The sequence below is a fragment of the Opisthocomus hoazin genome, chromosome 2, assembly GCF_030867145.1.
Source record: "Opisthocomus hoazin isolate bOpiHoa1 chromosome 2, bOpiHoa1.hap1, whole genome shotgun sequence".
NCBI classification, from domain to species: domain Eukaryota; kingdom Metazoa; phylum Chordata; class Aves; order Opisthocomiformes; family Opisthocomidae; genus Opisthocomus; species Opisthocomus hoazin.
Window position 1 is genome coordinate 68057436 of NC_134415.1, and position 72089 is coordinate 68129524.

Below are 72089 nucleotides of genomic sequence, written 5' to 3' on the forward strand. Positions count from 1 at the left end.
TGGAGTCCAATAGCGTGAGTTTTGCTACCTCAGGCCGGCCTTCCAGTGCCACACTCTGTATTGTCACAACCAGTAACTCCACCACACTGAGCTGTTTCATATCTATACTGTCAAACCTCTTCTCTCAGCATCTCTTGAATGAACTGTGATGGCTTTACTATTTGTTAAAATTCTGGAAAATGCCTGTCTTTCTCAGCATGAGTTTCTGACTAAGCCGGTACAAGCAATGAAAATAGCCATTTACATACTTTCCAAATGAAATGCAGATCAGAAAAGCATGGAAATTCTTGCAACTGCTACCGGGAAACGGTGAAACCACAGCAAGACCTGACCTTGACTTGTGTGATCTGTGTTCTCAGCTGAGCTATGTTCATATTTTCCACATTTTCAATAAAAGACACATGCTCTGAGTGAAAGCTTCTGCCCCGGCCCAACCCCTCTTCACACCCTCGGAGGAAAGGTCCCGTAAGGGACCAGGGCTGCCATGCAAGTACTTGTCCCCAGGGAGAGGCGACTCCCCCCTGGCCTCTGGCCATCAGCAGGGGTCTGCTGCCAGCAGTCTTCCTCCAGACGTGGGGAGGAGAGACACCCAGCCACTCATCTTAGCATCGAAGAAGCATGATGAGGTATTCTTAGGCTTGATATTTCAGTATATTAATAGGAGCACAGACGCTTGATTATGCTACCTCTCAGCTCAGCACTTGTCAGACCACGCGTAGCTGCTGCCTCCAGCCGGGGCCCCCATGCAGGAAGGACATGGACAGACTGGAGCGAGCTCAGAAGGGCCCGAGGTGGCAAGACCAGAGCACCCCTTCCATGTGAGGAGGCTGAGGGACAGGGTTGGTTCAGCTTGGGGAGACCTCGCTGAGGGGCTAACAGCAGCCCCCCGAAGCCCATGGGGAGGTGGTCAAGAATTCACAGCCAGGCTCCTCACTGTGCTGCAAGGTGGGAGGCTGAGGGACAACGGGCATGAATTGAAAGGAGAAGTTCAGGCTGGGGTAAGGAAAAGCTTTTTCATGCTGAGGAAAGGGTTCCTCGGGGGTTTTCCATACCCGACTGAACACTGTCCTGAGCAGCGTGGTCTGACCATGCAGCTGACCCTGCTGTGAGCAGGAAGTTGGACCTCCTGAGCTCCCATTCAGCCTGAATGACACTCTGGCTCTATCTTGTGCTTGTAATATATATAAACACATACTTACTTGATAAATGAGGATTGTTCTTTAGAAGTGACTGCATGTTCTAATGAGTATTTGACTTCTAAAATTGTCGATCTCTCCCTCTACTCACCAGACTGGAAAAAATTCTGTAAATTATGGGTACTATGATATCTTTGAATGTCTTTTTCTTTCTGCAAAAGACATTACCGAAATTTACCATTGGAGGGAGACAGCGATGAAGATTTTGCTCTCAAAGTGTAACAGTCCATACAGAAAGGAAATGCATAAGAAATAAGTGCTTGTAGGCAAGGTGGTAAAGTTCATATTTAAATTGATAGCAAGTTGCTGAATGTCACTACATTTGCTATTACTGTAAGCTCTAGGAATACTATTGCTCTGCAGCCTGATGAAATATCTGGTCCCTGCCGTGAAGAGACTGTGACCGAAGACTGCAGGATTAAACTTTTAAAAACCTCCTACACTCATGTGAGTCGATGGGAATTAGACTCCTGGAAGACTGATGCTTAGGATGGAATTTTCAGTATTGTACAGTAGCTTTACTCTTTCAGATATCTTAACGAACTCCACTACCTGAAAGGTAAGAATCCTACCCTCTTTTTGCAATATGAAGAGAGATCTAAATCCTCGTCAGCTGGATCCACATAAGCAAGAGTGGTTATAAATAAATCAGAGGAAATATTATCAGAAATTCCACTCATTCCCAGTCTCCAAACCACAAGCAAGTTGTGATTTTTTTAATCAGAATTCACAACCCTGAGCTCTCTTCCATCTCCTGTTGCTTGCACAGTGCTAAATTAACATAGATTACAGCCATGGTGACCTTTCTGCAGCAATATGGGGGCTAGCAGAAACAGGACCAAAGGAGAGAAGGATGTGAGATTTAATTCTCTTCCTTTGCCTGTAAGAACTGGAAGCAGTATTTCTTACCTACTGGATAACCACTAAACTACCTAAGTATTGGAAGTTCTGAGAGAGCCTATGGCAAAAAGCAGTATTTTACAGGACAGAGCCTAGAAGACCTGTGAGCCAAGGAAGAGGGGTTTCTGTTCCAGAGGTAAATACTCTGTGTGACATAGTCAAGCAGTCAAGAACCACGGCAGGTGAGATGTTTCCCTGCACATGGGAACACCCAACTCAAGAGTCTGTAAAATCATTCATTCTCTCTCTCTGACTTTACAAACATGGTCATTCACTGCAGTTTATTATTCAAATCATCAAAGAGGATCTTGGAGTACTCTATTGCCTGGCATTGATGATGTTCACTTCTAAATGCATGGAACATGCAAAGGCCTTTCAGAAGAGGATGGAACTGAGCCTGATCCTCTCACTTTGCAATTCAGAGCTTTTCTTGCAGTTCCATGGGAAGAGAAGGATGGAGCTGAATACTATCTGAGGCAAAAAGGTGGAAGCGCTTCTGCTGTGGTGATACTTCATTAGTAGAAGTGCTCCGAAAACACCCACCAGATCAGATGGGAGAAGCAGACCAGTACTAGATCGAGACATGTTGAGTGAAAGTTAAGAAATCTGACGGACACAAAGCAGAAGTGCTTGCAGGGCCTGAAAGCAGCTGAATAAAGGCCAAGAGGGATCAGATTCAGAAATTAGGTGCTTTCAAAGCAGCTAGGCTGGAGTTATGGCCTTAAATTCACCTGTGAACCCAGACTAAATGCTCACATAGTCAGAAATTTAATGATAATTTTTCAAGAAGATGCGAAGAGTCAGCTGAGATATGGTCACTAGCCAGATATGGCTGCCTGGTGCATTGTGAATACAATGGACCAGGCTGCCTAGGGAAGTGGTGGAGTCACCATCCCTGGAGGTGTTCAAAAAACATGTAGATGTGGCATCTTGGGATATGGTTTAGTAGACATGGTGGGGATGGGTTGACGGTTGGACTTGATCTTAGAGGTCTTTTTCAACCTATGATTCTATGATTCTATGAAAGAAAAATTAGATGTTTTATCTCACCCTGCAGATCGCATCTTTTTGGCACATTAGGATGGGACACTAATGACCAATGATTGTGTCTCAGCTGAGGAGGAAATCGCTTTCTGATCCAAGGTCCTAGACTTCAGCCTAGCGAGTACTAATATACAAGTTAAACTTCATTCATGCTAACCTCACTGGTTGCTTGAAATGGGCAACTTCAAGTTCAAACATGTACATAGGAATTTGCAGCATAGAGTTAAGCCATAATATATTCTGGTTCAAATTTAACCATAACTGACTTTCCATTCAGGGTCTTGATTATCTGATTCACTGATGCTGAATTGATTTGAGCCAATTTGTACTGGAAAAAAAACACAAGTGGGAAGGCTTTCAATTCCAGCTCTTCTCTCTCCATCTGATCTTCATGGATCCAGCACAGCCTGGGTGTCTGCTTTTCAAACACAGACATTGGCAAGTGGGAAGTCAGGCCACTGCTCTAACAAAACTTGCTTTTCTAGCAAGGGGGAACACTGCCAAATACATGGTTAGGTTCCTCAGCTAGGGAGAGCTCACTTAACGCTGGTCCAAAAGTGTCTGCTTTAAACATGGTCTGCATGGACCTGTGCAGTATCCCAGGACCGCGTTAGTGCGCTGAAACAGGGGATAACAACGATGAGTTAAGGTATGAGGGAGAGATGAGGGGCAAGGCTGGCAAGAACATCACACTGCTCTGCATATTATTCCAGATGCAAGTGGTTCCTGAAATGACAGGTCCCTGATAACAGACATCGCTTTGGTCGATCTATAATGTCAGTAACCGAATGTTACATTTCTACATGTGTGCATGCAGATGTGTATATGTACATGCATGTATACACACCACGAAGTATCTATACTTCTGTACACATACAACAATTTTGGTGGAGGGGGATCCAATGAATTTCAGATTTCAAATAAAAGGTTAGGTTAAATTCTGGATTGAATAAAGGTATATTGGGTTGAACAGACTTTCAGATGGGGTTTGACTGCTTGATGATGTCATATGGCAAGCGCAGAGAGAACAAAAAATTTGGGCACAGGGGCCAGCAGGATCTGGCCAATGTCAGGGCACTATTTGTTTGGGCAAGGCACTCATCATCTTAGTTCCTTCCAGATTTCAGCCAGCACAGCTTTGCCCATGAGGTCTCTGCAGTCAGCATAAATGAGGAAAGACAGGTTACTGCTCCCTCATTGCTCCAGACACTTTGAGACATTGGCTGGGGTCTGGGGAAGAGATAAAAGCAATTCACAACCGCCTTTCCCTGCTATTATACTCAGGTGCTTGACATATGACCTTTGTGCACAGCCGATCTGTTAGTTCACCACTGACTTCACTAACATATGGGAAAGACATTAGGAAAGGAGGACTGGAAAGTGAGATACTGCAATATCTACAACTTTGCTTGTAAAAATGAATATGCTATGGTATATTGTACATAGTTTTGATGTAATGGAAAAGACCAAGTACATGCAGGTATATGCAGAGAGTTTACTGATTTTTTTTTTTTATATCTTCTGCTATTCAGAGATCTACATTGTGCTCACTGCACTGTGCTCCACAGCTGCCCCACCAATTGCATGCTGAACTTGGGCAAGGTGACTGATATGGCTAAACACAGTTGGGTCTCCACTACAAAGCACATTCAACTCTAGAAACCAGAAAGTCGGGAGAGTAATTGCTCTGCCTCACTCTGCCTCACTCTGCCCCACATGAAACTTCTGAGTAGAAAGCACAAAACCACCATAAAGATTTCCATCCCTGACAGCAGGGCAGTTCCACCTCTAAATATACTGTGAAAGATCTGGTAAAATCAATGAAGAGGCAAAATGTCATTGTGTTATTCAGAGATTGCTGTTGGCTACCTTAAGTATCTTCTTTTATGACTAAACATAAAGGTTGAAAGATCTGCTTCCACATATCTGAAAGATAACAACTGCTGAAGTGATTGACACAACATTTAGATTTATAAATTAGAGACTGATTTGCATCTGATGTGAATAACAGGTTTCTGTTCTGAATTAAAAAAATATGTACCTAGAAGAAATTTAACTATGACTACACTAGTCCAAGATTTGCCACAGTCATCCAGTCATCCAAAACACTATAACTGTGGTGCTTCAAAAATCTAGTCTGTTGAAATATTCTTACAGTTTTTGTAGTGTTTTAAAATGAGTGAGGCAATATTTAAAGTTTGCCTTTCCAAATGGGCTTTATTTCCCTGCATTTTGTTGCACAGACTGAGATATTAACACAAATATACTTAAAAGTAGGCTCCTTGGCCCTCATACAAGGATATCAATGTTTTTATTTTCCCAAAATTTGGGTATCTTACGGTTGCCTTTGGAATGACTGAGTCAACAGGAGATGCCTGGATTCCCAGTGCTTATGAAATTCAATCTGTTTCTTTAGGTGTAGAAGTAAGAATTTAGGGCTCAAACACATGATCTAATTATGTGGTTTAGCAAGTTGACACTCATCTTACGATGTGTGATAAACTGTCCTTTCATTTAGCGCAGTTCAAGTCAGCCTGGGAACTCAGAAATATTTCTGTCACAGACATAAATGGCAAAGCTCCCACTGTCTTGGGTGGAATAAATTCACTGCAAGCCCAAGATGTTTCACTTCAAAATGCACACACATTAACATGCCTATATGGGATTTCTTCTGGGTTTCTCATCTCCTCTCTTGCAGCTGGCGTTTGTGCAAGCCTATGGATGCACACTCTGTTCCAGCTGCAGCTGTGCCAACAAAAGGTGAGTGCCCCAGCCTCCTCCCCACTTCGCTGCAGGAAGCCATCACCCGCTCTGATCTGCTGGCCGGGCTCCTCATGGGACTTCCCATAAATTGTTTCAGTCAAAATAAGCTGCTGTGTCAGTGGTCCCTTCATTAAATTACGAAAACTGACTCATGTCTTTTTGATGGGTGTTTGTTAGAGGCCACAGAGAGAAGGTAACGAGCACGTGAGGACGAGGTGCTGCTTCAGTAACTTCTTCTGCTGGTTCAGCTTCAGCCCAAGAAGGGCTCTTGTCCACAGCATACGTGCAATTGCTAGTTGAGTTTCCTGTTGCCAAAGAGCCCTATATTCTGGGAACAAGCTATCTGAAACAAAACTGTTTATACGGCCCAAGGAATTCCTGCAGGCAAAATAAACGATCAGACTGATAAGAATGTTAATAGCGGTCCATTTAGATTTCTAAAAATTAAGTAAAAGAAAACCATTAAATAAAGAGCTTAAATTAAATAAAATTACAAAGAAAGCCAGGATGCCATTTGGGATGGTTAAGCAGAACAGAACAAAAACAGAAAGAGGAAGGGTCGCAGTAGAGCGACAGGTGGCTACCGGACAAACAGATGTGTTTATATTTGAGGTATTAACTAAGTTTTGTGTTGCTTCATTTACACTTTTACAAAGTCAGCATCAATCATATTTATCTTGGTTTCCAGAGACTATTATTTCAAACTAACTGTGTACATTGTTGGAACATGCAAAGAGGACTTCGTACAGGCAACTTTACCAGGCTGATGACTAATTTTACTTCTGCTTCCTTTCTGGATGACTTTTTGTGACTAGTTTCAATGAATATTCAGTTTATACCTACAGTAGTCAAGAGAGTGTTTTTCATTTCATGCGCTGTTTCTTCCTTCGCTTCCTGTTAGCCTGTGAGACAGACTTGGAATTGTACACTTGGTGAAATTCATTCTATCAATAAATCCCAGCACCAGCAAGCAACCTCTGCTAATCTTGGATTCACAGCAAGGCATGAAGCAGAAAGTTAAGAGGCTACTTTGCACACCACAGCTTGGAGAGTGTAAGATGGAAGTAAATACAGAAAGCATCCTTCCACACGCAAAATCTTTTTCTAGGAAGGGAGGCCCAAAACACCTGGTTCTGCAGAAGGAGAGGGTGAAGATTTGGTCTCTCCTGGGACCAGCAGACAGGAGAGTGTCCCATCAATAAAGCTGTTTTCTATCATTCTTTTCTACCTAATTGTAACCATCAGCAGGACAGAGTTCACAGCCATGACCATGTAGGGGGGATAAGGGGTGGAAAAGGGAGGTTACTGCCTAGATCACTGTTACACATTATTATATTACGGGTATGTAATATTATATATGAGTATGTTATATTACAGGTATGTATTTTTATATACGTACCCTTTCCATAGTTTACAGCCATGGATAGTTTCAGGCTAGAAACAGGATTGCTCCCTAGGTGATAAATTATGATAATTAGAGGTCAGCTGAGGCATAGAGACCCAAAAGGTAGCGACAAAGCAGGGGAATGCCAATGCATTTTGTAGTTCTGGTTCAAAGAATCGTGCAAAGAAAACGAAACGGGGCAGTCTGTGTTATTGCCCTGGATTATCAAGACTGGTTAACATCACACAGTGGAGCTGACAAATCAAAACCTCTAGGCAGTTTTTGTTGTTTTTCAGACTGAGTCATAATGATGTGTGGTACACTTTCCAGTAAGATGTTATCTTTCCTCTTCACAGACAGCTTACACATGGATTGCCATTTAACAAGGAATTTGGGGTTATTGCGAACAAAGATAAACCGAAAGGTGGTATACCAAAGTAATTTGCGGTGTTGGTTTAGTGAGGAAAACAATGACCGACTGCTGGATCAGTTAGCCCTGATAAATTCAAAGAAAAGGATTAGAATCAGTATTGGAAGTAATTTCCAAGCCAAAGGTTATAATCTCATTCCTGAAATTGCTGTAAGCTCTCATTCGCCATCTGAAGCAAGACTAGCAGTGATGTTTCCCAGCAGCCAAAAGCACACAGAAGCTGGCTGAAGATGCTGGCCATTTTTGCTGAAGTTGTACAATTTTCTCAAATCCCATTGCCACAGGGGGCAAAGATGTAGCTGAGCCACTGTGGCGGAACTCTGCCTTTATGTCGGTAGATGGTTGACATGGTTGGAGAAAAATTTGATACTTATTCTTCTGGGCTTTACACATTTATTTTGCTCTAAAAATAGCTCAAATGAGTTTTTTGTTTGTTTGTTTCTATTATATGACTTTTTTACTTATGTCATGGGCTCATTAAGTTAAATTATCTTTATCTGAGGAGAGGTTTAAGCTGAAGCTAACTTCAGCCTAAGCAAGACAGCCTTCTTAAGCTCACTAGAGACCCACTGGGGAGAGAAAAGATCCCTCCCATCTCTCTCTGTAGAAGCAGACATCCTAGGGAGATTAGCTTTTCAAGATTAACGTTAGTAATTGCATATCTGTTGGATTGAGGACGCGAGGGGGAACATGTCCCCCCATTCCAAATGATGTCTTTTTCGAATCTATTTTGCTTTATTCTGTCTAATTCTGCTTTGAATCTGGAGGTTTGTTCTGACTCCTCTCTGGGGCTCCTGTGTCAACATGTTTCAGCAGTGCACTGCCTGCTCTGCAAAGTGACTTTTACGTGTTTTAAATGGCCCCTGTTCTATTAGTGGAGAGTTTGTGTGAACACTTTCTTCCTCACCTTCGCCACCGCCTTCCTCGCTGTACAAACTCAGCCATACCCTCTGTCTGCTCCCAGCTGAGCCATCCCAGCCTTAGGCACCTTGTAGTCATTGCATCCCCTAAAATGACCTGCAAATATCCTCAGCCGATACCTTAGGGTTTTAATGAATGAAGTACAAAACTCATACACAGCGTGAAACAGAGTTTTTGGAGAAAAAATTTAGGCCAGAGTAACAGTCTGGAGACCAATGGCTACTGCCTGGTTTATAACACTGAGTTGGCTGAAAGTCACCATGAAACACTGATCCACAGCCCGCCACAGCAGCACATAAATGCACACCTTGTTATCCACTGGATGTTTTGAGGTATTTTGTTTTGGAAGAATTTAGATCTGGTGGTGAAACCAGGCAGCTCACGTCCATGATTCTCCATGGTATTATTTTGTTTCTTCTTCTCCAGGAAGAAATGGGCGCTCCAAACATCCAGCTGAAAACAGCCTCCCCCGCACAGCTAAGTAAACCATCATTGTCAGGAATGCGGGCACGCTCAGTTTTGTGCCAGGTTGTGTGTGCGCTCCCTGCTGAAGCATTTCCTTTAGCAAAACAAATAAGCACCACAACGACAAATACTACAACAATCAGTCGATTGACGGACTGAAATGCTCCTTTGCCATCATGCAGTGAATCTCCACATGAAAAACATAGGGCCTGGAGGATTGCTTTTCCTGCATCTTACACTAGGACTGCATTTTTTTTATGATCCAGACCTGACATGCAATGTTTCTTAAAACTCTGAGAACAGAGAGATTATTATGGTAACTCAGTATAATACTATGTTTAAATCTGCAAACCATTGGTTTGTCCGGGTGGAAGTACGGTCCTACCTGAAGAAAGCAGCAGCGTATGTGCTCTGGTGGTCCATCTAACACTTTAGATGTTCATCTAACACTTCAGATGTTTAAATGCTCTATTTACAGAATAGGAGTATCTTGAACAGAGCTGGCTGTCTTGGAATAAAACAGAGATTTCAGGCCACAAACCGTTGACACACAGTTCCTATTACTCACTTTGAATTCACGCTGAAAGTGTCACAAAGAACAGGGATATTTTGGCTCTTTTAAAAATAACATATATAACCACAGTACTTTCGCTAAGATAGTGCACAAACACAAGCAAAAGTGCATTTTTCTTCTTTTCCTTCGAAACTAGCAGCAGTGACTGTGTGGTCATTTGGTCTTCTTCTGTTTAAAAAATACAGTACATTCCTTGCTCTCAGCCACCTTGACCACTAGCTCTTGTGTTTCCTACGTCAGAGGAGATGAGATCATTAATACCACAAGTAATGGTGTCTGCAGAAGCTACTCTTATTGCCAGCTCATAGGTCCGGTCTGGATGAAGTAGGAAAAGGATCTGCAATCCATTTAAACTCCTCACTGTTTAAATTGGCTATTAGTGATATGCCTTCACTGTCAATCTTCTTCCTAATGAAAGAAAATATTACTCTAGTGAACTATCTTGGTTGAGGAAAAGTGCATGAAAGCAGAATTTTGCAAAAAATCATTGAAGAGGGAGCAAGGAGAGAACTGCTAACAGAGTAAGAAGACAGAAAATGGGGAAGAATAAAATAGAAATCTAAGGGAAGGGGAAGAAAATGGTAGATCTGCAAACATAAGTCCGGTGGACCAGAATTGTGGTCAGATTATATCTCGTTGTGTCTTCATCATCTTCAGCAGAGCAGTGACCATGTCCAGATATTTCTGAAAGGGAGTGATAAGGCCATTATGTGCCTTATGTGTTGGAAAATGGCTTTGCCAGAAAGCTATATGCCAATAAATTTGGTTTCTTCATATTTTACTGACCTTTATCCATAGGAAATAATGACACCAGAGAACACAGACAAAGCCACCAATTTATAGATAACACAAGAAATGCCTAGCTCATTCTACTGTGCAGTGCAGGAGTTGTTTACTTTAAAATGAGTAACAACATGGCTGTCTGAAAAGCAGCATTCAAGACTGATACTTAACTCTTCTCCCTGGAAGGGTCTGAAAGAGGCAATTCAGATCACGGAACAAGAGAATCGGCTGAATCCCAGGCAATGGCTCCTGGACTTCTTCTTGGAGGTGCTCCACTGGAGTTTGTGGGCGTGATGCTTCAAATGACCCATGCTCTCCTGAAAAGAGCTGCTGCAAACTTGCAGGGTAAAAAATAATACAGGAGACAAAGGATGAAGTATTCTTTCACTTTCTTACTCTTGTCAGAGAAGAGACTATCACAGCAATGTGAGACCAGTCCTCCAGCTCAAAGAAGGGTGTGTGAATTTAGGAATAACTGACATGACTTTTGCCGCTGAGGGTGTCAGAGAGGAAGCTGCCCGGCAGAGCATGGGCCTGTCACTGCCCATGCCCAGCAGGCTTGAAGAAAGTCTGCAAACTTTGCATGGTGAGAAATCATTCGCAGAAGACTGTAATATGGATTTATTTCTATTGTCATTATCATTAATACGTTTTTTCTTCATTTGCTGTTCAGTGACCACACGGGCTATGACATCTCAGAAGAAACATAGTGATGCTCTGGGAGCTGATACCAGTGCTATAGATACAGTGCACCGTGTTTTGGCACAACACTCCAGAAGGACACACAGAAAAAAGTGGGCAACAAAATTGTGTTTTATGGACTCAGCCTTCCCACCTTCTGCATTCACCAACACTCGATAGATTGGTGAAGGCTAGCTGTAATCTCACCAAGAACCAAGTGCTTCAACAGATTCAGTTGCAAGATGTCACTTGCTGTCTGAAAACATAGATTGTTTGAAATTTTATTTTCATTACACACTTTCTATAAAATAAAACAGCAGCAACAGTTACTTAGATATTCTGACAAGCTTTTCATAGAGTTGAAATTATTCTTTTGTTGACTCTTCAATACATTGACTTCTGATACTAATGTGATTTTTTTAAAAGGACCATAACATATATCATCTGCACCTCTGAAGGGCTGAGTGTTTTAAGGTCCCATTGGCTGAAACCTCACAAGTTTTGTTTACCTGAATGTACAGCTTTGCTTCTGTGGATGTGGCCAACTGTATTTCGTACAGGGTCAAAATAACCACTCAAAATCTCATTCATAAAGAACAATTTGTTTTGTTTATAGCTGGATGGTTTTAAAATGATGCTTATCAGCTAAACTCCCGTCTCTTGTACAGCTTATAAAACATCAAAGTGCATAAAAACCACACCTTTCTTTCTCTTTTTGTTCTATGTCTGCCAATAGCATCTGACTGGGGAGCCTAGTGACAAAGCACAGGTGTAAAGGAGTGATATTGGGAATGATGAACAACAGTAAAACGAAAATCCTGATACTGCTCAGGTGTCAGCCACTGCACAACTAATAATGTGACATCCAGGCACTAACTCCTCTGCGGACCGTTTTATCATTTCCCAGTATGGACACAGTGGCTCACACAGAACTATACACCACTAAACTAGTCATGTGATCCTACCATTAATTTCAAATGTACATGAATGCAAGCAAAATTTTGTCTGAAATGTGAATAATAAAAATACATTATTTCCTGCACGGACATTTCAATGTGGTTATCTGTCACATCATTTAAATGAACCCCAAGTCTGTTGCCTTGAAAAGTATGCTGAAAAGGCTTTGTATCTCCAGAAACTTCTCTTGAACGTGTTGGGTGTCACATAGCAAGATGATTTTTTGTACTAAGAAATGCAAACAATTTTTGAATTGAATTCTACTGCTTTTGGTGCATGTAGTTCTGTATATTGATGGTAGCTGGTCCCCAGAGACTGCAAAAGTCATATTGTCTGTAGACTGTGAAAGGAAAGTTTAATCACAGGTATGAGGTAAACTAGTGTTACTGAAGGATTTTTTTTTTGAGAGGTATGTGGTATTATTATTCATCTGCTTTAAAAAGTCTGATTTTAACTATGTTAGCAATGATAACTGAATGGTAATAGCTGTGATTTTAATTAAGAATTATCTGAATGAAACTATCTCTCCTCCTCAGAGTGTTTTGTCCTTACTACACTTCTCTGAAAGCTATTGGTAGAGCATATATATAAATATAAATCAGCAAAAAATTTTGCTGAGACATTCAATAAAACTGCAGCAATTGCCTAATGAATACATCCATCTTCCTAATAATGGGTTGATATTTAAATTACTGGTAGACAAAGGACAGTTTTGTATTTAAGGCACAGGACTTAAGTCCATTAAATAAGGTTCAAATTTAGGCCTAAATAAATGTGTTTTCAAATCTGAGTGGGAGTTGTGCACATTTATATTGTCTGGTTTGTTTCCATTCCTGGCTTTATCTTTGACTTCCTCTGTGACATTTGGACAAGTTACCTTATATGCAATGTACCCTCTTTTCCACACTGTGAACAGGAGACTGCAGGAAATTAGCCCACAAAGAGTTCAGATCCCAACTTAATTAAAGGTTGCAGAGGCAATTCTGTTCCTTGGAGAAGACGGTGGTTTTTATTACATACTATTGTTGTGGTAATTACAATTTACTGTAGCTACTAGAGTCCATTAGCTTCCCCTAGTTTTATGCCAGTGTAAATCATGTAACGTCCACGAAGCTTTCCTTCATTTCAAGCAAGGCTGTTGGGTGCATATCAGCTGCTAAGTGTCCTGGACAACGTGTCACTCAGCTTTTGAGAGGTATTGTGAGTCTCCAGTATCAGCTTTACTTCTGCTCAGTTTGCACAAGCTTCTTATATCCATTTGGAGAGGCCTGCAAGTAGTCTTGATAGCAATTATGAGGAATGGCAGAAAATATGGCTCTCTTGATGAACACTTACAGGAAACACAAGACTTGTAGCTGGGAAACATGAGATATTTCACTGTGTGGGAACGTGAGTAAGGGAGAAGAAAGAGCTTCTGTGTTTTACCTTCCTCCTGGGGCTAAACAACATGTCCCCTCAGTAAAGGATATCAAAGGCAGCTGAAGGATATCTTATCAGAGCTCAGTTGCCAAGGAGGGTGGGCAGGAGTGACCAGAGAAAGCTGTGGGTTTGGATTCCTGCAGAACAGCAAACTCCTGACTTCCTGTGCTGCTCTTTCTCTTGGGGATGTTTTGGTAACCCGCCAGCCCCAGCCTGGTGGCAGCTTGAAGGAGGGCGAATAGCCCTGGTGATATGAATAATGATTAAAAGCTTAAAGAAACCCCATGTGACTAGCTGGAATCATAGGAGCATGAGTAGTCCTGGTACTCTAACAAACAAACAGTGGCACCATTTACTTCAGTAATTGGCTATGTACGCTGTGTATGGGCATTTACCCTATTTACTGCTTCAGCGGGCTCATCCCTAGCTGCTGAGACGTTCTTTCACCAACAGAAGTAAAAATGTTATTTGCTTGAACTGGGTGAAACAAAATAAAACCCAGTGCCAGACTAGGAAGTTTTTCCTCCAGATTCTTTCCACCTTTCTTGGCACCTTTGATGTGTGACCCTTGCGACCCACCACCCTCCCTTCCAGCTGGCCCTCCCTGGAATAGCCTCGAATGAAACGATGGTCCCCAAGACCAAAGAGGAGGCTGTGGTTTCCACAGATGACTGCCCGCTGCAGGCACTGCTTACTTGCGGTGTTTATTTCAGTCCCTCCTAGCTATGGTGCCTGGAGCTGGAAGGGTCAATCCACAGTTTGAATTGGCATATTTTTAAGGTCTTTTCTATTATGAAATATTTATGAGAGGAAACAAGGCTGGACATTCCTGCAGCCGGTCCAGTGTAGGAACACTATGTGCCTTCCTCCCCCAAACATGTAAATGCAGTCAGTTATTTAATGGAAGACTCACATACCTTGTTCCTTTACATTTGAAGTGAGCTGTCAGAGGAATGTAAACATTTATTTGGAGCAAGCCCTCAGGTAAAGGATTACCGTATGCCACAGAAGGAAATTCCAGCATGCCCACCAAAATTTATGCTGTGGAGAGAGCTATGAATAGAAAGTTTGTACACGGTTATGAATATGGATAAAATACATCACTCATTGCCGGGCTATGGCACGCAAAATTGAAAAACACATATTTTGGATCACACAATATTTTCAAAAATATATTTGAAAGAAAATAAACATGGGATCTTGTGTGTTCGTTTACTGTTTGAAGTACCTTCGGGGAAGAGAGACATCAACAATTTTTCTTCCAGACCACTCACTTCTCTTGATAATAGGGGGTTCTTTGGGAGAAAGGCAGCAGTCTCATTCCTGGGATCTCTTTGTTTCCTTAGCCAGTGCCCATTTATTGGGAGTTTATGCTGTGTTCAGAGCTAGCAAAAGCAAATGTGTTCAGAGGGCTACGTTCAGTCTTAAAGGTCAGAATTCCTCATTCTCGGCCACCTCACAAGGTGACCTTTTCATGAGTGTTACATGACCCTTGTTCACCTTGCAAATGAGTGTAATTAGCATTTTTATTATTATTATTATTCTACAGCCAGTCAGTCATCAGCAATGTTGTGATGTGGACAGCATCAGTTTCTTTTGAAGTGAAACTGCTAAATGTGTTAAAAAGAGATGTTAAAACTTTTATCTGCGAGGAAGACAGACCCACAGTGCCAACCAATGGCCTCTGGACACCTCAGCAACTCCAGGCTGTGCAATGCAATGCTCCTGTCTGCTCCAGAGCTTGCTGCTGTGACCCGAGGCCACGCAGAGCTTCTGTAGTGCAAGTCCCTACATCAGCCCCCTCTAACTGCATTTACAGTAGCACTGCACAAGCTCTTCTAGGTGGGAGGGACTCTCAAGGGGTGGTCTGCCCTTCCCCTAGGTGTGTGCATTTGGGCCAGCTCATGGATTTGTTCTCAGGACCCTTCTGCTGTCTCTTCCTCTCTGCTTTTTTACCCCCACAGCATCTCTTTCCATCGCAGTTTCCTCTCACTATGTGTGGAAGTGACAGGAGAACAGTGCTATGCTTATATGAGATAAAGTAAAACCACTTTATTACTGGCGAAAGAGGAGAGTGAGACAGTGAAAGAAAACAGTATTTGGCAGCAGAAACACTGAGTGTGGCATAAGGCCCAACCTGTCCAGAGTGTGTTGATGCAGAGTAAGGCAGGAGTTTGACGTGAGATAGCAAGCTGCTTTGATTATCTTTCACTGTTACCCCGAAGTCAAGTTTATTTTAACTGGGAATTGCACCTGACAATTCAATGAGAAACTTACTGAAAGAAAAAGTTACTGATTTAAAGTGCTAAGATTCCTCCTGCCTAAGGAATGACAGCCCAAACTTTGCTCAGGGTTAACTGTGGCACCCACACTTAAGCTGAATATCTATGAGCTCCCCAAGAATACACCCACACCCACAGAGCCCCATGCCCCGCTCTCCAGGCTGTTTTTATCCAGGACAATCCAAGGCACAAGTTTCCCATACCCACCTGCCCCTGTTGTCCTTCAGCCCCGTGTCCAGCGCAGTGCCCTGTGCCTCTTGCAGGGGTATGGTTCAGCACTCCCCTCACGGGACGCTCCGAGGGCAAACTGGTACCTAAAGTTATTGTCAGTGAGAGACAAAGCGGAGGTGTGTTTAGGGATGAAACAACAAGGTACTGCTGAAGAGGTATAACTGCTCTCCCTGCACATGAAGAAAAAAATAGTAGCTTATTTAGCTAATTTAGAATCAGTTAGCACTTGCAAATTCTGATAATTAGAGAAACAAACATTGAGAACTTTACTGAAATATAGGTGAGTTTCCAGGTGATGCTGAAGGGAACAAACAATGTCAGTCTTTTTGCTTTCAAACATGCCTTTTAGAACAGGGGTAGGAATATAAATTCTGAAATTATGGTGATGAAAATATTACTAAGAGTAAATATTTAGAAGCTGGAAAGCGAAGGCATGGCCTTTGTAATTTTTGCATTAATAGACTGTTTCCTTTGAGTATCAAATTCCTTAGTTGTTAATTCTTAATCTGATGTAGCAGCTGTGTGCTCTCTGGTCTTACCTTAAAGGGAAAAAAAATGCCACTCACTTCAGGCTGCTAATACGGAGATTAAAAAATTCTGATGCTTGGTGAGGATTGGTTCTTAAGCCAGCAAAGGGTGACGTCGGAATGAAATTCAGCATCTTAACAAGATAATGGCTTCAGACTACCCAGCATCATGATACTGTGCATGTTATGTTTGATACAGCAAATGATCTAGGTGTTATTGCCATTTTCTATTTAAGGAAACACAGACAAGAAGCTTTCAATGGTGGTAGTGTAGAAAGAAATGAGACTCTAATGCGCTCACTCGAAGGCATCTACTTGAGGTGCAGATCTTTTGAAATCACTTTGAACTTTTAACACCCAATGAATTTTTAAACATGAGGCCCTACACAAAATATCTCAATCTGGGAAACAGTCTACCCAGTTTGATCCTAAAGAGCATCAATCACTTCATTGTAGGTGCTGAAAAGTGCCATCAGAGTCCAGCACCCACATTTGAAAGCTGAGTGTAGGAGCAGGGGAGGGCAGGGAACAAAGAGGCTTTCTGTCCTTGTGCCCACTTGCACAAACATCGCAGCAGGTCCAAGCCTCCGCACTCTTACTGTGCGCCTCTGTGGGTGTAAATCACATCAAAGAGGTTCTTGGAAGCACTATCCCCAGGAAGGCTGCAACCTGCCCGCAGTTCCTGGGTGGTGGACCCTTGGGCAAGACACGGCACTTCTAATTACGTCCCGTTAGGATACTCAGGGCGGACCCAAAGTTAAATACCACAGTTTGCATGGAAAACACACTGAGATGTAACTGAACTGGCACGCTCACTCTGTGGAGTGAAGGCTGTAATTTGATAGGAGACTTGGATCGTGGTGTGACAACCCACAAACACCCATGTCCCACTGCAGGCAACCTGCTTAGCGTGGGAGAAATAGAGCAGACTGTCCCAATGGGCTCCTGACCAAATGATGACCCTCACACCAGCATTGTTGGACATGAATTTAGGCTCAAGTTTTTGTGGAGATTGTTTTTAGAAGAAACATGTGTCATACAGTAATGTATTGGCAAGCCTGAGTCCCCCGGACTGTGGTTGGTTTACCTGCAGGAAGGTTTATTGGGCACAGTCTGAACCACCGTTGATTTTCACAAAACGTTCTGGTGTCCTTGAAGCTGGCTGAGAGTAACAGGTACCTGTGAGTTGGCCTATGATCATCTGTCTCGCAGTCAGCTCCTGTGTTTGTGCGTGGGGTGAAGTTCCCAACATGAAAGTAACGACACTAGGAGATAGGCAGCAGTGAGAAACAACCATGGTTTTAAAGGTGACTGATCTCTGGATCACATAATTTGCTGTGGAATGCTTGCAGATATGATACAGATGCATCCTGTTTATTGCTCTTTGGTCTACACAAACACTTTACCTTGAACATTGAAGCCCTCAGGGATTTTCCATCAGTGCTATCCAACTTGCAGCCTGAGAACAACCTGAGCTCTTTTAAGGTCTATTAGAACAACTGCTGTAAGAAGAAACTGTGTGTTCGATTAGCAACAAATAACTGGCAGTTCTAATTTGCGAAGTGGGGGGCTGGAAGCAGACCTACTTCCCTAAGGGCGGGGGAAGGCACGTGGCTGGGCAGGGAGTATGCTGGGGGCAGCTGCCATGCTAGCTGAGGTCCTACGGGGAGCACAAAACTCAGACAAAGTACTCAAAACTCTCCCAATGCAACACATAAACTCCCTCAGATTTTTTTTTTTTAAAGATAACGTCCAGATTTTTAGATCAATTTTCCGATTTAGTGGCGGGAATGAGGTTGTCGCTCATTGTTTGGTAATGTTTACAATATCACATTTACTGTTATTTTATGGATTTGTTTTAATTCCCACAGTCGACAGTTCTCGATGGCAAATTCCAGGTACATCTGTAAATCACAAGGTATGTTTTTTTCTTGTTTGTGTAAGCATAGCTGTTCTTTCAAACTAAGAAAAGAAAGGAGCTCAGAAGTAACTTACAGAATAAATGTATGTACAAAATTTTGTATGTGGGAATGTCAGATATTTCCAAGATCACGGAAACAGATGCCAATTAAGAAGTAGCATAAATTTATGCAGCAAAACCATGTCGAATAGGAGAGTAATAGATTAGGAGATTTGCTTCTTCTGTTGTTGTTATTGATCGCTTTCAATTTTTGTTTGACTCCAGTTCTAAGTAACAAACACATTGATCAAAGACAGGTTGGTTTAACATTAGCAGATGGTTCAGAGAGTAAGCAGTGAGAGAAAGACAGCTTGCAGTAATTAATTTTGAAGATAACACTGTCTTTTTCTTTTATAGGAATATTGGTTGCTGTGGTATTTCCAGCCAAGTTTTGTATATGCATCATGTTCAGAGATAGGATAAGCATCCAGATTTTACAGTTTTTCACATCTGACATCTTTAAAACTTCATGTTATTACTGTGAATGTCCATGTTGATTATCACTGGATGTGTAAGAGACATATTTGGACATACAGCTATTTCAGTACTGAATTGAAGGCTTGACATTAATTTACGAATAATGAGATTATAGATGCCATATGCTTTTGTCAACAAACTGAATTGCTTCCAAGTAACATCTTTATTGCGAATATGATGCAATTATCTGTAGCATTATTATGACTGCTGCTTTTCTGGGTTGTGAGCATGTTCAAATGTAAAATACTCTGTCACTACTGGGGACAAGGATATGTTGTGGATTTTTCTTCTCACGAGTGAAGGAACATTTTTCTTACTTTTGCTAATAACAGTGGCTGTACTGATTTCAAGGAATGGAGTTTGAAATGTGTACTTGTATTTGACTTTCTATATACATAATTTAAGTACAGAAAAGTCAGTGAATTGCAAAGAAGAAAAGGCAATGTAAAAATACAAAAAAGCTTTTGTTCATACTTGCTGCCATGCTGATGATGCAGACATTTTGTGGTGAAATTCTTCTACCAGCCCAGGCATGTGAGCCTGGTATGCTGTAAACAGAAAGGTGGCCTTTTCCTGATGTTTGTAGTCACTACATTTTAAATGGTGAGGTGAAGAATAGACCTTAGGATGACACAAGGTGAGGTACAGAGAGAGAGTGTATCTCTCCACGGCCATTTTGCTCTTCTCTGAACCTGTGTGTCTTCAATAGGAGCTAAACATCTCAGGCACCTTTGCAATTTCCAAGTTACAGCATCCTTACCAGGGAGTGGTCTCCGTGTGCCAGGGAAGGGTTTGTTTGCTGACTTACTGCCCAGGTTTATCAGCGTGTGCCTGCCCTCCCTGCCAAGCACGCAGTGCAGACAGGCGGCAGTGCAGTTGTCCACCACATACCAGTTCAAAGTGGTGCTACCAGCCTCATGAGTATGATTTCATAAAGGAGCATGCGCTTCACAGGAAACCTGACAATCTGCTTGTTTTATTTCAGAGGATAAATCCCTGATTATTACTTAAGTCAGCATTTTCTTAGTTTTCTTAGTTACTGAAAAAATCAAGTTAATTTTTTGTGCTTGTGTTGTTCTTTTTGATTTCCAGACTCTTCTGGTTTTGACCACTGAAGTAAACTCTCCAAACATTAAAAGTTTTATTTCCTATAAGGTGCATCATAAATTTCCTGGCAGAGCTGCTCTAGGGTTCCTAGAAGATTGAATTTTACAGATATTCGCAGAACTAGTAGCTTTCTCTGTCACACAGAAAAAAATACTGTTGTCTAGACGAGAACTTTGCTTCCACATTGATTTACGAGGACAGGCTAAGAGAGTTGGGGCTGTTCAGCCTGGAGAAGAGAAGGTTCCGGGGTGACCTAATAGCAGCCTTCCAGTACCTGAAGGGGGCCTACAGGAAGGATGGAGAGCGGCTTTTCACCAGGGTATGTAGTGATAGGACAAAGGGGAATGGCTGTAAACTAAAAGAGGGCAGATTTAGACTAGATATTAGAAAGAAATTCTTCACCATGAGAGTGGTGAGGCACTGGAACAGGTTGCCCAGCGAAGCTGTGGCTGCCCCCTCCCTGGCAGTGTTCAAGGCCAGGTTGGATGGAGCTCTGAGCAACCTGGTCTAGTGGAAGATGTCCCTGCTCATGGCAGGGGGGTTGGAACTAGATGATCTTCATGGTCCTTTCCAACCCAAACCATTCTATGATTCTATGATTCTATGATTGATACTGAGATTGCATAGAGATTTGTGTTTGAAAATATATTCTTCTATTAAAAAATGTCATCAACTCAGGAAGGTGAATTATAGAAGGAGAAGACAAATATGAAGTTTTCCAACTTTTTTTAGTTTTTATGAAAATGCATTTTAAGCAGAGACCTGGGTCATCCTACAGGTTCTTGTCACCTGCCTGTGGGGTGTGTGTCAGGAGCGCGGTTACCTTGCAGTGAATGAAGACAGGTGGGCTTATCCAGAAGGTGGCTCCTGGGTAGCCTGAGTCACTTTCTAGAGCCACCTCCTTTCATGGTCTACAGATGTAAACAGTGGCAATCATGCTTCTAGCCAGGGAGTTCCAGCCGGGTGCTGGAAGCCAGAGGGAGGAGACTGAGCACAGGCCTGGCTGGTTGGCTGGCTGGCAGGACAGATGGAGGTTTACAATGACCTGACAAAACAGTCAGATTAAGCTGGCAAACATTCACAGAGGGAAGTGAGGTATCGCAAAGTTTAATACTTGCAAGTCCTGTACAGATGGGAGTCCCCTTACAGCACTATAATGTCCTGTACAGCAGCATATATTGTTGTGAAGAGAATGTCACCTGATCAAACAGAACAAGGACAGCCATGACTCCCTTGCAGACAGCTCTGAGGAAGACATGGAGGACCACAGAGCCCAGAACTGAAACCGAGTCTGCCTTTAATGTAGTAGGAATTCCGTTTACCTTGATTATCTGCCCCTGTGCAACTTTTCTTTTGTCTCCTAGGATGATAAATTTTTTCTTCCTTAGATATTTGGAAGAGACAGAAAGACAATGAAAGAGAGAAATGGATAAAAGGCAGAAAGTCTCAGCATCCACTAGTATAAGAATATTGCCAGATGGTCTATGCTGAGGTAGATCATAATTCAGTCTACTGCTCATCCTTTATGCAGCTTCCAGAGACAGATATGATAAACTTTTGTAACATGAACTTTATTTACATAAATATGCTCTTACTTTGCTTATTAACACTGGTATGATATACTCCTTTTTCAGTCAAATTCCATGCTCCTCCTTCCTGTAAATTTCTCCTTGGTGGATCTACTTTCACAGGGGTTGTACTAGAAGGGTACCAGCAAAGCAAATGTGGGCAGCAGCTAGAGATAAGCAGCATGAAAATGTTTCTTGGCATAGCCACACACTTTCTACTATGATTATATTTTGAACTCTGTAAGTCTGTTGCTCCCAAAATTCTTAAGCTATCATTCACTAGAAGCATTGTGGAACACCAAAATTGTTTGTTACATAGAATAATGCATTAGTTTAAGTCTTCTGCAGGGCTGGAATTTGTTCCATTTAGTCCAAGTTAAATTATAACCTTGCTTGTACTTTCTACACATTTGCAAAGCATGTTTGCATGTACATTCCTATCACTTTATAAATAATTATGTTCCATGTGTTATAGAAAATTTCCAGGGAAAGCACCAGGATTATTATTGAAAAAATCTTGGAAAGGATTAAGGATAAATTAATTGGGTCTGATTTACAAATATTTGCTTGTATTTTTATAAGCTCTGTGGAGGCATAGGGAGTATGCTAGGTATGTCTAGTACTGCAAATACAGAGTGCTTTCACTGTATTATTTTTGCCACTTAGTGGTGAGAGGTGACATTAAAATGATTTAGTAAATTTAGAAGCTTGCAGAATCTCAGTTAATGAGATCTCTGTTCATTATTCTTGGCCCCAGCTCAGTTTACTATATGATGTGCCTTGTATCATGAGACTATGATCTAATTATTGAAGTCACCAGGCATCAATTTCAATTTGGCCTGATCTCTTATTTTTTCAGGAAGATGGACTCTGAATTAATGGATCTTTGCTTAATCTGCTTGCTATCCTAACCTCTGCATCTATAGCACAAGACCTGTGCTGTATCTAACCCAATATTTTGATGAGCTTTTCCTGTGCAGTAGACCCCAGTCCTTTTTCATGTTTTTGTACTTGCCAGTGTAATTATTAATTAATCTTAATAGTGACTGATTTTGTTAACAGATCCTGCAATAAGCTTACAAATGCTCTACTAGCCTTTTCCTTTTCCACTTGAAGTCATGCCACCACTTCAAAGAGGGAAGAAAACAGGATTTAATGCATTTGGAATAGCTAATACCACAGCACTGGATCAGCACAGAAGCTAGTGCAGATATGTGAAAAACACAGAGAGAGCCTCTTTCTATGAATATGCATTAGATCACTGATCTCATAGCTGTTCATTTCTACTTCTATCAACTGTATTACCTCTATTCTTTCTGTTTCTCTCCTTTTAAAAAATTATTAATCCAGTAGGCCTCTGCTGCAAGAAGCGGGAAGGGTAAAAACACCCAGCTGCGTATTAACCACAATGCTCTGCTTCAAAAGGTGTCAGGATGGTGCCATAAATTGCAAAACTTGTAGCTCCAGATGCTTTATGAAAAAACAGATCCTCCCAAATATTATTAATGCTGTAATATTTTCACAACACCATTTAATTTATTACTAAAGGAAGGAATATGATATTTTATTAGCATTTACTTAAAGCAGCGTGATTTTTTTATGACAACAGCTGGAATATAGTAAGTAACAGCATTCTATCATGCTTTTCAACAACCCAGTACTGGCTTTGCTCAAAAGACAGTTTTGAAAGTACACTGTGTATATCATACTTGCGTGTCTAGCTTTGACTCTTCCTGCCATGTTGTGCTGCACAGGTTCAAGAGGAGATGTGGTACGAAAGCTGACACTGAGACCAAACAGGGCTAAGCCAGATCCAGCGTACAAAATAGATCAATGTCTGAGGTTAATTTATATACAGTTTCCAAGAGGCAGAATGCACCTTTCAATTTTACCCAAACTCAGAGATGCTTTTGGGTGCAAGGCCTGTCCTGGGGAGTGGAAGGAATTGGTATGGTGTGGTGTGGTATGGCATGGTATGGTATGATACGACACGGCACGCCATGGCATGGCACAGCATGGTGTGGTACAATATAGTAGTTCTGCCATCATCTAGGGTTTAAATCCACCAGAGTAAATCTTCTACAGGTTAATCCTGCTTTCTGGACACTTTATGTCAAACATAACTGGGGCTGAGTATCGAAGATAAACAAATAGCATCAATGTGCTTCAGTGAAAATCTGCTCAAGTGAGCATAATGTAACAGTAATTTTACTTTAAAGCAGCTCCAAATAATCTGCAGTGGTTACACTGAGCAGATGAAAAGTCTCTGATGAGGCAGCTAAAAGACACTGCAGGAATATTCTCCAGTATCTAATGAAAACATTTAGGAAAAATAACAATGTGATTTTTTTTCTCTGTTACTTGCTGTAGGGAATTAGAAGATGGGATAACAGAGGTTTTGGTTTTTTCCCCTCCAAAACCCAGGACTTCTTAAAATAGGAGATCAGCAATCAGTTTACCAAAGAGTGAGAAAATGGGGTGCTCTGAATTGTTGTGGTTTTTTGTTTATGCTTCCCATGAGAGGAAGATGGTGGTGCATCTGGCAAATTACCAAGCTAGCCGTCTACCCTATGGCGAATCAGTACCATACAGATCTGTATTGCATTGAGTTGCATGTGTCACTGTGCTTGTGCATGGCTCTAGATCTCTTCTGAGAAAGCAGTAGCCTTTCAAGATAAAATAGTCTAAACATTATGTATTTTTTCAAGTCATTCTCCAAAGACAGAATATTTTCAAAACCTGGATTTGCTCTTCTTGCTCTTCCCAGCATCCCAGGAAATCATGAGCTGTTCCCAGCAATGATGAATATATACCCATTCAGCTGAAAGGAACTCAAAACAGGTCCCTCCCTGAAAAAAAATAAATGAAAACACTCATATAAATCTCAGGAAAACCATATCAGTGATACAAGAAAACACATCAAGAGCTCATGAATATCTTGTGAACACCAGAAAAACCACATCAAGCATGTATACTTGGCATGAGAGAAGTCAGACAAGGGGCAGGGGGGTTTTGAGCCGCATTTATGTGGTGTCAAAGTAGACATCGAGAGCTCAGTAGTGAAACAGAGAAGTTTAGTCATGCTAAGTATATATTTATGAATTCCTTTAAGGCAATGTTTTAATACTCCCCTCGGCATATTTATTTATCTTAGTATTTGGAAAGCTTTTGTTGACTACTGATAAGAAAAGTATGGATTTCTGAAGAAAACACAACAGATATAGTGATTAACTTTTAAACACATTTACTACTGGGAGATAATTCAGGAAAGAACTTAAAAGGATTATCCACACACATGCTTGTTATCTGTAAGATAACGTTATCTGTGCTTCAGCTGCTGAGGGAAGTCACAGTAAGTTAACACCATAAAACCAATGAAACACTTGAGACTGGAGTCTAAAGCTCTTTAGTAGAGAAAAGAGGAGTATTGATGCAGCATTAGATCTGATTCCCACTTTAGGGAGCTGTATACAACAACAGTGCTGTCTGTGCTTATAACACAAATACCATTACCCATCCCTGCCATACTGGAATCTAATAGGGTGCCCGCAGTCCTAATACATGTTATCCAGCAGGATTTGCCTTGGGATTTCTGCCATGATATTCAGGGAAAGGGGTAATAACAATTCATGTGTTGAAACCTCCAAATCAAATATTGGCTTCTTGTTTCCTTGTGTGCTATTGCCTGTCCTTTTCCTTAGAATATAAAGGGGCAAGAACAGTCTTTTCACTCTCTGTTTGCATTGTACTTATCACAGGGACACAACACTCCAAGCATTCTTACTGTTTTTATTCTTTTTAATTTTTCTTGTTGTTAGGTATTGAAACAGCTACTGTAAAGTAGAAAGGGATGCATTTTGATTTGGTCCTATATAGAAAAGACTGGAAGACAAATCTTTCATCTGTTCCATTGATGGAGCCCGTATGTAGCTGCCATGATAGTCCATTGTCAATTAGAGAAATGTCAGCTGTATTTGTTAATATAGTAAGAGGTTCCTCTAATGCACGACTTCTCAGTTTGGTTGGTGGCGTAGCAATTCTCTTAGTTTTTCCATTAAATTGTTTATTCATATACTCTTAGGGATGGCTGGAAAGCTCCTGCTACATATGTGTGACTACATTTGCTATCCTCCTCCCATTTAACAAAAATGGAAGCATTATAAATGCTATATCAGACGTAAACATTGTTCTTCTTCATGAGGAGTTGACCATTAATGTGGGGAAGAATAATCATGCAACAGAGTGGGTTTAGTAGGCTTAAACATGAGCTGAGACCCTGGGAAGATGCTATGCCCGAGTTTGCAAGGTCAGCAGCCCTGGAGGCTGCTTGCTTGACAAAGTAAGACACCATAGGGATGGAATCAGGCTATTTCTGTGCTCCTCAGTACCTGGAGAACATTGCTTTGACATAGTACCATGGGATCATATGGACTTTTTGTCAGTGCTGGGCAGGAACAATGGGAAGGAGAGAGGACAACTGAAGAACAGGTCATGTCCCTTGCAGTGGGCAAGTGAAGATGGAATCCAGGGCAAGGGCAGCTGGAGGAGGAAGGGAAGGTGTGGGTGAGGGAAAAAATTGTTCCTTCTCACTAGGCTTAAAATTCCAACTTGGTTTTAGCAACCACAGGGATTTACTGCCCTTTCGGTTGGTGGGATGAAACCCAGCGGGTGTCCTCTGGTGACCCACTTTTGGGTCATGCCCCAGTGCTTGTAAGTTGTTGGTCTGACAGATCTCAGCAATAGGAAGTTTATTCTGATGTGGTTCTTGAATGGTTCAGGAGATGTTTTGGAGGGAGGTTTGATGTAGGTCATGGAGCACTGATGTGGTCTGTCTGTGTTTTTCCATCTGTTTTTGTTCAAGGAGGGACCTAATTTAAGTTCCTTTCACCACATGGCAAGTTCCCCATTGCACAGATTTTTGCATGATCCCCCTGCATTTTAGGAATGTCTGAAAGCCAGACTTGACAAAGTGTAGGAAGTGTCTGATCCTGAACTGCTGCTGGAAAAACTCACCCAAGATTGCATGTCACCACCACCAGCACTGGCACACCAGCAGCTAGATTTCAGAAGGTGTTGTGCAACCGAACTTTTCCTTGGGTTTTCAGAAATCCTTAAGCATTTGACCTGTTTCAGTATGTTTGAAATTTCTATTGGCTGCTTTCTGGGCACTGCAGATGTGAGATTCAGTGCATCGAAGCCGGGACTCTGGTCTGTTAGCTTGGAGCAGATATAGCTGGGCAGCTGGATGCCAAGTGGTCAGAAGTACCTACCACTTTCTTCTGGAAGATGTAGACACTCTCTGGCAGCAGACTGGCTTCCTGAACAGAGAATGGGGGGGGGAAGAACTGAAAAGAGGCTGTGTGGGTCCTCTAAATACCTGCAAATGCATCTATCTCTTTCCAGTGACTGAACAAGGAGGATGAACATCTCAGCTCAATCTCCTCAGACCCTTTTGAAAATCTGATTTTAGTTCATTAAGGGACAATTGACCTTCCTGTCTGTTTCCTTCAGTCTAAGATTCATTGATCTCTCCAGAAGAAATATAGTTAAAGGATTTCTTTTTAATTTTTCTCCTAGTTTTCCCTCTTCTATTTATGTTCCTGAATGAAAAAACATAGTCCATTCTAACTTAGAAAATTTCACATTAGTGTAAAATACAGCAGAAAAGCCACTTCTGGTGTACTGACAGGAAACCCATTTGTCAGGTTCAGTTTAGAGGTAAAGTCTACAAAATGTTGTGTCCTGTATTAACAAACAGGAGACAAAAATAAAGTTACAAAGTACAGACTCTAAGCCTTTCTTAACTTTTTGGACAGCAGCTGCTGTCTTCATAGCGGGGCTGTGAAACTGGGAGAGGAGGTAGATGGGAGAGTATATGGCAGCAGCAGAAGGGGATGAAGTAACTAAGAAAATTATGATATACCATTTCCTTGGTGGATGACTCAAAAACTCATGACTCGTGCTTTCCACGGTGAACCAAACAGCGTGTACTGACTTTTCTTAAAGTTATGTGCAGGCACACACAACAAAATGATGGTATTCTTGTGTTTTGTTTTCTTTTTCCACTTGTACATTTGTATACAATCACATTGTCTACTGTTCCATAGACCACATAATTGATGCGTGGCTAACAGCAGCTGTGGTAGATCTCCTGTATATTGGCTGGTAGCAAAGTAAAGAGCTGAAGAGGAAAGACAAAAGATCTAGTGATAGCTTGCCAGCCAGAATCATAGTCCAAACGGTAATTCAGTCTCTTTCTTGTAGTATATCAGTGACATTTCAGTGGCAATGAGAAATGATTGTACCAAGAAGAAATATTAGCAGATAGGCAGGGACTGCATCGGTGATAACTTCCTTCTCCAAGTGATAGGGGAGCCAATGAGGAGAGGTGCTATGCTGGACTTTGTCCTCACCAAAAAGGAGGGGCTGGCGGGGAACGTGAAGCTTAAAGGCAGCCTTGGTTGCAGTGACCATGAAATGGTGGAGTTCAAGATCCTTAGGGCAGTGAGGAGGGTGCACAGCAAGCTCACTACCCTGGACTTCAGGAGAGCAGACTCTGGCATCTTCAGAGGTAGAGTACCATGGGATAAAGCCCAGGAGGGAAGAGGGGCCCAAGAAAGCTTGTTAATATTCAAGGATCACCTCCTCCAAGCTCAGGAGCAATGCGTCCCAAAAAAGAAGTCGGGCAAAAATGCCAGGCCTGCATAGATGAACAAGGAGCTCATGGACAAACTCAAACACAAAAAGGAAGCCTACATAGGGTGGAAGCAAGGACAAGTAGTCTGAGAGGAATACAGAGAAAATTGTCCAAGCAGCCAGGGATCAAGTTAGGAAAGCTAAAACCCTGATAAAATTAAATTTGGCCAGGGACATCAAGGGCAACAAGAAAAGCTTCTACAGGCACATCAGTGGTAAAAGGAAGGCTAGGGAAAATGTGGGCCCTGTCTGGAAGGAAACGGGAGACCCGGTTACCTGGGATATGGAGAAGGCTGAGGTACTCAAAGACTTTTGTGCTTCAGTCTTCACTGGCTAGTGCTCCAGCCACACCACTCAAGTCACAGAATGCAAAGGCAGGGACTGGGAGAATGAAGAACCGCTCATTGTAGAAGAAGATCAAGTTCAAGACCATCTAAGGAACCTGAAGGTGCACAAGTCTCTGGGACCCGATGAGGTGCATCTGCGGGACCTGAGGGAACTGGTGGATGAAATTGCTAAGCCACTATCCACCATATTCAAGAAGTTGTGGCGGTCTGGTGAAGTTCCCAGTGATGCGAAAAGGGGAAACATAACACCCATTTTTAAAAAGGGAAAAAAGGAAGACCCAGGGAACTACAGGCCAGTCAGTTTCATCTCTGTGTGATCCTGGAGCAGATCATCCTGGAAACTATGCTAAGGTACACAGAAAATAAGGAGGTGGTTGGTGACAGCCAACATGGCTTCACTAAGGGCAAATCATGCCTGATAAATTTGGTGGCCTTCTATGACAGGGTTACAGAATTGGTGGATAAGGGAAGAGCAATTGATGTCATCTGCCTGGACTTGAGCAAAGCATTTGATACTGTCCCACATAACATTCTTGTCTCCAAGTTGGAGAGACATGTATTTGACCAACGGACCACTCAGTGGATCAGGAATTGGTTGGATGGTCACACTCAAAGAGTTGCGGTCAACGGCTCGATGTCCAAGTGGTGACCAGTGATGAGTGGTTTTCCTCAGGAGTCAGTACTGAGACTGGTGCTGTTTAACATCGTTGTGGGCAACATGGACAGTGGGATTGAGTGCATACTCACTAAGTCTGCTGACAACACCAGGCTGTGTGGGTGCAGTCGACACGCTGGAAGGAAGAGATGCCATCCAGAAGGACCCTGACAGGCTTGAGAGGTGGGCCTATGCGAACATCATGAAGTTCAACAAGGTCAAGTGCAAGGTCCTGCACATGGGTCGGGGCAATCCCAAGCACAAATACGGGCTGGGCAGAGAATGGATTGAGACCAGCCCTGAGGAGAAGGACTTGGGGGTGCTGGTTAATGAGAAGCTCAACATGACTCAGCAATGTGCTCTTGCAGCCCAGAAGGCCAACTGTATCCTGGGCTGCATCAAAAGCAGCATGGCCAGCAGGTCAAGGGAGGTGATTCTGCCCCTCTACTCTGCTCTTGTGAGAACCCACCTGGACTCCTGTGTCCAGTTCTGGAGCCCCCAACATAAGAAGGATGTGGACATCTTGGAGCAAGCCCAGAGGAGGGCCACAAAGATGATCAGAGGGCTGGAGCACCTCTATGAAAACAGGATGAGAGAGTTGGCATTGTTCAGCCTGGAGAAGAGAAGGCTTCAGGGAGACCTTATAGCAACCTTCCTGTGCCTGGAGGGGGCCTACACGAAAGCTGGAGACGGACTTTTCACAAGGTCGTGTAGTGATAGGACAAGGGGTAATGCCTTCAAGCTGAAAGAGGGTCGATTTAGATTAGATGTAAGACAGAAATTCTTCACTGTGAGGGTGGTGAGGCACTGGAACAGTTTGCCCAGGGAAGCTGTGGATGCCTCCTCCCTGGAAGTGTTCAAGGCCAGGTTGGATGGGGCTTTGAGCAGCCTGGTCTAGTGGAAGATGTCCCTGCCCATGGCAAGGGGTATGGAACTAGATGATCTTTAAAGTCCCTTCCGAGTCAAATCAGTCTATGATTCTATGACTTTCTTTTCCAAGGTGTGGAGATCTTAAAACTCTGTCGTAGTTTCACTACAGCTTAGTGTGTTTGGGGGTGGAGGGCTGAGCAGTCTAACTGAGGAGTTCTTTGATCTATGTGAATAAAATCATCATATTTTGTATAGCAGTGACAACATATAGCTTAGTGTAGATGGTGTAAATTTAAGACTAACATTATTATTTCTCTACTGTGCATTGCCATTTCTCTGCTAAAAATGGCTAGGTTCATGCAGGATAAAAATTAAATAGATCCCAACATACTGAATTAATCCAAGAAAATCTTGGGCATTCTGGCATGTTTGCGCAGAAGGCTTTTGGCCCATTTGTGGTGTCACCAGCCTTAAAGATGTTGTAGACCTGCAACACAAAAAGAAAAGATTTAACATGAGACCCTTGAGGTTTTGCAGGTCACTACTGTTGTAAACCAACAAAGGGACAATAGCCGCTTGCTGAGCCAGAATGAACTGTGCTAAGCTATACTTACCTGGATGTTGTTGTACTCTGGCACAATAACGGTAAACAGAAAGCTGTCCTCAGAAGCCAGCTACCCAGCTGCAGAATCAGTACAATGTATGACAGGAAATAATGGCTTGGCAACCAGACTTAAACCATGTTTCAAGAGCAAAACTGAGACCAACCATGCTTCCAAATGATGATGACTGTATAGAGGCTTTTTTTGAAAACAAAAGATGTGTATTACAAATAATTTAATTTTCTGCTGATGCCTCTTCTTATGCATGATGAAATTTAAAACTGAATCTAAAAGAAAAAAAAAAAAGGCAAGCACGTTCACAGAAACAGGGTAAGAAAAAAGTGTTCTCAGTTTTGTTCACCACTACTTAAAATGGTCCTTATCATGACCCACAGTGTAATTGCTACTATAGGTAGTAGTACTGAGGTCTTAGTTTCACAAACTATTTTTGACAGTGGTAGGGGTTTTCCGTTCCCAAATCAGAAGTTTTCTGCTTTAGCCTGGGAGAAAAACCTACCAAGGGATTATATATACAGAAAGATAGCATTTTTAATTCAAGAGTTGCCTGATCACAAAATGTCATAGGGAGACAGATTTTTCTGAGAAATACCTCTATTTTCTTCCTCTGCTTTTATACTTCTCTCTATTTATCTGCAATGACCACTGCTAGAGAAGGGCACTGGCTGTGTGGACCTTTGGTCTGACTCTTACTGTGTCTGCTGATGTTCTGTCCTAGTTCTTATATAGGAAGCGCAGTAGTAAAAGGCATGATGCAAGACATAGCTGCTTTAGTTTTCACAAACTGAAATACTGGTAGCACTTATATCTTTTCAAGCATATGGAAAAACTGAACTTAGAAAGGTTAGAAAACCTCAGAGAAATACAAATTTTATATCGCAGCTGTGGAAAATGGGGACAAAATACTGTGGATAAACTGGAAGAAATGGTGAAGCGATACCTCCTTAACAACAGATGTTCACATCTGACCAGAGCGGTGAGTCTTTCCTTTTGTAAAACTGATCAAAATGAGAGATTGTTATTAGTTACCCAGTAATGTTCTGACGCAGGTGGTATTTCTTACCAGCATCTGGCTATAGAGGGGGCATGCATGGCGGCTTTATTGTTTGGATTTGGGCTAAAATGTGGAAAGTGGAATGTAGAAACAAACTTTAACATTCTGTACTGTAACAGTTTCATCTTTCCTATTGTATAATAATATAACATTGCAGAAAAGGTAGAAAATGGAGAAGGAGCAAGAAATGGAATACAGCACAAAACGGGGAATAAAGTATAAAGTATTGTGAACTGAGGTGAGGAGAGTAAGTAATAGCTGAGGACTTCAGCAAAAATATTTCATAGCCACAGTGGGAGGTCTCAGACAGGGCTGAGAGCCTTGCATGTTTGATGGAGGTTGCAGGAAAGACATATTTTCACTCCAAAAAGAGATGTTGAATCCTGTAGGTTGAAACAATGCTGAACTGCACATGCTAGCAGACTACCTAAATCTCAGGACAATGGAAAAGCCAAGAGAAACATCAGGGAGTCTGTACCTTTTTAGCGAAAAGCCTTTAGAATTTAATGAAGTATTACAAGAACGATGTAGGGAATTCCATAATTCCCAATTAAATCCTGGAAGGACAGTCTGAATATCTGGTAGGGATGGTATTGTTTTCAGTCACATTCTGAAGTCTTTAAGCTCAGAGTCAGGAAGGATCAGGCAAACGCTCCGTGAGAGACAATGCAGCAAGAATTCAACTCCTATGAGTGCTTGCAAGCGGACACTGTGTGTGCTCCATTGCTATGCATTTCCGTCCATTTGATTAGGCTGCTCAAGGCAAACACACTATATCTTGAACAAGTTTCTGCTTCTTCCAACAACACTTAATGGGTAAATCAAATTTAGGCTAGTAGGAATACAATTAACAACACCTGAGGTACTAGTCCAGCTAGGATTTGATTATGACTGATTATGTTGCACACGTCAAGATCACTGCTAATCTTTGGCATGAGGAACTGATTAAAAGGGATTTTTTTTAATATCAATTGTATTTTTCTTTAAAACTTCCCACAGACAATCTGTTGGCATCACGTAATATTTTCTAATCATTGATGGAGGTTGGGCTGAAGCAAGCATTATAAGTGAAAAGATGCCAGAATTTTTCCCAAGTATGATGACATTCAGACAATTATATGCAATCTTCTTTTCCAGTTTGTAAGAAGGATAGGTAATGCCCTGTCAAAACACTCACCCGTATGCTCTCTGCACTTTCTGGAAAGATGATTATACTCGCACTTTGTCTCACAGTCCCAAAGTTGCTGAAATTATTTCAAAGGCAAAAAAATTAAGTGAAAAACTGGTAACTCCTCTGATAGTGCTTGTTTTCCAAGTGGATTGTCATAAGGCAGATCCAGATTTGTTACAGGACAACCTTGCTTTTCCCTGTCCCTCTGTCACCCTTGAAGCTATCATTTTACAGCTCACAGATGGAGGCTGGCCCAAAAGTCAGGGATAATTTCACAAGACACCATGCCACTCACCTTATGTAGATGTAACACTGGAAGCTCTCAGTCTTCAGGGATAGGCTTTTGTACTACTTTTGCATAACAGAGAAGAGCATCCATTGTCTGAGCCTCATGGTAAGAAAGGGAATGAATGAGAACAGTGACATCTTGTTGTTGCTGTAGGGGCACAGAGATGTCCTGAGGGCTCAAGCACAGCTCCAGATAGGTCTTATCGTTTTGTGGTGGATTCTTGCCACTAAAAAGAAGTATTCTGAAGTGAAAAATCTAAGTGAAATTTGTTGGCTTGGCTCCTATCTTCCAGGTTTTTGACATCTTTGTAGGCTTCCTCCCTCCTCTTTGTCTAAGCCACCTGCTGCAGGCTGAATAAATTGTTGACAAGTCTATGTTGCAGACTTGCTTGGGAGACTCCCTGCCACAGCATGCGGTGAGTCTGATATTTTTAATGGCACGTGTATTGTTCACTGAATCAAATCATCATCACTGAGCTACAGGGTTCACCTGAATATGAGTGTGAGCATTGTCATACATGCATGCTCATTTCTAATTTCTCTTTTTAGGGACAGTCATTTTTCAAGTTTTTCCAGCTCAAATACGCTAGAGTTGATTAAACTTATCTTCTCTGAAAAAAATGCTAATTTGTTGCCACAGCTGGGTTTTGCACAGTTACCTTTCTTTTGTCAGTTTGTTCCTGCTAGGGAAGAAAAAAAGGCTTTCTAAAAAAGTTTCTTTAATAAGTTGATTTCATTAACAAACTAAACAAGTCTTAAAAATATTCAAATGCTTAAACATGGAGTAGTTTTTTTCTTTACAAAATACTTGAAATATTGTATTTGACTTAACATGAACTTCATTTACCCTTTTTATTTGTCAAATATTTGACATTGATATTTTTTCATTTAGCTTTTACTCAAAAAAAAGTATTTTTGTTTATATTTGATTGCAAGGGACTGACAAATCAATTACACATGATGTATTGGAAATAATAAATCAGACAATCTGTTTAGTGCCTTCACTGCTAAAATAAACACAGCTAATTAGATATAGATGATAACAGCATCGCTTCTAAAGCTAAATACTAATCTATCAGAAAAGATGTCTTTGTGATATCACCACTTGGTTAAGGCTTGGGAAATCTGAGTTTCATTCCCCGTTTTGCTAGGCACGTCATCTCATATAAGTTATTTTGTCCCACTTAAGCTCATCACCCTGGCACAAGTAGACACCCCCAAAGCTGAGTCATCTTTCTTGTGTCAGATGCCTGTCTAGGATAAGACCCCAGGGGGTGGCTATTTCTCTGTACTGACTACAAAACTGCTGAGATTAATCCTTCTTCTTCTGGCTCAGGCGAGTCCTTTGTACTTGAGACAAGGGAGTCTTTGGACAAAGATCTATTTTCCTTCACCACCTTCCAAAATTGGCTAAGGTAGTCTGCTCCCTGTCCGAAACTATACCAGAGTTTGCAACGGGCAATGGTTTGGGTTAGTGCCAAAGGGTACCAGTGTCACCACGATGGAATGGCCTATCAATGTAAAGAATGACAATACAAGTCTCAAAAAATTTCTAGCAAAGGTGGAAAACACCATTCTTAATATGTTCCTTGCTGTTCCTCCTTCTCTGCTCAAAATAATGTGGCTGCTATGGTCAGAACCATGCCTGCCTGGGCTGTAGGACTCAACTTCTTTGTCCATTTTATTCAGATGCCTTGGTTAGATCCTTGTATGGCCCAGGAAATTAGCATGAGCAATTGTAATTGGTAGGAAGATCTGTACTTAAGATATGAAGGAAGACATGGGTCTTTGGGAGCTACATGCACAGTGACCATGAAATTGCACCAGAAAAATCATATGTAGTTAACTACAGTGCCAATGATGAGGCTTCCAGCACTGACTGATAAGCACTGGTATTTTGTGGTGGTTGTCCCATAGGAACGTTGTGCAAGTGACTAAAGTCCTGTGATCTGTCATGAGAAGGAGGCAGGCGACATCTCACGGGACTGGATGAGATCACAGCCCCATTTTACTAGATAAAACCTGCCTGTTTACCGGCTCACCTTCTCAGCCTATTCCAGAGGCAAGGGCCAAATATCAGCAAGAAGCAAGTCTGTACTTCTGGATTATAAACTTTAGGGCTACAGCATGTAAGAGCAATTATTTTTCCATCAACAAAAGCCAAAGTATTTTACACAGACAGAAATACAACTGCAGTCTATGCGCAGGTTCTGGAGAGAATACTCAGTATCTTCTCCTGGGAGATGGAAGAGGAGAATTTGTCTCCCCTTACTCTAGTCAGGACAGTTAAAAGATAAGTATCCTGGCTAATCTAGTTGTCTAGGTGCTATTGAGTGGAGAATGATTGACACCTACAAGGACGACGTGTCATATCCTAAAATAGGTGTCACCAAGAAGTCTTTCATACAGGCTAAACATAGACTTGTCTCTCTCCATTGATGACAGAGGAAACATAAATGATCAGTTTAGACTAAATATGTTCCTTGAAGACAGCTAAAGTTAGGGGAGATACATCCTACTTCCAACAGTCTCAACCCCCACACAAAGTCTTCACTTTATTCTCCACAGTTACAAAATGCAGTTTCAAGATATTCTCCTAAAATGTCCTCCCTCAAAAATGCTTGTTTTCAACATTTCTAGCTGTTGCTGCCCAGGGCTCATTAGTCTGGGAAAAGCAATCCTAGCATTTCTCATAGATCTGGGCAGAATTCCCACAGATCATTGTTCTTTGCAGTCATTATTTTATGAGCTGCTCTTGAGTCAGGGTCTGCCTTCATATATCACACATAAGCTTACTCAGAGTCTCATGCCTGCATTACAGGGCAGAAGAGTTACCATGAAAGTAGTAAAAGCCATATGTGACATACCTAAGTACTAAACAGATTACTGATTTGTGACATCGCTACTGATAAAGAGAAATTTTGGATTTGGGGAGGTGTTTGTAGTTTGGCATTTCCCTACTTAAGTCCTAAAACCCATGACATTTATATGGTACCCATGCTACTCAAGCGGTTAAAACTTAGTTTTGTTCAAAATGGCAGCTCTGTGAATGTGGTCTGCGTAAACTGGCACAGTGTCGAATTACTACACTGAATATAGGTGCAATTGAAAGAAGATACATTGTGAAATTCCCAGCACCTAAACTGCTCAAAACTAACTGCTACCATTGTCACCATTTTTGCTGTTATCATTGTTCACATCCAAAACCACATTAGGCAGTGCTTCCTCTAGAACAATTTTTTTGACTGCTTCAGCAACGAAGCTGAGAGTTGAATTGCCACAGAAATAGGACTGTCTGCTCGTACCTAAGGATGTTTCCACAAGAACAGACTGGAGGTATGTTGGCAGTGTGAGAAAGCATTGTCATTGCACATGCTTTTACTATTCTGGGAATTTATAAAGTGCTTAATGCCTACCACTTCAGTCCTATTCCTGAGCAAAGTATTCACTTCACATTTTGCATATACCCACAAGTATGTATTTGTCTACTCAACAAAGCTATTGTTATTCCTTAAAAAGGGGTAATGTAGTTCAGTGAAAATCAGAATTACTCCAGAGCTCAAACATTTTCAAGTTTGGAAGATGTATATAAACACACAGTTAATACCAGTTGTAGTAGTAATAATAATAATGATGATAATGATAAAATACATCATATGTTGCATCAATCTGTCTGTTGTCAACCAGTTACATAAATATTGAAACACTCCAGTGACTCTTTTTGTACCATTTCTGAGCTGGCTGAGACAGAAGATCCCTGGAATATGTTCAGGAAATCCAGATCTAATGAAAATACCTGCCTATTTCCAAACTAGGGAGGCTTGTAAATGCATTCACGCTTTTGGATGCTTAACCAAAACCGAACTTCTTTTGCAGTATGCCTGTTAATGATTGGTACCATGTGAAACTGTCATTGTGAAACGCAGAAGTATGAAAAATGCATCTGGTTTTACTATAAAATTTAAACTCAGCCCTTGTATCTCGAAAAACTGATGTTCACATTCTTGTTTACCCCTAACACCCAGGGGAAATTATACCTCCTGACATATGTAATGCCAGCTAGGAGAGTTCATCTTCAAGGTGAAAGTGTTCCAACAAAGTCTGTTTCAAAACCTAAACACAAAGTCACAGAGCCCCTTTATTTTTTTTTTCCAGAGGATTGGCAAGGTAGACAGATAGGAGTGGTGGAATAGGAAAATAAGGTTTACATGAAATACTGAATGCTGAGTATTGCTGTCCCAATGCTTCTCATCTTTCTACAGACAGCTTGAACCTGTTTTCACTTACTGACATTTTCAACATCAGCAGTGTTTGCAGTATTTGCATGAGTCAGATCATGGGTGGTCTTTGTCTTGTTCTCATTAACTAGAGGTCAGCAAGAACTCAGTGGTGGAGCTTATAATAGAGATGAGTACTCAGAATATGGAAGAAGCTGTCGAGCATTAAAGAAAAGAGTATGAACAAACGACAGCAAGTTCTCAAATAAAACAAGGAATGTGAAATGTGCTGCTTTAAGCTGGAATGAGAGTTCCTTGCACTCCCAGACCTCTTCCAGGAGCATCCTGTGCAATTCTTCCCCATACCCCAGCACTTGAGGAACCCCTGAAGGACTGACAGGTGCTCACAGATCAGACAATCTGTTGGTCTTAAATTCCTTCCTCCTGCAGAGGTTCTTTCTTCTTCCTTCTTCTCTGGACCCCACCATGAGAGGCAGCCTGGATGCCTCACACTTTTACACCTCTCAGCATCCTCTGTGTGTCAATGGGTTAATACGTTTTGGGAAGACAGTCAGATGTGAGATGGGAAAAATCAAATGTGTGAACATGTTAGCAGCTGCTGTAAATCTGTTTTGCCTAGAGATGATACCAAGCCATTGGAAGCTGGTACCAGTATTAACTGCGTGCTGGAGCTCCATGACTTTCTTGCTTGCCTCTCTTGGCTTTCACCAAAATAATTTGGGTTCATCCCACAGACATTCAGATTATTCTCTGAGATTTTGGAATTGGTTCCACTTACTGAAATGTAGAATTGTTAAGAAATGGAGGTTAGGGCTTAATTGCCTTCAGCCACTGTTATTTTTAAGCATTTATAAGACTAACAGGACCTCACGAAGACCCAGTAAGACCACGGCTCCCAGAAAGGCTCTTCATATAGACTGCTATATATCAAGCTTGCAGGATCTCTATTTATATACATTCTGGGTTTCTCAGGATGTTGTCTCCATGGCTGACAGCTCATCTTAGCCTCAGTAGTACCTGTCCAGTAGCGGCTGCAGGCTGGGTCCTATTCCAGCAGGGCAGCCTGAAGGTCCCTCTAGGGACCTAAAAACGTTTTGAAGGTACTCATCCTCTTCCCCAGAGTGCCTGTATGGCCTGCCACTCCCTTCAAGTTCTGCCTTTACCAGTGCAAAATGGTTATCCTGCATTTTGCACACAAGTTTCTCTTCTTATAAATGATCAGGCAAGATGTGCAGAAAAAAGCTGGGCCTCTAGAGCAGAAGGTTACCTTGGTGGCAGTCTGTCCCTGGTTTCACTTCAAATGCCCTCAAATCACCCAGAAGGCTTTGGGGAAAATTGTCTTGGTTTCTCAACTTGTAGAGGGTGTGACATTTCTCTTCTTCACAGTCACGTTGTGAGGCAAGTTGAGTAACTCTTATTCAGTACTTTGGGAGTTCCTGTGGAAGGTTTTCCTATAAATATGGTTTCCACGATATTTTCCCTTAATTAAACATTTCACTTCTCATACTAAGACATTCCCTCAGCATTAAACAATAGAAAGAGCCTGAGTGTAATTTTGGTCATGGGCAGAAGAATACTGCAAAAAGGACAAGATTTTTCTAACCTCTTTTTGTCGCTTCCCACTCCTTCAGCACAAGATGAAGACGAGAGTGCTGAATGCCCTGGCAGCTCACCAGCAGGTTTCTACGTCAGCTGCTACCTCCGGCTGCGGCAAACACGTAATTCTGACATCTCGTGGGTGAGCAGGGTGATGGTTTAGCGAGTGTTTCCTCTGCTTGCCCTCCTCGGTCCGCGATGTCCCTGGCAGAGCACAAACGCGGAGGGATGGACACTAGATGGAGACAGATGCTCCTGCCTCTGGGTGTAGCAGATCTCCTGCGGCGATGGTGACATTTCCTATCAAACCAAGAGCCGAGGCTAATGAGGTGCTGACTGTTCTGGAGCAGCAGGAGGATTTAAGCATTAGAGAGGTTTTACTCCTCTCCACGTCATCTTAGACCTCAGCAAGCAGCTTTTTAAGGGCTAAATTTGAGCTTTGCTGTCATGTGAATGTTGTATTACCTCATAGCAGAGATCCAGGTTATATGGGACGTTGCATAAATCACACAGCTTCAGAAGGGTGAAACCAAGGAAAGGGTAACTTTTATTAATCTCTTTCTACTTTGTCTATGCCTGCAATCACAGGTCTTTGCTAAAATTGGAACTGTATTTGTCTTTTGAGACCTACCTCCACTTTTTCATAATATATCCTGGAGATACATACCTACTGCAGCACTGGAAACAAACCATATAAAAGAAGAGGTGGATGAAAGATTTGCACTTGACATAAGATAAACATGTAGAAGTTTAGAATGTATCGAACTATCCATCTACCTGAAGCTTTCAGCAGTCTTGTGGTAAAAACTCCATGTGTAAGCAAGGCATGATAGATGGAGGTATGTTAATAATTTTGGATTAGAGATGTCCTTGTCCTCCAGATGGGCATCCATGAAATTCTTATTTTGAAAATTTTTGGTCTTAAAATTCAGATCAGGTTTTGAATACAATAGTTAGTACTTGATGGAAAAAAACCCCAAACTAATTGCTATTATAAACTAACAATCAAGCACTTTTAATCTCAAGGAGACGTCCAGTGTCCAGAAGAGTCTCAAAAGCTATGCTTGCTTTTTTTTTTCCTTTAACTCATATCTGATTTTGAGCATTGACGAAAAAAATGTGAAACAGAAAATGTTCTCACCTGGAATTGCATAAGAGTTGGCCCGTGGGAGGCAGCAGAGCCTGGTAAGGGAAAACAGAGATGCTGCAGGATGAGAGCCTCCAGCTGAGCGAGTGCAGGTGACTCACCATCACGTTGGCACCCCGGCTGCAGTCTTTCACCCACCAGCTGACACCTACACGAAAAAAAGGGAGATATATTGCTGGGCAAGGATGTAAAGTGAATAGGTGTCCTCTGCCAGCTGACATCCTCTCTCACCTAACAAGGTCTGTGTGCCTATACCTGAGACTCAGCTCTGAGCTCTGCTGTGGCCCTTACCAACAATATGACTTCGAGGATATATTTTCATGAAGGTGGGCCTTCACTTGTCCAGAACAAGAAAAAAATAGTTTAAAAAAAAAAGTCATTTCTGCCTGAACTATTTCATCAAAGTGAAATCAAAACAGTATGGGGATTTCTCCTGAGGTAAATGAAATATCATGAAATGTAGTACACAATGACGTACCTCACGATGACAGGTAAAAGAAAGGCATACAACAAAGGAGAAGAATTCATAAAGTTGAATCTTCTGTGAATAATTTATTTTTCCAGACATGTATTTGATTTATTTTTTTCGATTTTTTTTTCAGGAGGAAGGTACTGGCATCAGTATGCATTTATGTAAGCATACCTGAGCTACAAGATTTTGGAAGTCTATCTTTACATCACAAGCAAATGTAGATACAATAATCACCACCTAAGAAGAAAATGACGCAATGGGGACCAGCTGGTGTTAAACTGGTCACATCATTGAAACCCGTATGTTTCATGGAAACGAGACTGATGAAGAAAAACACAGCCTGGTGGTAAATACATTAGCCAGGTATGTTTGGGTTCTCTGCCTGACTTGAAAGCATTTACCCTTTATGTCCCCCGTTCCCTGGCTTTACAAGCAAAGAAAGCATGGGGACGCTGTCAAGAAAACACATTTATTTTTTGGAAGGAGCATTCCAGTCCACAAAAACACCTGCAGCTCAGCTCTGAATTTTCATTCATGCACTCTGTAAATGACTTCTCTAGCACTTGTGTAGGTTGCTCTGACAAAGAAGCAAAATAAAGGAACTGTACTGAACGTAGAAGTTGATTAGTACCATCAGAAGAACAGTAAATGGAACACTGGCATTCTCAAAAAGCCATTATTTTTGTCCCTTTGTCTTTTTAGGCACTGAGAAAGATGTGATTTCTCCTGAGAAAAGGCCCCAAGGAAAAGTAGAAGGAAACCATTATTTTTGCCTGTGTTACATAATTTTAGATAAGGTGCAGTGAGAGTTGAGGCCTACACTTCTGATTTTGGAAAGGACAGGTTCATGTATGAGCAATCAGTTGCTAGTCTATTACCTAACCCCATAGAATATAATGTTTGTTATGACAATAGCTTCAAAAGGAGAGATTTATTCTATTAAACAAGGCATCCTATCTATTTTTTTCTCAAAAATGTACTGATAAACCTTTTTTTTTAATGTAATAATTCTCTTCCTTGGAAAATTGCATAAACCCAGCTGCACTGGCTTTAGCTCAAGGGATTAATTAGTTCAAATAAAGGCAGTTGAAAGTTTTCCGAAGTTTGTCTTAGGTAAGTATTCAAAAGGCTGATGCTTATTCAAAAGTTGTCCAAACTATGTGAACCTGTTTGGCACAGAAATACTGAAAGATTAAACCTAAGAGCCTTTCACTACATTGTGGAATGACTGCCCTTCTTGTAGTGAGAGACTCCTGATTGCTGCAAACACAGAGTTGGAACATATTTGTTCACATTCCAGCATTCAGTTTGCCTGTAATTCTTTCCCTTGACCACATTCAGACATTTTTTTGTCACTGTTTGAGAAATGTCAGTTCTTAGCTTGTGTCTATAACTGGAAAAGGGTAATTAAGCACAAAGAAGTAATTTGTTTAGAAACTTTCAGCAATCTGATCAGAGACCAAAAGGGAACAGATCCCACCGCCTGAACAATAAATGCTGAACAGGCAAAACCAGTATTCATGAAAACCTGAATAATGCAAGCAAGACTACCAGCATTTGGATTTCTATTGATAAATACATATGCAGAAACTGAGATTGTTGTAACAGATTTTTAACCAAAAAGACTAAATATGCCAGATAATTTTTCTGATTTTTTTGCCATCTTTGGCAATTCAGACCTGCTCTGGTAATTCAGACCTACTTTAGATCTGCTCTGAACCTGAGAGTTTGAAGGGTTACTAACAATAGAGGTTTAAGAGGTGACTGTCACTACTTTAATTCTCCTGGATTTTAGATCATGCCACAGAACTCCATTCTTTGCTCTTACACTTCATTTTGGGTTTTCAAAGTAAATTCATGTTTTGAAAACTGATTATCTCTGTCAGTTTTACTGTGTCAGGAAGGCCCTTCCCTCATGTTACCATATCAAATCCTTAGAGGAAACATCAGGGAAAAGCGTTGAGCTACAGCTGGTCAGCTTTACCTGCACCAGCAAAGACAGGCACCTGATGTAAAGTTTCTTCATACCACATAAAAAGCGAAATAATCCAATTTCCACAAATTCAGCTTCTATCAGGAATTTGGACCACTTAATGGGCTGGTTGTTGGAATCCTGAGGAAACCTTGTACAAAGTTGCTGTTGTTTGGGAAACAAGGTTGTGAGAGGGAAATACCAGCTCTCAGAAGAGCAGCCATTCCACAGGCCAGGCGGATACAGTGCTACCTGCTTAAGGATGGTGCCACCACAACATTCTCCTTATTCTCAGCAGCACTAAGGAAACCACTGTCTCCTTGAATCCCAATGCCTTTTAGCACCAGTCCTGGGGTGATACATGCAGTTACCTGCCCTGGACCTTGGCTAACCACACAAAATGCAAGTGGGACAGACAAAAGACAAATACACGGTCTGTGTAAGATACTACAAGCACTTAATCGTCAGTAAGATTGTTTTTTCTTACAGATCACCCCCTTTTTAAGGTGTAATTAGACACTCAAGCTATTTGGCAGAGAAGAGGGGGAGCATGGTTTGTAAATCAGTGAACCTGCTTCCTCTCTCAAGCTATGCATCATTGCCTTGGGGAACAGTTACCGTAACCAAGCTTCAACGAGTCAGTCCTGCTGTCTAGCCACAAAAGCTTTTTAATACAAACACTACTAAACGCTGCTTCTAAGCACAGCAGATGTCTGCAATCAGCTATTGACTGACTGTTGTGTTTGTCTCGTGGCCTGGCCAGTACATTTGGTTGACAGTAGATATCTAGGCTATGAAGTAATGCTGCTGAGAAGAAGCATATAGACATGGAGATTGGTACTGTCTCACAGGAGTTTATTAATCCTTTTGCAGAACAGTCAGAGACAGCAGACATGAAATCAGCAGTAGCAGCAAGCTCCTGGAGATTTGATTATGATTAATCTTTCATGGGGGATGTGTATCTTCCTGTAGCTCTTTTGCTTCTGTGTAGTTTTGATAAAACCTTCATAGACGTGTTATATTGTTCCCCCAAAACCTGATAGGCTATTTCCAGCTCTAGTAGCTTTAAACAAAATAACAGGCACCTTATCCAGTTTCCACTCAAACCTCCTTTGGAGCCAAGAGAAGTTTGTCTGAATGAGAACAAAGAATCCGAGTATCTTGCTCTACTTATCTGGGGCTGTCACCACCGGCACCTGTGAGTGACCGTAATGTCACTGATGGCAGACAGCTGAAGTTCAAAACCGCTCTCCCCTTCCAACTCAGATGTTCTCCCATCGGCCCCTGCTCTCCTTCACATGCTGAGGTTTGTATTGCAAGGACATTGTGCAAGCAGTGGCAGAGCAAACACAGGCTGCTCTGGTGGCAGGTGCAGGGATTTTTGCAGCACCCATCTTACATCAGCAGCCCTCAGGCCGATGTCACTTGGTGCTTGTTCAGCTTCACTCATTAGTACAAAGCCAGATTTCTCTGTGTCCTCTGTGTCTTACATGCATTTTGGTAGCTCCTGAAGGTCCCAGCTGCGGTCCCGGCCCTGCTGTGTTGCAGCGAGGTACACAGCCCCAGTCCCTATACTGCAGAGATGACTCTGATTTGTGGTTACTGCCCATGTTCCCACTCACCATATTTTTCTCAGTGACTGGCTTAGTAGCCTGGTGCCTTTGCTTTGTGTTGGAGTAGTTCAAGCAAGATAAACCTTTGGCTGGTGGAAACTATCACCACTCCACAAAGGATGTATTTCTGTTACTTTTTATAGGGAATGAAAGACTTGTAACTAAGGTACAGCTATATTTCCATGAAAAGGCTTGTGTTCCATCTTGTGAAGAAACTAAAGCTGTCTGACTTGCTGCAGTTTCACCTGGTTTCTCTAAGTTACTCACTGTGGCAACTGAAGTATTATCACAGGATTTAGCTAACCAAGAGATTTATGAATAGCAACTGCTGAAAGCCATGTATTTCCAGGGAATATATTGTGTGCAACCTATGAGTTCATCTTGTAGTTTAAATAATGGACTTGCCGATGAAATGAAAGCCTGCCTTACTACTATACAATCACAGTACCATACCACTACAATACTTTGACAAGAACAGAGTGTGCTCTTCTGGCTCTAACTACCCACTGAGGCAAGAGTAATCCTGAGTACCTTGTGCAACCAACTGACCATGGAAGCAGAGACAGCACAGACCATCTTGCTTCATACACAGGTTGTCCTTTTAATAGGCTTGCTGATGTAAATCCACCGGTCACAGCTGATTACAATGTATGCCGCCCATGTATATGTTTCTCACAGAAATAGTGGAATTGTGGAGAGTAAGCTGTAAGGCTATTAATACAATTGCACCTATGAAGATCTTGTAGCTCTGCATTATGACACAGTTTGTTTTAAAACAAATGATGATGTGGAATTATTCATTAGAATGACTAACGCTGATATTAGGAATAAAAAGCAGAGGATTACTTGTTTGACCCAGGTTTTCCAAATTACCTCTTTGCTCCCCTACAGTCAATCTTACCTGCATGAAATCTACTCATTTTTGTGTTCTAGTTGTCATGTTTTGATCAGTGTAGAAGTGCGCAGCTGTCACCACAGTGATGTACAGGTATCTCATTTGATCTGTTGAGTACATAGGTACAAGAAGCCTCTTCCTGCAAGATGTGCCAGAGAAAAACTGAAATAAGTGAATTGCCCCACAGGCTAAACACTGTGTGCAATATATATCCAGCAGCTCCTTCAAGGTCTTTCCACTTACACAGGATGTTGTGCAGGAAATGGTAACAGAGAGGAAGGAAACAACAAAGGTGGCCAAGCTTATGTAGCGTGAGGTACCAAAATTAGGGGTAATGTTAAGGAGGAGGAAAACTGAGAACAGAGGGAAAGAAAAAGAGTAGGTTTTCAGACAAAATGCTTTTAGAAAAGAGGCATCTGAACAGTGAGCAAACACTGTTTTATCCTGCTTTGCCCATCTCCATAATAAAATTCTCCTTCTGCGAGGATCCATCAGCAAGTTAGGAGGAACTTCAGAGTGAGGCCAACTTTTCAAGTCAGGAGACGTAACAGCATGTTCTCAGCATGTCGCATCCCTTTCTGCCTTTCGCCTCATTAGCAACCAAATCTGTTAGAGCGCATCACTTAGGAGACCTTTTAACTTCTTAACGTATCCCTTGCCTTTCATGCAGATATTTCCCATGCTGAAACTGTGCCAGAGAGCTTTCTGAGAACTCTCCATCTGTCGTATGACATGTTGAATTCCACAAGGTAGCTGAATTCCTTATTCAGTCTGACTTGCCAGTGAGATGAGTCTGCAGATAAGATGTGAAACTGTGTGGGCTAGATTTCTTCTGCAGGCACATTTCTACCGAAAGGCAGTCACTTTTAGATGAACATGGGTCCATCGGATGGCAGAGAGGCAGTCTGTCTCTCCTTGAATCCTTGTCTTCACACTGTCCGTGACCTGGCTTCGCACTGGGCAGTCTGGTAGAAGATGGCTTTTTCCTCTCGGGGAAAAGTTTTATGAGATGAACTGGAAGCGTTAAAAGCATTGAGATAGATTTCCCTGGAGAGGGACAACTATTTTTCTTCAGAAGAAAACTGCCTCTTGATACTCGCTTTCTCATCAGCTGGTGAAAAAGGACTCGAGCCAGATCAAGGACTTTGGAGTGCTACTGTTAGTAATCTGTAGTCACTTAATCTCCCAATCATGAAAACAGTGAGGCACAGCTGCCCCGTATATTTGAAAGGTGGCTAAGAAGTTATATTTGAAAGGTTGTACCAAGCAGATGTTAACAGGGATCTATCAGATGATTTATTCTCTGAAAAAATCACAGCACTGAGACAATTCAAATGATTTTTTGCTTGCCTAAATACAAGTAGGCAGGTTTGAAAATGTTTGCCTAGATACTGTCAAGTTCTACATATTAAAGAGCATGAGACACAAATCCACTCAAGATCTGCTGCTATTGTGCAGACGGTTTCCAGAAAACCCCAGTAAAAATATAGCCTTGTATCACACATTTTAATATATCTTATTCTTTCCTTCTGCAGCTGGGTGGTTGTCTCACATGAATGCCAAGAAATGAAGTACAGTACGTACTGTACCTGTAGTTTATGCATCTATTATTTGTGCAGATTTTTTCCAGGAATAGATCATTTGGGGCAGGAATTGGTTGCCAGCCAGGAAAGGAGAGAAGAAAAAACAAAATAATGTCCTTTAGAGTGGGTGGTACTAGTAAGCAGAACATTATTGGTCTGTGCAGTCAGCAGGCTCTGGGTTTGGTGGTGTCACTGACATCTTCTCTGAGCGTGGCAGTAGAGGAGAACTATTACGGGAGCCACAAGTCCAGCATGCAATTAGGGTTAGGTAAAGGGATTGAGTAATCCTGCAAAGGTTGCTGTTATATAACTTCTAAGACCGTGCCCAGGGAACAGAGATGTAACTTAATCCTACAGCAGCAGTTCTTAACACTGTGACTGCCAAGGGTCAATTGCTATTCCCATTAAAAAACTTGGTTTGCAGCTAATTTAGAACCCAGGTGCTTTAATTCACAACAGGCAAAAGTTTGACATACACGCTGTTTTTTTTCCACTTTGAAAGCTTAAGTTAATTAGATACCAAAAAAAATAGAATATAACTATTGTCATCATTAATTTAGACCCAGACCATTCAAAACAGTGAAAGAAGCTTGATGGTTTTAGACTTGTATTTTCTTCACTTAACAGAGGTTCAATTTGTATCTCAAAGAATACATTCAGTCAGTCACTGTACTGGAAGCCTTTTCCCTTGCAGTCTGTCTATGGTTCTGCTTAATATACATTTAATTTACATCCCATTAATTTATATTTAATCTGATACATTCGTTCTGGTTCTCAATACCTGTAAATGGAATGTTTGAAAGAAACACTAAATTATTTTTATTTCTAAGACTTATTTTTTCTTGCTTGCTCTACAAAGTATTTTTCATTCAGGTTATTTTGTTAGCAGTTTAACCATTACTTTACAACAAGATTTTTCATTTTTTGATTGTCATCTACCTACAGATCTTTATTATAGTGTCACTCAACTGCAAAAATTCTTAGTACACAGAGTGACTAAATTTGAGTGCCCACTAAATTTCCATTTATAATCCATTCTTGTTATAAATGCCTTTATTACTTTATCTTTTACCTCTGTGACACCTAGCCAACAGTAAAAACAGAAACTTTCCTGAACTTGAAAACCTTGTGTAAAACAAAAAAAAACCCTTACACACAACAGAAAGTTTTTTGATTAAGATCACAGGACTAGATGCATTATTAGATAATGACTTAGTTCAGACAGATTACACCCAGCCTATGGTCCTGAGCAAAACTGCATGGTTGCAGGGGAGGTCTACAGGGTGATATGCCCCACAGCTTGTCCCCAAAGGCTGTAATATTCTGTGGGCACACATCACATACCTCAGGATAGCAGATCTAGCACAGCGTAACACCAAGGGAGCTGGAAGCCAAGTTTTACCCTATGTCTACCCTATTGCACCTTTTGGGAAGATCAGGTATAGTCAAAACATAGGCTTAAGGATGCTTTGTGCTACTCTGCTCAACATAGCCATGAACCTGGCCACAGAAAATAAAGGCAAGGACATGTCTCATTAATCCCATTTTTCTACTGATCTATGGAACTGCACGAAAAACACTTCAAAAGCAAGGAAATGCAAAAATTCATCAGTCTACCCCAAAGAAGTTAGACTTTTGTCCCCTTTCTCAGATAGCTTCATTAGGTTCAGCAGGACTTTTTTCAGAAGATATGTGGAGTAAGACCATAGTCTCTCTAAGGCAGTAGTTCCAAGATGGGATTGTAAATTATAAATCATAATTGTACATACAATGTTTCAACTGAGTTGGGATGGCTAATTTTATTCTCAGTTTTAGCTCTTGTCCTTGAGAATTATTAAAAACATAAAGAGCTTTGTAAGCATGACTACTGAACATCACAGTATGCAGGGGGAGATTACGTGATGCTCAAAGGTTATCCCAAATCAGATTATAGAGGTTCCATATTTGTATGAGTTGCTTAAATTAAGAACAATTATCTTCAAAAAAACCCACATGTAGTGCATTATGTATAGAGTTGTTTTGCTTTCAAACGTACTTCTGTAATAGTGTTGTTGCTCCATACCTCCATACCTTTGCCAAATGTTTTATTAATCAGATCTTTTTTATAGTAATTATTTAACTGCTGTGCATGTTTACACTTAATATTGTGTGAATTTACAGAAAAAGGAAAATCAGCCATTCATAATGTAAGATACAGGCTAGGTGGCAAATAGCGATGGGAGAAGTACGGTGAAGAAAGTTACTCAAAACCTATTGTAATCTTTTGGCCCCAGGAGACATTTGATTTGTTTTTTGTTCCTATTCCAATGTATTATAATATTATTGGAGTTGACTTCATAGGTCAAATGTCACTAAGAAACTGCATATTTCATTTAGCATTATGGGTTTCAAAACTGGCAGAGAATCAATATTTATCTGGGACACTCCAGTTAATATTTTTGTTTGTTATATCGCCTAATTCACACTCTAAAATTTAGAACTTCATCAGTGCTCCACTCAGTCTACCTCGGTCTGTAACAGTGTGTACCAATTCAAACCACCGGCTGCCAGAAGCGAGACAGAGCTGGAGTCTCGTTACCATCTCATTAAATGTGGGTTTGCAGTTACAGACTACCCATGACTAAATTCAAGTTTTGGTGGTGGTTTTGGCATTATTTTGGTACGTTCAGTTTAGCAAATGAAGAATTTGCACATGTTTTTTAATATGCATTAGTAAGAAAAAATGTGAAGCTATTCCATCTGTTTCATTACTTTAATCAAGTGAATTCTATTTCTTTGCTCACAGAAATATCAATGGCACTTTCTTTAATATCTACCGCATTTTAAACATTATTTATTTGGGGGTGTTAGCAAAATCTTTTTAGAAATAACAAGAATCTAAATTCACCAGCATTCTGATTTGCCTTCGTCTGGATTTTCAACAGCTGTTCAATTTCTTAGTTTTATATTGCACTAAAAATGCCAGAAAAGGCGAAGATAGAACCTAGAGCTGAGATTTCCAAGTGGCCAGGCTGAAGAACTAGAAATCTCACAAAAATACCTGTCTGTTGCCCAATCAATTTTGCAGACCACCTCTTGCCAATACTTACCTAAACCCAGCTGAAATTCCATCTGAAGTCTTTGAAGTCCTTCTGGAACAGTCATTAAAAAGAATGACTTGTTAATTACTCGTTAACTCACAACTTACTGCTTGAAACCTTATATTGTCACTTGATTGAACTGTCAACAAGACTGTTTCCATTCTCCTGGACGTTAGTGTTTTGACATTCAGGATTCTTAGAACCCAACATCAAGATCTAAATGTAAATAGCTGCATTTTTTCCTCTGGTGAAACAGTCATGTATTTTTTCCATAATTGACTTCACGATGTTTAGACTTAAAACGTTCAGAGTTCAGCAACTTTATGTCAGAGCTATCTTTGATTGTGCAATGGCAGAACAGAGAGGGCTTTTGGACGCAGACAGAAGCAGGGGAAGCAAAGCCAGTCTGGAGTTAGCCTGATCCAACCCTTTCATTCATGGTTTCTTTTAGTGACAAGCTGCCCAAAGAAGAGAGTGAGCCGTCGTTATGAAGAACCTAAGTTTTAAAAGCCCTTCTTTTGGCTTTGTTTTTAATAGATGTTATCTGATACCCATCAAGTGGAAGAGGGGAGGGCAGGAAAAGAGGGTATAAGGATGAGTCATGAGGCAAACATGCCAGCCTTCCTGCCGATCAGAAGAATTCCTCTGAGGTCAGCCACAGAAACCCTCCATCTGTATCAACAGCCCAAGAGAGAGCCAAGAGCACATAGGAAGGGCACAGGAAGTACCTGCAAATTGCAAATGGTTCCTTCTGAGACTTGTCAATACCTTCTCACACAAAACACCACACTGGTTCTGGGGAAGACAGAAACAGAGTAAGGAGTCCGCAACTGGTGACAGCAGTTGTTAGAGGCAGCATCTTTCGTACAAAGCACTGAAGAGAGCAGGAATGCTGAGCAGATGTGATGGTGGTTTTCAAAATATGGGATGTTGTAGAAAAAGCATGTGGGCTCTTATATTTAGCCTTTTTCATAATACAAGAAACATGGTGTGCCAATGAAATCGAAAGGCAGCAGATGTGAAACAAATGGAAATATTTTCAGGTTTCCTGATTAACTTGAGGAACTGTCACTACATATCACTGAGGTCAACAGCTTAAACCCAAGCAAATTAGAAAAAACGTGAAAACCCTGGTAGCTACTCTCATGTCTAACTCCATTGACTCCCCATCCTGCGGAGTGCATCTCTTCTGCTTAGTATTTGAACAGCAGATTGCTTAAGATGTGATGTAAGTCAGCAAGGCCATGCTTGCAGAATGGGATCTTCAGGTAGGATTAAAAAATCACTTTAAAAATTTTTATAAAAATGGCAAAATTATCTGTTTCCTATCAAACATTCATTGGAGATTGCTGTTGGAAAATTTATTCAGATTTCCTAGGACAGCCCATGTCTTCCTATGCTGTTGGATTTCAGGTAGAGGAGGAATCATTCTGCTGCCGCTTGTGTGAGTCTATATTAACAGGCTGGCTAACTGCACAGACATTTTCTACAATGTTAATAAAAACAAGAGCTGAAATCTATGTTTAATGTTCCAGCTGTCTGCAGATTCAAGAATAAAGTAAAAATTTAAATGAGCTCACCAAAAATAATGAAGTCTGGCTGAAAACCAGCTGGGCAAAAACAGAGTTTAAAATCTGGAGTTACTCTGAGTAATGAATCTGATTCCAGTAAAGCTTTAGTACCATTCCAGCAAAAATCCAATTTCCCTGCTGTTGTTTTCTCTGGGAACCACTTTTTAAAACCAGTTGCACCCATGCCATCCCTTCCAGAAAATGGTCTGAGGTGGATATAAATAAGGATAGGATTTTGACCACTATTTTCGCTTTTGAATGCCCTGACAATTGATGCAGGCTTTATGAACACAAGATACAGTTGATGCCCCCCCAAGCTGTTTTATTTATCCAAAAACTCATATCAAAGGAAATGAAAACAAGTACTAATGTCTCAAAACAACAGGGGGTTGTGTTTCAGTCAAATCTGCCTCCAGATCACAATGAGTAAGCACTGCCCTAAGATTAGGCACTTGTTTCTTTAAGACGCTGTTTCCTGCTGAAACTTCCCATTGGAGGCTCTTGCTCCATCAGAAGGACCTTTACTAGTCTGTTGCAAAAGGAGCTGATAGCAGAGATCCATTCAAAGCAGGTAACACTGAATGATGACAGAACCGATGCAGAAGGAGCGCAGGTGCTGACTTACCTGGAATGCTTGGCATTGGTGTGAAATGAACGATATATGCAACCAAACAGGTGAGTTCTGTGCAGTTTGTCTGGATTTATCTACCACAATAACTTGACCAGGGCAAAGCTGAATGTCAAATCCACAATGTACTGAAAATATTCGCATGTAAAAACCCAGATTTACCTATGAAGAACAGAAAGCTCTTTGTAAACAAGTTGATGCAACAGATACTTCTGTAAAGTGGATCCCTTAGCTAAGATTGAGCAACAGGTTGATCTCAAGAAAGTCCCATCAGCGTGACAAAGAACTCATTTTTGATATCCACAGTACATGAAACTGCAAGGAAATAGCCCCCAATACCTCCAAATCGGTATATTGTTCTATAGAGATTACAGGGTGATATGAAGTGTTTTGACAAATCGTGAAAATGTTAGCAAATATAAAAGTTTGTTAAACAGAAAAGCATGAAAAGAAGAAGGGAAAACTCTTCTTTATAATGCTATGATCTTATAGCCAAAGAAGCAGTGTGATAAAATTTTGAGTATTAACAATCAATTAAATGTTTGTGAAAAACCATTTGACATGTTGTAGGTCAAACAACAAAGCCAACACAGAGTGCAGGAAAAGAAATGCCTGACCTGTGACAATAGAAGAATGTCGTTAGAGTTTGCAAAGCAAGAACAAATAAGAGGTGGAATAAATTAGCCACACTGAAGGGAAGAAAACCCTATACAGCAAATGGCTTTGAAATATGGAATTATTATGACTGTCATCAAGTCAAAGAAAAAGTGACATGGAGTAGTTGCACAGCCAGTGCAACGGTGGGAGTTGTGCTTCTGAAAGCGCGCTTAGATATGAGCTGACTAGAGAACTGATTGTATTCCAAACTAAATGAATGCCTAGTACAACATAAAAGACCATGAAAATGAAGTCCTTTTGATAAATCACCAGTGCATGTTGTTGATAGATTAGACCATATGCTCACACGAGGAAAAAACATTGCCCAGAACTATTTAAATTGCTACCATTACATCAGCCTCAGTTACAAAAATAGCAGAAAACTTTTTACAGATAAAGTCATTCTTAATTCATCAGAAGGAAATGGATTGCACAAAAACATTATTGCAACAGAAAACAAGCTTTTATTGGCCCCCCAAGGTCTCGGGATATTAGCAGGGACTTAGTGAATGCAATCACAGAACAAAAACGCAAGCAATACATTTGCCAGGAAGCACCTCATTAACACTGCTACCAAATTTAGAGATGGCCTTGGAGCAAGAGCTGGAGAATTGAAAATAAATAAATAAAAAGCAAAAATAATTTTTTAAAAGAAAATGTATGAAACTGGCAACTGATTAGAGCCATTGAACATATATACTTCTATATTTTAGAGGAAGAGATGCTGTTTTAGAGAAAGAGGCCATGATGGGACAAAAATCAAATGATGCTACATTTTAATACGATAGAGAGAGATTTTTCTACTTGATTTTTAGCACATTTTCCACAGAGAAATGAAACTATCAGCTTCATTAAAATGAAGATCTACAGAGATTGTGTTATTGTCTTTGGGAAAGGTGGAAAAGATCAGAAGAACTGGCATGTTTCTGAGCTATACTGATGAACATTATGGGCTATGGGTTACACAATTGGGAATGAAAACTGTCCAACAATAAGCTATTTAAAAAAAAAAATGTTTTCACATCCATTTTATATTTATTTTTTCCTAAAATAGCCAATGACATTTTAAACATTATTTACTTTTTTCCTTTAACCATCTTAATAATTTTTAGAACATTATGTTATTTGTTAAAAGGGTAGTTTTCATCTTGGAAAGATAATTTTTGGCTGGAAAAAATGTAAAACAATTTTGGCAACAATTTCAGGAGCTATGTAGACAAATATTTCATATAATGTTACAAGGAAGTAAAATGGGACATTTAAGCAGTAGGAAATTGAGAACAACTTAAAAACTCTTATTTTCCACAAAATATTCAAGGAACTGTAGCAGAAAAACAAGAGGTGCATTCTGTTCCCAAAACTCTACTCTGTTCCCAAAGTTTCAATAAGTCAAGTCATCACACTGTGGTTGCTTCTTCTCCCACCTCTTGTCTGTGTTCTCAATATGGATCATATGCTCTGAGACAGGATTTGATCCTTATGAATTTATATGACATCTGTCACGGAAAGCCTCCAATATTAAGTGCAACCTAAAAACACCAGAGCAACAAAGATGGATAAAAACACCTTTTAATGTGTACTTCTTCCATATGCTAGATACCAGATGTTCAACAACAAACATTAAAAAAATATATTTCCATTGGTTAGCATTGTATTGCAGTTGTCCCTATGACAAATTTCTGAAATCCTTGTAGAATATGTAGAAAACAGCCAGTGCCTTAGTGAATAACCCAGTGTAAACACTTTCATCTGTGAAAAGCAGATATGTTTCTTACCATTGGCATTGCAGAAGAGTAACATTAGACACCTAGTCATGAAGTGGAATTTCTTCAGGATTTATCAAGGCAACTGGAAGGAAGTAACTTTTAGAGTTGGGCATCAGAGTAGGCAGCAAGATAAGATCACAGAATAAAATGGGCATTTCACATCACTTTCTTCAGGGCACATGTGCAGAAAGAAATTTGAGGAGGATGAGCTTTGGGATAGCAAGAGGCTAGAGGCTGGGTACTAGCCAGAGGCTAGAGGCTCTTCCTTGCCAGTGAGAGAACAGAAAATAGTCAAAACTAATTGAAAATGCTTATGTTAATACACAGCAAACCTTGAAAGCTTTTTATAGTCTAGTATTTATCTGAAGAATAATCTCATTTACTTTGTCGTTTTGGCTTCTCTGCCAAATTTAGCTGAAGCCAGTCCAGAAGAGACAGGGAAGCTCATATGTAGTACTGCTGGCTGTCTTTCTTGAAGATGAAAGGGCAAAAAACAGCAAAGTTCTGTCATCAAGAAAGGCTTTTTTTATTTATAGACTTGTTTGTTTGTTCCACAGGTGTCACTCAGTTTAGCAACGTACCATCATAAGAAAAAAATATGAGAAAGAGAAAAAGGACTCCTATTGAAGGAAAATAACATTTTTTCCCTCTCAGTAGGGGATTTTCTCTGAGGTCAGCCAGGTATGTGGGACTTTTTTATTTTCTCACAGTATTGTGATTTGCTTCCCATTGTCAGGAAATGTTAACTTTGTAGTGGGAATACCACTTCCTTTGGAAATTGTAATATAACTAGTGCCCTGAATAAGATTTTATTTGAATTGGTGTAAATCTGGAATAATCCCAGAAATGAAGGCTGAAAAAAAATTACCAAGAAAAACATATTTGTTACAATTTGGAAGTCTCATCTCATCATTTGTTAATTATGTGTGGTAGTTACGCCGTGTGCAGTAAACTGAGATATAAGTCAAAAGTAAATAGTACTTTTTCAAGAGCAAACTCTACTTTTAAAACCAGGCATAGGGACTTAGTTTAGTAATCTCCATGGTAGAGAGGCTCTAAAATATTCACAATCTCCATAAACTAAATGCATATTTGAAATACAGGTTCTACAAATATCAGTAAGTAATCATTGGAAGATATCAGTAAAGATCAGTAATTTGAAAGGCCCATTTTTACTGTGAAAATAGAAGGAGATAGATACCCTATGCATGGGAAAAGCATGTTCAAAACTTTGCCTTGGGCTACTCGACACAACATTGAAGCCACCTGTCAGATGCTTTTACCTCTCCTTGAGCTTCCTTGGAGGCCCCTTTTCTCCCTTTGTCCTTCCTGTAAGCAAGGTAACTTTTCTGCACAAGTTCCCAGCAGCTGACTTATTTTTTGGCACAATTCCTGCCACTGATTTCGCTTGACAGCTATTCTGTGCTCTGGTTGCAGACATAATAGGCATGCCTCAAGTGAATTTAAACTTGTAATGGTTCCCGAAGCACCTGGGGCTTAATCAGCTCCCTATTTGAAGCCCTCAAGAGGACAAAGCACATTCATGAATCATCTCAAGATGTTCATTGCTCTGATCCTCAGCCTAGGACTGGACAAATCCTGTGTGTGAGGCTCTCCTGAAATAGAAAGACAGTTATCGGTGCAAGGCAAGCTCACACAAAACCCTAGGAATATGCCACCACTGTCATTGATTTCTTTGGGATATAAGAAAAAAATTCTCCTCTTTCTGTGCAGTTCTCAAAATTCAGGTATCTTCATGAGATTTTTTTTCCTTTTGTTGCAGATTGTAGTCTACAAAGAGAATTTAATATAATGTTGTCAAGTTTTTATTAATGAAAACAAAACACTGAAGCAGCCCTTCCTCTATTCTTCACTCAAAGGTTTTTTTATGCTTAAATGCCAAGGTGAACAAGTCTGAGATCAGGCTGTTTTGTTGTTGTAGTCATTAGTTGACTATCACTTCGTTTGGTCTATAACCCCTATTCAATTTGCTTCTGTTCCAACTGTGTTTGCCAGTCAGATGCTCACTGTTAGTGCAGTCTTCTCAGCCAACACACGCAGAGGTGTGCAGGGTCATGTTTAATATGCTTGCCCTGATTTTCTTCTTATTACCCAGGAAAAGGAGTTCAGGACGACTGCTCTGTGATGCATCCCAACAGAAGCTGGCTACATATTTCTGCTTCACCTCAAGATCTTAATTTCACCATGTTACACATATTGTGCTAATGTTCATTCACAGAGGATGTGGTAAATTGCCCTCCAGAGTTTCAAACTACTGTTGTATTAGATTGTTCAAAATTATATGAAGTTCATATTTTCAGATACTTCTGGGGGTTTTATATATTTAATGTAATGAGGAGAAAGAAAGAGTGAAAATACACCTCTAGAGAGTTCAGAGAAGTTATACCAGAAGTGAATTTGGGCCCAATTTCTCCAGGGGAAACTGGTAATCAGCAGATGAAGAGTGTGCTCCATGTATGAATTCTTCAGTGTTTCACTGCACAATCTGGCTATGTGGTCCAGAATGCAATTCCTATTTAAAGACTAAAACCAAGTCCTAATCTGTTCTATGAAAAAAGTGAGTTTTTTTGCAAGACAATCTTGAAATCGACAGACTTTAGTGGAAAACATGAGCAATTTAAGCACTTGTGTAGCAGTCATGCATATGCAATATATATACACAAAATACCATGCATATATTCTGAGAGAGACAGATTGCGCTTTCTGCTTTAAAATATGATATTTTTGACATGCCAGAATGTTAAAAAGTGTTTGGATTTCCTGATGAACAAGGGAAAGTAGTAAATGGATGCAATGCCCTTCTCCTAACTGTTGGTCCCATTTATTTTGTGCATAAGGTAGAAAGAAACCTGTTTTCAGAAAATGATAACAACTTTGGAACAGAGTTCAACTGCTAGTCATGCTTACCAGCTGAAAAGAGTTTTCAGTCCATTTGATACAACAATAACAGTGAAAGTTAGGGAACCATTTTTTCTCCCTCCTAAATATGTCCTAGCACCAGCATGATTTTAACAAGACAGCTCTTCGTTTTCATTTCTTTCACTCATTCCTCGGGTTTGTTGCCAAGAGCAACACAAAGAATGCACCAGGGTGTCATAATAATCCTCCATTAAATCCCTAGTATTTAAATTTTAATGCTATAATTCACCAGCTGACAAAAGCCCATTGAGCAGGTCTAAGGAGAGGAAAAGAGCTGGTCCCATTTTCTCAGGGGGTGATGCTATAGCAACATGGAATGAATTCGGGGTCAGGGAACAAGCTGTCTCCAAGCTTTGTTTGCATTTCCTGACTAAAAGTGGAATCTGGTGTTATAAATTTTACCAAAATAAGTGGTTATTTGGAGCTGCATGAAGATTGTTCACTCTGTAAAAACCTTTGCTTTGTAAAAAAAAGAGCGGAGACAACACCACCAGCAGCCAGAAAGACAACAAACTAACAGACTGTTTTAGAAAGTGCCAGCCTAAATTATTTCACAGTCCCTCTTCCTTCTCGGGTTTCCCTACCTTCCAGTGCAAACCCCGCACCAAGACTTGAAATGATGCAACACACTAAGTCCATTTTAAAGGAATAACACAAAGACAGCAAAGTCAATAACGATGGAACAGAGACCTCTTATAATCATCAAAGACCTCGGGAAAGTGTGGTATGTCATTTGTTATGCCTAGCTCTCCCAACACTGAAGGCTTTTGTGCTCTGGGGAATGTTGTTCGGTGGACACAAATGAATACACCTGGAGGACAATTCTCCATTGTGCGAAAGGCTGCTGACAGGGCACAGCGCAGCCCCCCGCCCCGCCGCCCTGCCCTCCCAGAGCCCTCCTCTTTGCTCGGAGCCCACGTCGCCATGTGGCTCTTTTCAATGTTCGTTTCAGTGGGGATTAGAGCGCAGGGTGTCTGCAGGACATACAGCACAGTGGCAATTTCTGTGTCTTTCACTGTACTCTGGGTATATTTTAAAGAAGGTGGCTGATGCATTCTTCTTCCCGTTTAAAATAATCAGAGATTCATTAGATAATAGTGATATAATGACTTATATGAGATTAGAAAGAATGAGATATGCAATTCTCTGTGTAGATACAGATCTTGCCACTGAAGAAAACTATCATTATTTTCATGTGTTTGAGATCACTGAGCTTCTTTCTGTTTTTCCATTTTGAAATCCATTGCTGATCACCTGTAGCCAGCCAGCTCCTTGGCTGCTCTGCTGCCGGAGCCTGCTGCAAGGAACTCTCAGGTCTGGCACTTCTTTTTTGAGGCTGTGAGATGAGGGACACGTCAGCACAGGGAGTACGGGTGTTAACAGCCTGATGTGAGCTGGGTGGAGTGTGTTTGGTGGGTGAAGTGATGCAGCAGGGATGGATGAAGGAGGAACCTGTGACAGCAGGGTGAAGTGCGATAGATTGTTTTGAGGCCTTTGAGAGGTATGTGTGTAGGAAAGAGCAGGATGAGTAGGAGTTGCCCCTAAGCTCCCTCTCCAGAGCTGAGTAGCAAAGGCTTTCCACAAGAAATTCAGGGCTACATTATGTCTTCCTCTGTGATTCCTGACCTTGCCTCCTGCATGCTTCCAGATGGGGGAAGCTGCAGAGGAGTCAGTGAACCACTCCTCTCTTCAGGGTACCTCTATGGCAAAGCAGTGTCTCTCTTAGTTTGTTTGTCAACAGTTCTTTACAACAAATGATTGTTTTTCCAAGCCTGCATTTCAAACTTATATAGGCCAAACTTGCATTACAGGTGCTACATGTAATGCATATGACTGTTGCAAGGCTGTCCACATACCGCTTTTCGTAAGTGGTACATCCATTTCTGGTCTGCATAGTGTAAGCATCTGTTTTCTAGCCACTATTATACCAATATTATTAAGCTGAATATTCACAGTCCTCTAAAAACAGAGCATCTTGTGCCTGCATTTTCCTTCCCGTGTCTGTGAATTGTTTTCTAGTTCAGTTTTGCAGTATCTAAGATGAACAGATTTTATGAAATTCCATTCTTTCACCCAATAAAGAACTGTTTTTCAAAAGAAAAGCTGTGAGCACTGGAGCCCCACTCCAAAAGAGTTCAGCTCACTTGACTTCGGGGTCTTTAGAACAGGAATGATTCCTGTCAGCCTGCTAGATCTAAAAGGGAAGCACTTCATGTGCAAACAGCTTTCCATCGTTATCCTGGGAAGAATCCCACTGGGAGAATAAAGAGTAGCCATAGGAGAAAATTTTTGCAGTAATGGCATGTCATTCCCTTGACCCTCTGCTGAAGTGTTCATTTCTGTTATAGCTCAGGCAAGAAATATGACATTTTATTGTCTGAGGTTTCCAGGCTAGCATTCCTGAATGGGGTGCCGTTCTCACTGAGTAATAATCTACGGGACCATACAAGAGAAAACAAGAAACTTCACTGTCATAACTTTAAAGCCTAGCAAGCTATGAACTGTGAAGATCCTTTGTTGGATATTTTTTATTTAACTTCCTTTGTGTGACAGTTGATTTACATAGAGCTTATTGGATTTATATATTAGCCACAACGATTCTGATTATTCCAAGCAGTGAAGAGCAGAGGCAGAATTTCAGAAGGTTTGCAAGGCTTTTGAGCTCCTTTTCTGTTCTGGAATTGTGGATTCTGTGGATAAAATGAAAGTGTCACGGCTCAAATTAGGGAGCTCCTGATCTTTTGCAGCTATCACCTGTTGCTCCGAAATTACCCTATCGTGGTATAAATGCTGCCACAATGCGACTGAACGGATGGCCTCTTCTGGCAGCAAGGTTTACAGGTACACACGAGTGGCACTGCCCGGGATTCGCCTCGAGGCAATTCTTCACTGAACAGCATTTTGCTGTTGAAGTGCAGATGCTGTTCTGCTAGTCTCCGTGCTCATAGAGGTCGTTGGAGGAGCTGCATGCTCAGGCCTCCAGCGTGCCAAACACACACATGCAAACACGTGCCGAAAATGCCAGCAATCAACCCTTAGAAAAATTCTGCTTGAAGACTTCCTTGTTTCACAGCACTGCGGTTGGCAACAGGTCTTGGAATCAGCAAAATAAATGGCTTCAGTATAAACCAGATAAGTGCACTGCGTTTATGACACTGGGTACATCTATGCTGGTTTTACACACTCTGCTGAGGATTTGTTATGGCCAGGCATGCATCAGCCTCAATCTAAAGGCACCTAATTTCGGCAGTGAAATATTAGACTGGTGCTGAGCCATAGCTGCAGAGCTGAGCTCTGAAACTGCAGTGGCTGCATTTCAATTACCTCCACTTCCAGCCTGTGTAGGGTACAAATATCCTTTCATGCTAAAAAGAAGTCTGCTTCTCATGGTCTGTGGAAGTCCCTTTCCCGTTTGGTGTAAATCCTGTGTATGAATCTGAGTTCTGTTTAAGGTCTGCTTAACTGTGTTTGACTGTCTATCAGACTCCCTAATACTTCTTGAAAGGCACAACGTGATGCTCAAGGCAGACTTCGCTAGGGAAGTGAAGTGGCTACAGGTGTAAAAATTTTTCTGTGGCTTTGCCCAGGAAATGCTATCAGGTAATTCAAGGTGAGGATTTACAGAAAAAATAAAAAGACCTGTTAGAACTAATCAAAAGTATGTAGCAGCACCTCTTCCTCAATAGTAGTAGTAATTTCAGTGTAATAGAACAGTGAGTTCAATCTCACAGGTCAGTATCTCTTGTGCAGGTAGGTAAGTATTAAGAAGAAGATACTGAAAATAAAGAAGTAGAAGACTTAAGACAGTTCCTGGCCTAATGCTCGGTCGTATAGAAGGTGGGCATCACGACTCAGGGTTACTGTGACTGCAACTCTTCTGATTTGTGCAAATGACAATGTCCAAGTGCTAAAAAATCTGAAATTGTTGTACTAGTACCCAAAGGAAAAATTTCATCTTATTCTTTGAATATTTTCCTCAGTGCTTGCATACAACTTCAGAAGAAAACAGTACATTCCTGAAACATTTCCAAAACTCCTGTCATGGACTCATGATAGTGATGACTGGGTCTTTGGCTGTCCCTGCGATGTGTCATCTCTGGGTCTAACTCTTCCCAAAGGTGTTCCCATCAAAATAACTGATTTCCTTTTTTGAAAGACCCAGTCTCTTTCGGATAAAACAAGTCTTAGGGAAGACAATGGGTGGTATACATGTAAAGAACCTGATGCCCAGAATGAGGTCGAGATTGGAGTTCACAGTGAAGGACTCTCAGAATCTACCTCAGTGGCTTTCTTCAAGTTTTTCATGGACCACTATGTATAGTTATCAGAGAAAGGAATCCTCTCGTTGACAAATGCCAGCTAGAATCAAATCTGTAATCACAAATATACCCTTGTGCTTACTTTATATTTTCTATTTCCGTGACAAGCTGACTGACTTCTTTGGGCAGAGAAGTGTGAAAACCTAGCAAGGAAGGAGAAAGGGACCTCCTTCATACTGAAGGTACTGCTGAATCATATCATATTCTGAAAGAAAAACTATTCTTCTTGTCAATTCATATGAGAGAGGCTCTATGCCCTGACACTCCCCAGATTCCCGTGAAGAAATCTGACCTAGTCTAACTAGAGAGATCAGAAGGTATCAATAATACCTATCCAAATTAGTGAAAGCAAGGAGGCTGGTCAGATTCGAGGCAGGGCATTTAGCTGGTGGCATATAATCAATAAACCTGTGGTGCTACCTCACTCGGAAAATCTGACCTACTCTTCAACACGGGGACCAGCTGAGGAAAGTCCATATTGAGAGTGATTCAGGGTCTTTTAAAAATGTCAAAGGTGAAAAGGATGGAAATTCATAGTCATCTAGTTCACAAAACAGAAGATTAAGACGAGGCATGATAAAATCTTCAAACAAATCACAAGTTACTACAAAGAGGAATGGGATATTCAGTTCTCCACGCCATAAAAAAATCTATGACTTCAAATGCAGCAAGGGAGTCCATATTGGAGATACACTGAATATTCTTACTGTAAAGGTAATGAGGGACTAAGATAGATTATCTGGGAAATTTTAGGAATATCCATTAGTAGGAGTCTTAGAGAAGGCAGCACTCAACATTTGCCAGGTGGGATGTAGGTATACCTGATCCTCCCTTGAGGCATGGGCTGGACCAGGTGATTTCTCTTCCTTTGCTTCTGTGGTATTGTGGGGTTTTTTTAACCTCAGCACTTAATGGGTGTTTATATGGTCTGCATTGTTTAGTGGCAGGCATATAGCTTAGAATATCTTGTGCCTTTATTCAAACAGTAGAGCCTTTCTTTAATAATTTTCTCACCAGGACTACTTTTCCGTCTTAACTCAGTTCCTAACGGTTAAGACTGGAAACAACATTACTGTACTTTCAGCTTCTTGGTGCTTTGTCCCGTCCCGCTCGGTGGGAATAGTGGAAGGTGATCTTTTTAATTCTCTGCAAGGTACTGGGAGTCATAACAACGACCAAGAGGCTTGACTGAAAACAAAGCTTTACTTGGAATAGCAGTGGAATTACAGAAGTTGATGACTTTGGAACTTCATAACATTACTTTTAGTGCAGTGGGGTCAGAAACGGATATTGACTTGGCAAAAGGTTTCAGCAACACAATGTATGATTTCACAAAACCACAGAATATAGCAGGTTGACAAACTTCTAACAACATTACCTGTATGTGCCAAAAAAGCCAGAGCCAGAGCAAGAGAAGAAATAAGAGAAAAGGTGTCACCACCCGTAGATCCAGTGGCGGTTTCTGCTGGTGGCCGAGGTCCTTAGGTGGTGGCCGCGTGCGTGATGGTCTGGGTCTTCTGATGGAGGGTATGTGCCTGGTGGTCTGGATGTTCCGGTGGTGGACACATACCTGGTGGTCAGGATGTTCTGGTGGTGGATGCAAGCAGCAAGGGGCTGGCCCCCTCTCCTTTTATACCCTTTAGGTGCCCATCTCATAGCTTCCCAAACATTGTCGAAATGAAAATGAGTCAATGGGTATGGGAGGGGGATCTTGGTGGTCCTGCAATCCTCCCCCAAAGGCAAGTGCTCAACTTCCTTGCCTAGGTGACATAGTTGGGTTTCGCAAGCCAACATCCTGTCTCCGCAGAGTTTCGCTCAGTCTTCCACACTCCCTTATCAAGATGAGGAAACTCCCAGAGCACAATGCCCGATTTAGGAGTTTGGTTAATTTGAGCATCTTTATCAGTTTCTCTCAAGAAGGATGTTTGAGACAATTGCCCTCTCCGGCATAGGGGTGTTCGTGACAACAGTCCAGCCCAGCTAGGGGCAGTACAGTGGTTATACAAATTTTTGCATTTCAGTAATGAATTTGGGACCTCCTCGTAGCCTGTGGATGTGAAACACATAATCCTGATCCACTTCCTAAGCCTAAGAGACCATTTTTCAGGGGAGATGTGTACATATTTTTCCCAACTAGAGATGAATGATGGCAAAGGAACAGGGTATAAGATATCTCAGAGAACAAGAAACGTATTACCTCCTTTCTTCTCAGTTTCTTTGGAATTTGTTGGTGGCAACTGTGGCTGGTTAAACAGCAATCTCCTGATGTTACTCATCTGTCAAAGGCAAGGAAAGTTATGTCCCATGATGAAATCAACAGATATGAGTTGCACCCTGGAAAGTGAACCTCCGGTCAAACAACAACTTCTTGAGAGTGAACAGTACAAAATTTAAATCAAGGACAACTTAAATTACATTTCTGGTTTAGAAAAGCTGTATTTTTCTACCCTTTCCTCAGAGCCAATGCATTTGTTAGCTAACTGTAAGTTTCTGTGAGGAAGATATAAAGTTTTTGCAGTATTGATGTTATGCGATATTTTGCCATGTGTTTGGATGAGCACATGCATCCACGCTGATGAAAGCTGATTTGGTTCCCGGTCTGTGTATTGAGAAGGGCAAACATGGACTCAGGTCACTCCTAGTAATGACTGCTTCAGTGTGGGTACAGAGTGTTCCCATGTTTCAGTCTGGGAAATCCTGGAATATATGTATGCATGCACTGCACAGAAGGCTAACACATGCAATCAGAAACATTTCTGGGTGCATCAGACTAGATGCAAAGGCTGACCCCTGAGAGTATGTATAGTGAGCCCAGGGTGTCTGTAGAGTCAGCCCACACCAGTGCTCTGGCCACTGGTCCAAGACATCTTGACACACAGCAACCCATCAAGAGCTACTGCTGTTGTCTGGTCTGGCAGCAGGACACCCCCTAGACCCTCTGGACAAATGACCACATCCCTTTTTTCCCAATTCAATTACATTTTGGACTGGGGTAAAAGAGAGGACGTGTCAGAGAAAGCTGGCTAACTAGTTGCCATAGACAAAGGAAAAAACAAAGGTCTGAATTACTGCTCAGCTGTATGTGTTTCAGCCTACAAAATAATTAAGTCACATGATTCAGAGAAAAAAAGTTCCCTATATTCATGTCATTTCACAAATGTCCAGATAAATCATGTATTCCTCGGTTTTCTTTGGAGTATCATTTTAGAGATCAATTAACTGGTTTTAAAGACAACTGATGAAAACAAACGTTCCCATCTTAAATGGTGAGCATGTTTTCGTAACTGTAGACCTGAAACTGGCAAGGAATAGTATAGTATTGTCAGCTGAAGACAATAGTCTTTAACTTCTTAATTCATAACAGTAGTTCCCATTCTCCCTATCTTGTGTAGAGGCAGAGAAAGAACTGGGGTCTTGCCCTCCATGTAACTCATCTCCATTTGTAGAAGAACTGTGGGAGCATAATAAACATCCTACTTCAGTTCAGTAGTAAAAGTAGTTTGCTTTATATTAAGAAAGTCATTGTGACAGCCTGAACAAGCAAGTGAACCTGCCAGAAATCTAGGAGAGTCTGTTGCTGTGATGTTGCAGTCTTTCAAGCCAAGTGATATATTTTCCTTCAGCTTGGTCAGTCCAAATACCAGATTTTAGGAAGTCTTCAGATTTTAGTATTGCAGCTGCTGTCCAAGCTTTACATGTTTATCCTTATATAGAGACAGTTCGACCAATCATCTTCTGAAATGAACTTCTGAAAGGAATAGTCATGTCAAGTCAGATTCCAAAGTTTAAGGTTTCTGGTTTGGTTTTTTTTTTGTTTTTTTAATAAATTATTTTCACACACAAGAAAAGATGAGCCGCACACAAGAGCTGTACTCTGCAGCTGGATCTGCTGCCAAGTCCAAATCTGAAGGTGGGATATGGACTCTAGATATTTTTAGCCACAAAATATGTGAACCACTGAAGTATGTAAACTACACACATATATTTGCCTGTTCTTTTCAAAGGAATTCTCTTCATTGCAGTAAAAAAATATTGCCCACAGAAAGTTGGCAGAGCAGTAGCCCATGTCCCAGCAGATGCCTATGGAATGTTCCTGACTGCTTTGCATGGTAAAATGTGTGGCTTTATAAATAGTGTTAAAATATTAAACTCTCGTGTTAAAATATTCAAGTCTAGTTAAAAAAAAATAAAAGGTAAAAAAATGCGAATATATTCCCCAAAAGCACATGTAGTATGGACAATAACCAATGTGCCATTAACCCAGCCATTCCCTAAATGCTTTTCTCATCTGCTGCTTTAGAAATGCAACCAAACTGGGCCCAGTTAGGCCAAACAGGGCTATTTGCTAATTAAAGTAATACTTGGGGAAAGTGTGGTTAGTGCAATATGGTGCTTATTCAGCACCATTTTCATATCTAATTATGAGCATAGGTCTGGATTCAGGAAAGCACTTAGGTGAACATGTAAGCCAGTTTCTCTTCAAGAGAGCATATAAATACGTGCTGTATTTTAGCTAAGTGTCCGTGCCTGGTTTTTCCTATTAGCTAATTCTAATTACTACTGTACCTAACATGTAGTTTAAAATCTTTGAATGATTCCTTAAAGCATGCTTAGTTCTCCTAACCATGGAGACTTAAGGAGAATTCAAGCTGTCTGAGTATAGCCCAGAATGATGAACTATAAGCAGGTACTTCAATCAAATGAAATTTTAAGGCGTGCTTGAAGTTAATCATGTTCTTACTCATCTTTCTGAAGAGACAGTTATTGTTTTATTAAAATAATTACTTATGCAACTAATAGAGTTTTTCATTACTTTAGTTATCTTTGATACTCAGAAAACGTTTTAAAGTTGTGTGAATTAAGCTACTAAATATTCCTCTGAAATTAACAACTATTAACTCTAAATTCTTAATATTCTTAACAACGAGTACATTAAATTCCCCTCATCTTTGAGGAATAGTAGTTATTGAAGCTGCATTTTCACAAATTAGTTATTTGAAAATGTTCTGCGTTAGCTCTGAAATGGGTTAATCTTTGTCTCACCACTTAGTCCTAGACCTAGATAGTCTAGATCCTAAATTCAACTACTTCCTAAATCAAATGGTTTGCTGCAGTCTTATGGTATTTCTCTACCTCAACAGAATGCCTGGCCATTGTATGCAATTGGCAGCTGTGAATTCTCATCATCTTTCCAAGGCTTTTGTTACTCACCCCTTCTCCCTCCCCGTTCACCATTTGTATGTCACCATTTGTACAGATTTACCTATTATCTCTGAGCCGACAAGGCTGCTTCAGCAAACGTCTCCCTTTTTCCTTCTGCAGCTTCTTTCAGTTTGACATTTCTTTTTTTTTTTCTGACTTGGCATCCCAAATGGTTTAAGGTCAACTCAGGCGTAGTCTAACTAAAACCAGTCCTTTTCATTTTACCTCCAAACCTGTTTCCACTCCCATTTTCTATGGCTGCCAAGAACACCATTCTCCTCATCATCCAAACACACAATCTTTGGTTCTTCTTTTGACTTCTCTCCTCAGACTCTGACTTAAGTAAATAGTCAGCCACACATAAATTATTTTGTCCATCTTCGCACAGGTTATAAAATATCTTTTCTGGAAATTCAAAATTTTACATAGCTCTGTCCTGCTTACATTTTGAAAGTACCTCCTTTAGTCTTGTGTTTAATTTAACAGCTCACTTTTAAGAAAAATTCCTCATAAAATTGTCATTTTGTGCCACCATTAAGAAGAATATGCTACAATTGCAGTAACTGCAGCAATTGCAATAATGATATCAATAATAATGGAATCAATATATAGCAATTCCAAATCCATCTTCATAATTCCTTTTCTTCCTCCCACATTTCCTTTTATTATTATTATCTTTCACATGATAAGGATTTGTAAATATTGAAGATTCAGTCTGGTACATTGTCTTTCTTTCAGCAAAGTTGTGGTAATACGTGCACATGTGAAAATACAAACAATAGATGAAACTCCTTGGCAGCTAGGTTTCAGTGGTTAGCATCTTTCTTTGGAGCTGACTCTACGCCAAGGGAATCTGTCCTTGATGTGGAAACAGTTTTGTGGACTTCATAATGCTTCTTTGTTTTTGGAGGGAAAAAACCCCTTTGAACTGGCTTTAAAAAATGCCTTGCAAAGATTCGTGAAAGAAATAGGGTTTTTTATTGTCAGATTGAACAGGTCAAAAGGTGAAACTGCAACAAATTCAGGCTCTGATTGATAGACTTTGCTGTAGAATATTTGCCTGCTTGATTCCCCAGGGCTGCTTAGCTGAGAAAGCGCTGTGTGATCAAACCTGCTCTCAGTGGCACAGGTGACAACAAGGGGTGTCAGGGGATGGATGGTAGCTCACTGCACTTTTATTTGTAATAATTCATTTCATTTGCTTTGGTTTTTTTCTTAAATCCCCATTTCCTGAGAGGAAAAACCCACAACTCAATTTGGATCTAACCTTTCTTGAAATGAGATGCAAACTAGGTTTCATGATAGTTTTCAAGCATACTTTTTATATCTAAGGATATCAAAACAAAGTCAGCAGGAGATATTTCTGCTTTCCCTATAATGGAAGTCATTCTGGACTGAATATGTGATTCTCGTTATCAAAGCTTCAGCATCCACACTTCTGGAGTCCTAGTCCCACGCAGAAAACATTGACCGAGGAGTGAGGTTTCTGATACAAGATAAGGTACAAACCTTGCCGATGCTTCTGCCAGAAGTAGGACTTCCAATGAATCTCCTTTTTGTGTGATTATCTGTTGTTTAGCTCACTGCAGCCTGCTCTTGATGAGAACTCATCCCTCTCTACCTGTACATCGTATCTCTTTTCAGCTCTGCTGATCTTGGCTGAAATTGGCTGATGGGTTCAAATGTAACTGGACAGAAATGTCTGACAGACAGAGACACACAATGCAATCTCCAAATCTTTAGTGCTCCAGGCAAGAAACCAGATTAAAAGACTATGAAACAAAATATCCACCCCACCCTGCCCCAAAAATTAAGGTATAAACTTATTGATCTTCTGTAAGAAGTTTTTCTTGTGAAACAGAAAAAAACTCTGGCAAGTCCTGGATGCCCAGTTTGGGTGCTGATACTGCTCATGATTTGATGTCTTCTATCCAACTGTGATGGCTATCAGTACACAGTTGTATGATAACCTCAAGCAGATGAAATATGGTCTTCAACAAATCACTCAAGATGATCACTAAAGTTATAGATCATGATTGTCCCATGTATGTTTTCTCCACTACCTGCTGTTGATGTCAAATATCAACATATATCATCATAAGAGAGTGGTATAAATATCAGCGTCACTGTTTAGGCAGCATTATCTGTTGCCTACCTTCTGCTTTGCATCTTAAGAACCAGATAAAGGGATTTCATTTACTGTTTAAAATGCTCAATCAGTTTAAATTCTGAGCAATACTAAACACCGAAAAATCGTGAAGTGCTATAAGCTGCAGTTATATTTGAGCTGTTGCTCTGCCTCCGTGCTCATCCTCATTAAACTTGTGACTGTTGTACAGATATGAAAAAAAGCTATGCAGTTTAACCATAAGACTCTTGAAAAACAAGGCTGTAGGGCATGAAGTTTATTTCCCTCTGAAATGTTCTCCTGTTTTTCTGCATTACATAAATACTGAAGAAAAAAATGAAAGACTGAAAACACAGGGCCTGTCATAAAAGTTAAACCAGCCAGGTGAAAACTTGTTCTGAAAGCAAGTCTCCTCAAAGAGATTTCAAAGTAATTTGTCCAGGTTGTATAAACTATAGAAAAATAAAGCTGTCTTTCCATAGTTTACTGGGTTGTAAGGTTATTTTCATGCTGCAATTTAGCAATTAAATATGTAAATTATCAAGGTCAAAGCTGAACATGCATCTCTGGCCTTTTTATGGCTCAGTTCACTGCCACGTTACCAGTTCTGCTTTAGCGCCATAATTTCTCTGATCTGTGAGCTGGCACTAATTGCTTATTGCAAAAATAGCAACTGTATTTGCTTTATGTGTTGCCAGTGTATTATGAGCTGCTCACTGATTCCTGAATTTCACTGTCCCAAAAGACAGAAGAAGAAAAAAGCATACTAGACACTCAGTTCATTCCATCTGATACTCTATAAGATGCATTTTGCCATTGCTCTGCTTCATATTATCCCATCCAGACAGGTTGATTGTACAGGGGTTGCAATCCATGTGTGCATCTTCATTAACATGTATTGCAGACCAGCAGAGGAGAACCTGTAGGGCTAACTAGTTGGAGCTGAGGACCTGACGCCCAAAATTATGTACATTTCAGGGATTTTCAGACTTCAGACTAACCCTAATCTGGCGCCAGGAACTAAAGATCTGACTTGAGCTGGAGGGTGTCATCTGTGGTCCCATTGTCCAGCTACAGGAGTAATAAAGTTCATTAATCCTAAACCGTCTCCATGATGCAAACCAAAGCACTGGAAGCAAGTAGGACTGTCATATCCACTTCCAAAGTACAGTCCTGGTTCAGTCAAATTCTAAAGCAGATACACATGTTGTCTCAGAATAAAGACCTGCCAAGACCAGTATCCTCTCCAGTAGAAGGCAGTAGTTTAGGGGCAGGATGCAAGAAGCAGGACAAGTACGTGGTGATTTTTCCCTTTGCTTCCAAAACCCAGTTTTTAATGACCCTCTGATTAGAACTGGATGCAATTGCACATGAAGACTAATGTGCTATGTAGGATTGTCATGTTAATCTTGTAACTAACAGGAGGAAGAGCAACACTACACTCCATGAAGAGTTTATGTTGGTATGTACTGTTAGAAAGCGGAACAGACACAAGCCCAGCTGCTGCTGGTTAAACGCAGCTTATGTGTTTGCATGGAGGGCAAATTTATCTCTTGCAGTGGTTCTTACCTTCCCCTCTGCTGAGTCCTCCTGTTAAAAAGATTAAATATATTGTTTTCCTGTGCTAAATCATGTCCATCATTGTCACCATAGCTTGATTCTAAACTTGCTTGTGATGAAAAATTTGTAAACATGTGTACCTGTTCATACATAAAATGGAAGAGAAGGATGCACTAAGTGTGGAAGACTATTACATTTTTTCCAAAATACACCTTAGTTCTGCGCAGAACTAAATCTCAGACTAGTTCTTCTGTGACATGTCCCTTTCCATTGTTGTATCAAAAGAGCAGGACTTCCCTTGACCTCTTCAAGGACTTGTATGTGATCTCCTTGCTGCCTTTTCCATTTTGACTTTGACTAAGGAGCTATTAGTAGCTCGTGTGAGTAGGTAGCTGTAAGAAGGACAGCTCTGGTGTACAGAGCGAAAACATCTGCAGTCATCTAAGAAAGCGGCAAATATATGAAGGGGGAAAAGAAAACCCACACTGAGCTTGGCAAATCAGGGTGGCAATGACGGTTATGTACATCACTAGACCTCGAGTCAACACAATAAAACTCCTGTACAAATGTTACAATTTTCCATGCCATTTCTCTCACTACATTCAAGGATAGCATTTGTCCATGTACATGGATCTTAAGTACAAATCAATCTAAAAATACAGACTTGGTATTTCAGTGGGATCTTAGCATTTCCACTGAAATCAGGTCTACGCTGTGCTAGGCATTGTATGCATAGTAAGGATCTCGGTCTTCAGGAGCACGCTGACAAGGTGCATAAAAGCTCTGCCAGAGTGGGAAATGGAAGCACAGAGCTACTACAGAGCATTTTCCAAGGCGATGTAGGAAGTCTGTGCCAGAAGTGAAGTCTGCTGCAATTAAGCCCGTATATTTTAAGACCCTTGTTTCTGTGCCTCACCTTGAAACAATTCTATCTGCCTAAAATGCAATGATATCGTTTGGGCTTTTTTTTTTCTCTCAACCACTGTTGTTTTGTCAGGCTTAATGGTTACACTGGGCATATGGTAAGAAAGCTAGGGCTCCTGGATTGAAAAGCAGAGCAATCTAATGCAGATATGAATGTTAGATCTTCAGACAGCCCAGCATAGTTACAACTTGTTCTTGTAGAATATTGACATCCATAAAAGACACAGATTCACTTAAATGGTAGATCCTGAGTCAGAATTATGGAGAGGCCTCTCTGTGATGGTTCACAGGTCCCAAGAGCGATTTTCCACAATTTTTCTTGTAACAGTTATTAAACTCTGCCTAACGGCAGCTCTAATGATATGTAAACACATCCAAATGTGCCCGTTTGTGGAGCTTTAGAGCTTTCACTTTCACTTTTTTCTCTC